The sequence below is a fragment of the Schistosoma haematobium genome, chromosome 1 (genome assembly GCF_000699445.3).
Source record: "Schistosoma haematobium chromosome 1, whole genome shotgun sequence".
In the NCBI taxonomy this organism is placed as follows: domain Eukaryota; kingdom Metazoa; phylum Platyhelminthes; class Trematoda; order Strigeidida; family Schistosomatidae; genus Schistosoma; species Schistosoma haematobium.
This window is the reverse complement of record NC_067196.1, coordinates 23,735,053-23,789,751: the sequence shown is the minus strand read 5'-3', so window position 1 is coordinate 23,789,751 and position 54,699 is coordinate 23,735,053. Positions and strand designations below refer to the sequence as shown.

Here is a 54,699-nt window from a genome sequence, read left to right as displayed (position 1 = left end):
AATCACTTACGGTCTGTTATTCAAATTAATAGTTCTCAACCATAACACGTCTTGTAGTTTTAAGCACAAACTATCAAACTTTAGAAGAAAATTCAACTCAGTGTATACAATAGAAATGGTTTATTACAGCTTCTAATAAAAACAAAATGGTGGTGTTTTTTTGTTTCTTCTTCTTCTTTACATCATTAATCAAAATATCATAGAATCAGTTGGAGTAATCCAAGTAGGTTTTTTTTCTATGTAAATTCAATGAAATAACAATATTATCATTTACATTTAATGTTAAAACTATCCCTCGAACAAATCTTATATTTTTTTTATGACTTAAGTTAAAAATAAACCTGTTCCAGAAATGCATAGTATATTTATGTATGTTATACAGACCAATTGATTTAGATATTAAATCTAGTCAACATATAATATACTCATGTAATAGTAAATGTTATTTTATCTTTATCATTCATTTATCTATAATATTCCAATAAGAATAAAAGATTGTCTTGGTGAAAATCTATATTTATAAATTTCACTTATGACTTATGGATAACTTTTTTCTTTCTGCTCACTTTTTCACTATTTTATTTAAACCAATTGAAATTTCATATGTTGGAGGTGGTGTATCCGATCTCTGATTAAATGTTGTTAATGATAATGGTAATGAATTATTCAAGTTGTCATGGTTATGAGTATCATAATTATCAACATAATATTGATTATTATTATTATTATTATTATTATTATTATTATGATTGTTATCATTGGAATTGTGTTTATTTGGATCTTCTTTTAATACTAAATTTAATTGTTTCTTTAAACAATATTTATCAATATTATTAGATTTTAGTAATGAATTCAATTTAGTATTTTGATTAAAATGTAAATTTCTTTTTATATAACATTGAGGTGTTTTAATAAAAGAGAAATTTATTTGATTCTGATCAATTTCATGTGAATTCTTTTCAATATTCATATAAATTGGATCTGAAATTGATTTATTTACATAAAGAAGATAAGGCCAATCTGTAATTGGTTTTTTATATTGTATTGGATAAACAAATTGTTGATTAGATAATGTACTATGGTGATAATTAGATTTTATTGTTTTAATACTATTTGAATGATTAATTGTTTTTGATAGATTTGTATTTATCATTTGACATGTAGAAATATTTTTAGATTTTTTCATTTTTTTATGTTTATCACTTGTACAAAAAAATAGAATTACTCCACTTAATGAAAGTATCATTATAAGGAAAGCTATTGTTAATATAATAAATAATATTAAAAATTCATTATTATGATGATTTAGTCGATTTTCACTTATTGAATTATTTACATCTTTATCATATTGACAATCATCAGTAGAATAATGATATGGATAATGATAATTATTTTGTGTTTTATTTGATTTACGCATTTCACAATGTTTTCCTTCCCATCCAGATGAACATAAACATTTATATGATCCTAAAAGATCACGGCAACCAGCATTATTTTGACATAATGAACGACCAGTTTGTTTTGGTATTTCAGAGCATTCATTAATATTCTCTCGACATGTTCTACCTTTCCATCCTTTTAAACAATGACATTGAAAACTGACTGATTCATCTAAACATTCTCCACCATTAGAGCATGAATTATTTTGACATGCTTTTAATGTAAATTGACATTGTGCACCAGTGAAACGAGGTGGACATATACATTGATAACCAGTTATCAAATCAACACACTGACCACCTAAATGTTTTTTTAAAAATGTCAGTTGTTAAATTGTGACTCATATCATTGAAATTGGATAGTGGCTAGCAGTGGAATCCACAACTTATATCACGTCCTATTTAGAATGTACCTTCAACCTAGTGTTGATACTCACACTGAGGCTCAAACCCAATACCTTAAACTCCAAAATCTTTTGTGTTTTATATTGAACTACTGAATCCAGATAGACACTAGCTTACGAATTGAGTATGAATATTCTTTTTAATGGTTTATATTTTCCAATTGTCTTTGTTATGGATTAAAACTGAGTTTCAATATGAATATCAACATCGAGGTGCAGGCATATCCAACTGACTTGTCCTAAACAAGAGAAAATGTTTGTCCCGGATACCACTGTTAACCACTACTCAACTTTAATAAAGACTCATATCAGATAGTAAATTAAAGCTGTAGCGAGGTTACAATTTAAATTATTGGATAGAAAGTTAAAATTGACTGCAGTCTTAGTATTATTATCTGGAACTCATTATTAACCAACCGACCAGTCGAAAATATGATTATACTTAAATACGTAATGTGTCGAATCAACAAGTAAATTAAATTCATACAAACCTAATTTTATGCAATCAATTTTGAAATTGATCCGCAGTTGTGCCAATGCACATGCTTCATCTTCATTTAGATTATTCTAAATATCCCTGTAAATTCTCACAAGTCATACTCTTCAACTGTTTTTTTGTTTTATTTTTTATCGTCTTCATATTAGCTTCAGTGTAATTAGTAATTGAACAAAGGCAAGCTAATAAGTTCAATATTAATTAAGATGGTGCATACTTGATTGCAATCGAAAAAGTTGCTTGCTTAGTTATGCTTATATTTAACAAAAGTAGTAGCTTAGTTCTTTTATCTACCGAACAGATCATGTTAATTGTGTTGCTTTATCTTTCTTAAACTGGGATTTATGAGCTGATTTTTAATGTATGGAGTAACAATAATGTTATCTGGACCTGAAGCTGTTTATATTTATGATTCAATAGATAAGTATCAACTTTCCAATCCATAGATTCGTTCTTCCAAAAGCAAAATACTTTTTTTTTTACAAGACAATAAGATCAAATAATTTGATTCCTCATTTGTTACCATATTTTCTTAATCAACGCATAAAATATTGTTTGTTCAGTTTCATTGAACATATGTTAAGAGAAGTCCAGTAAGAATGATCAAATTCACTGTCATTAAATACTAGACTGTTTTTAGAACAACTTATCGATGAAATACTTTTTATATAGACTGTTAATAATTTGTGCCACAAGTTCATTTACAGAATACATATTTGGTAAATTAAGTTCATTGGTTACTTAATCAACCACAAAACACCAGACCAAACAACATACCAGTTGAAGCACTGAAGTCAGACATAAAAGTATCTGTAATGATGCTCCACACTCTACTTAGAAAGATTTGGGAGAAAGAACAAGTGCCAAAAGTCTGGAAAGAAGGTAACCTCGTCAAGATGCTAAAGACAAGAGATCTGAGTAAGTGTGAGAGCTGCACAGGTATCACACTACTACCGGTACCAGGAAGAGTTTATAACTGTGTTGTGGAACCTACTGGAAGATTCAATAGACGCCCAAGCCTGGATTCCAATAGGATCGGTCGTGCACAGGCCAAATCGCGACACTACAGATCATCGTTGAATTATCAGTTGAATGGAACTCGTCACTATACACCAACTTCCTTGACTATGACAATGCATTTGACAATTTGGATAGGAAAGCCTTATGGGACCTTCAACACTATGGAGTACCTGAGAAGATGGTCAACATCATACGGAATTCACATAACGAACTACACTGCAAGGTCGTGCATGGAATACAGCTGACAGATGCATTCCATGTGACTACCGAGGTCAGACAAGGATGCTCGTCCACTCTTTCTACTGGTGTTTGACTGGGTTATGATGACCTCTACATTTCAGGGAAGTACGAAATACAATCAAAGGCTTGTGTGTAGCCAGACGACTTGGATTTTGTAGATGACTTAGTTCTTCTAGCCCATACACACCAAAAAATGTAAGCCAAGATAGCCAATATAGTAGCAGCCTCTGTATCAGTAGGCCTCAACATGCACAAGAGAGAAAGAAAGATCCTCAAATACAGTACGGAGAACACCAATCTAATTGCACTTGATGGAGAAGCACTGGAAGTGGTGAAAACTTTCACGTACCTGGGGAGCATTATCGATGAACAAGGAGGATCTGATGCAGACGTAAAGGCAAGGATCAGCAAATCATGGACACCATTTCAACAGCTGAAGAACATATGAGATTTTAAAAATGTCTGCCAGCCAATATAAAGTCACAATCTTCAATATGAATGTCAAGATAGTTCTACTTTACGGAGCTGAAACTTGGAGAACTTACAACCGTCAAAAAAAATTACAAATATTTATAAACAATTGTCTACACAAGATACTCAGTGTCCATTGGCCGGATACAATCAGCAACAGCCTAATGTGGAAGAGAACAAACCAACTTCCGACTGAAGAGGAAATTAGGAGAAGACTCTGGAGATGGATGCGAAATATATTATAGAAATCATCAAACTACATCACGAGGCAAGCCCTAACTTGGAATTCTGAAGGGAAACGGGAAAGGGGAAGACCAAGGCAAACACTGTGTCGGAAATCGGAGACAGGCATCAAAGGGATGAATGGAAATCGGAAACAACTGGAAAGGATTGCCCAGGACAAAATTGATTGGAAAATCCTAGTGGGTGGCCTATACTCCTTCAAGAGGGGTAACAGGCATAAGTAAGTAAGTACTTAGTCAACTTTAATTGGACTTGATTCATGATTGGTTATGATGCACCTTTAAATGACCTAACGAGTGGATTTTGCTAACTCATTAACAATCAAGTTAAGATCTTTGTCTTCAGACCTAACACTGATTTTTTCTAGTGTTTAAAGATCAACTATGTTCTACGATAGATCCAAGTTATATTTTGGTAATAATCTAGATTTCAAACTATAGAATTCTGGTTTAACCGTGGTGTACTTTAAACTTGCGTCGACGGGTGGTGAAAGAATATCCAGACCGAGGGAGCGAAGAGAGGTTCTTCATTTTACAAAGAAGTGGTCAATGGAGTGCATCCATGTCGAGAGGGAGGCAGTAACCTACCGTTGGCATTGGAATATGTCTGCGCAATGTTACGGATTGATTTAAGTTAAAAATGTAAATCATCAAATGTCAACCCACTGATATGAAAGCTCAGTGCTCATTGTAAGACCTGAAGGTCTTGCGTTCGATTCCCGATGGAGTTATAGACGTATACTGTTGAAGAGTTCAATTATAGAACAAAACGGATAACCAGTGATTTCTATTTCTCAATGTTTGCTTAAGCAAAGCCAGTTCGTGATGTGAACTAAAAAATGTAAGTTGTTAAGATAAATTTGATACACTACCAAAAGATGACAAAACTTTGTCGAACATTCTAAAACAAACTTACCATTTAGGCATGGTTCCAATAAACACTCATCCAAATCATATTCACAATTTTCACCAAATTTCCCTTGTTCACACTGACATTTGAATTGTTTTACAATATGATTTGATCGCTCATTGTTAATTATTCTTGTTTCATTTGGTGTTATATAACATTTAGATAGATTTCCTAGACATGGATCTTGACTGCATGTTGTTTGATTGAATTGACAAAATGAACCATAATAACTTGGATCACATATACAATTGCCTTCTTTCTGTATCGTATAGCATAATGCATAATATTAGTGTAATTATTGCAAAGTAAGCAGTAATAAAAATATTGCTATCTATCCTCGCATGTGGGTGAATATACCTATATGTATGCTATGGGCTGCATGAGTGAAAATTTGTGCATTACCAGTATGCATGTAACGTATATTTGTTCACAGGATAAGTATACCGATGTGTACTACAAGGAGTGAGTGAGCCAAAGCTTATTTATTATCAGTATGCATATAGACTATACTTGCCGTTTGGTGCGACGCCCGCGCTCCAAGACCTGGGGGTAACGATTCCTCCATGCAATCACATTTATGTAGTGGGTTTGTAAGCCTTGAAAACACAGAATTCAATTCCAGAAAAGCAACACCGGCTTCACTAGATAAGGTTTGACCAACCTTAAATGGGTGGAACACCATGCTGAGCATTATATTAGTGGATAAAAAGGACTAATAAATTACTGAATAGCATAGATAGTTAACCATTATTGACATTAGTTTCCAAGTTTTGTTAAATGTATCACATCATTAGGTGAATTATTTCTAGAGTTGTAACTGAACTTACTGATTGTATGTTGAATCAGCTTCACTCAATGGAAGTGAAATGTTCACGCCACAAACAAGTTCCTTTCTTTTATCTCAACTGAAAATATTATGCAGCATTAAACTTTATAACATTACTGTGTTCCAGTCGAGGCGAAATGAACTTAAAACCTTTACCTTCATATCCTGTGACGCCAGGAAAGTCTATTGGAGATTGATAAAGTCTTACAAACCTACAATTGCAATATTAGCTATTTCACAGTACTAATGGTTTTAGTGAAGATATCTAACAGTGACTGAAACCAGAGGGTTAAGAAATATTAGATTTCGATAGCATGTACTGAACTGATAGATGCTTGGAAACACATCCTATTAGACTCAGAATAAAATGATGAACGAAGACAACTCAAATACAGTCTGAAAGTAAGAGAAATCTAAAAGGGCATAGGGGTAAGGCAATAACCTACAACTCTTTTGACTTATCGAATAAACAGGTATTAAAAATTCGGGAGTTAACGAGACCATTTCGGAAAAGGATGGAACAGTGATGCACTCACAACCCATAAAGTTATCGACTGTTGGACTAAACTGTCTAAATGGGTGCAAACTATCCGATTAGAGTCTGCATGATTACGGTAACCAGTGGTTTCATATTTTGCGTGACATGACTCAGAATCCATCACAGTAACCAAGGTTTATCACCTTTTGTCTTCCCTGAGATCCCAAGCTACTTAATTATTTAAAAAATTTATTTTCATCCACGAATCCATATTTCTTTCTCGAAACTTAACTGTTATGGATTATCTTTTCAACAACCATTAATACTGCTACTACTTATACTACCTTGCCATCTCTTTGTATTGATGTAGTGTGGCAACTTGAACAGATATATATATATGCAGGGTTCTACGTTGTGCTTGACTGACTAACTTTTATCACCGACTCTGTTTTTTTCTCTCCTCAGAGTACACTCTCTCCTAGTTGATACCAGTGTAAATTCTCCACTTTATTTTTAATATTTAACCATCATCATAACTGAATCGAGCTTTGAAATTTATAATCTCATGGAACTTAACTTCAAGAAATACGTTGTTAACTCACAACATTCTAACTTTTAGTCTTGTTATGTTAACAAATACGTTTGCTATGCTTACAGTCTTCCGGTTTACACATGTATGTTGTGTTTTTGAGTAACATATTTGATATCCATGTGTGATTATTTAAATGAACTTACTTAGACCTCATTTGTGTTTAAAGATTTTTCATGCTTAAGTAGGGAAATAATATTGAATTCAGAAATCTCGCACGTTGATTAGTTAGCCTTTTGATTAAATGTCCCTCTATGAACTTTGAATGATGATGAAGTAACGTGTTAATTTGTAGTTTTCATTTAAACACTCGCTAACAAAATAATTCTATGGATTTGGGAATGAGTCTTATAGGACATTATCGGAATTTATCCAAAATACAAGATCTTCAGTTGTAATTATAATAACAATAACGTTGATGCATAAAGTCGAGACACTCAGAAATGCACCTGCTTGCGACAATTTACTTTTCAAACTTAAAAAGTGATGATGAAAACTGCATCGAAAATCACTGATTTCGAAATAATATAAACTCCAAGCATAAAACGTTGAAATAAGGCCTATTTTTTTATACTGAATCGTAAAGGACCAGTACTGATTCATGTGAGTTGGCCAAAATTTATCGATTGTTTAAAATTCATTCAGTTTATTTATAATAATGTGACTAGTTTTCAATAGATCCAAATTTTCCATAAAAGTTTCCGAAATCCATTTTTGTAAAACAGTTTCGGAAAGATAGAAAGCAAGTGCTACAAACTACTCACTAACATGACTTGAAAATAGTTGTTAAATATTAACAAGTGTAATTCTAACCAGGTATTTGTCATTGACATGCTGACTAAGAATAACTTGAAGTTTGTGAATGTCAAGTAGATTAAACATAGAACTTATCAAGACTTCTCTGGCTACCTACTGTTCTTCGGATTTTCTAATTTTTTAAAATTAAAACTGTAGTTGATGGCAGGGTAAAAATGTTACTATTTTAAATATAAAATTTATAATCAGATTTTAACTTACTTTACATTTTCCTCTGTTATTGCATCCATGAAATCTACAATTGTTTATTTGTTTTTCACAATGTGTTCCATAAAATCCTGGCAAACATTCACATCTGTATAATACTTTTAATCCATTCGGGTCAGGTTGATTAATACAGATACCGTGGTTCTGACAGATGTTTACATGCTCATTACTATCACATACGCGCATATCTGTAATAAAATAAAGTATGATAAAAAAAAGTGAATAGTTTTATTATTATTATTATTATTATTATAAACTGATTGCATTTGATAGATCGAAGACATTGGCAAACGTTATCTAAAATTGTGGAGGTAGTTCAGTTTTCTATTTACATCATAGATTGAATTTAGAAAAATACTGAAGATCAGGAGGAAGTAGACAGCTATCTCGTCGTAGTATGACAATCTTCATCATTGTTCACTCATGACCCCACTGAACATCGAACTGATGACTTTCGAACTAAATAGCAAGTGTGTACTTTTCAGACAGATGAGTTAATCAATATACTAAAGCGAGTGACTAAAAGTAAACACAATTAGTGTAAGGATAAGTTAGTAAGAAAAAGTTATTCAAAAAGTCAAATACTAATCACTTTAATAAGCTTTGAGACACCAAATGAACATTAGTTAAATCTTTACCCCTATTTGAATACTTTACTCACATTTCTTCAACCTACGTTCCATTTATTCGGACTTATGATGTTATGCTAGAAGCTTAGTATGGTGATTAGTTCTAAATTCGATTCTCATTAGAGACATTAGCATATACAATTACATTGTGCATAAGTCTTGGATGACTGAGGTAATTGGACGTTGTCATAGACGTGTTAAGAACTTTGTATCTGAAACAGGATGGGTACTTATTTTATTCGTTTAAATAATAGACTTAGATATAGATTATTAATACAAAATAATTGGATATAAATATTTATTACCATAGCCAACAGTTAGTAACCTAGCCTACTATACGTCAATTCAAATTTCGTTCTTATTCTTTATCTGTTGACAATTTACCTGAGCAATATATTTTATTCTTCAGTCTTTTCTCACTTTACTCGTTTTTTGAAGTCTTAAAGCAAAATATTTCAGGTCGCTATATACAGGTATCTAAGAGTAATTTAGGCAGAAAATATATGTTCCTTCATGAAGAGATTTCAAGATAGTGGGAGGCCTGTGGCTGATACGAGTAGTACACATTTATTAACTAATAGTTGACCTCAAATACTTGTCAAATCTACGTCATATATGTAACTAGTGCCCAAGCAATCTAGTCCCATGACTTTCTAGAATAAATTATTCTAACTCGGTGATCTGTCTGCCCTATCTCCAAGTACAGGTTAGAAAAAAAGATTAAAATTACTCTTAACAAGAGACAAATACAGTGAAGAAAAACGTAACTAATCTTCTTCAGGTGATGGTTTCGAATTCACTTATAAATTCTGATAATTTGTCTTTATTGATTACTGAGTACCTTTCACTTCAAGAGCCAGTGCGTTATCTGCTAAGCTATTGAGTCCATATATCCATCAACTTGTTCAAAAGTTTTTTAGTCTTGAATATAAATAACTGGATAATTAAAAACTTTACCAACATTTATTTGAACTTACTGATATTGCACAGCATCCCTGTCCAACCAGGTTCACATTCACACGTAAATGGTAAGTAACTAGTGTGTTTCGAATTAAATTGACAATGTCCATTCAAGCAACCCGGTGTTGTAATACACTGATCACAATTCAAACCTGCCCATCCATCAATACAACTAAAGAGGCAAAAGAAAATTATTTAGGCAGCTTAAGGCCTTATATTGTAGTCATTTATTGTGATATCAGAAAGATTAATAATTTTAACGGTGAAAAGTATTAGACAAAATGATGCGTCATCTGATGACACATTAAGCCCTTGAAGGTATTAACACGTACTGCTTTGATCCTATCTTCTAAGCATTGCGCATATTGATAAACAGAATTACTTTCCAGATCAGTCTTAAATGAATGACCGAATTCTCTTATGTCTCTAATTATTACTACCCTATCACTGGTGAGATATATTGGTGGTTTAATCAACCTATGTTCATTCAGAAAAAGATTCCCAAATAATGGATAATGACATATTGAAAATTGGAACATAGACAATTAGGTTCTAACTATATAGTCCGAAGATGAATGCCCCACAGCGAGACCTGAAGTTCCTGAGTTCGCTGTAAATTTTAATGATTATTCACTAACCATTTAAACAAATAAACAGTTTCATGTATTTCGGTTACAGGTTTTAAAATGTCGTGTTTGTCTGGTCCTCCGTGTTGATCTAATTCTATCGATCAAATATAAATATGGCCATGAGTCTAAGTAACTTGATATTGAGTACACTACTTTTCGATACACGGTGGTTAAAAATAAGCCACAGATCTAGTTTTTGTGACAATTGACACGGATTGAATAACACAGTGGTAACTTCTCTGATAGTAGCACCAAATGATACGAGGTAAAATCCCATGATGAGCACTAGTTTATACAATACTGTTGATACACCTTGTTAACAAGTCCCGACTATCACAAAACCTAGATTTAAGTCTTTCTGCTGACCACCCTAAGTCATTTAATCTTAGTACGTGCAGTGATGCTCTTTGACGTAATTCAATATACTTGTGATATGATTTTAATATGTAAAACCTATGAGCACTGACGATGAAAATATGTAGCATGAGAAAATGTACAGCTATTAAATTGCGGCCATATTTGTCGGATGAGTTCCAGTAGAAATGAAATACAGATCTTGTATTTAATCAACTGATCATCAGTATAAAGAAGAACCACCATCAATCAATGTCCAATATTTCAAAACTAAAAAACCTGAGCAAGCAAGCCAACTATCGTAAATTACCAATCATTTTAACTCAGTAAGTTATTATTTCACAGAAACGATAGACTCAATTGATAGTTTTAGTCTTATTAAATAGATTATTTCTATAAAGTATAGTTAACAAGCAACGTCTATACAATAGATGGATCTGTGATTAGCAGTGGAATTCAGAAAGAGCACTTCGTCCTCTTTGGAACTAGTCAGCTGAATGCACCTGAGTTGGAGTCTCGATCTGAACAGCAGAACTGAGATACAGATACATCCAGCTAACTATTTCTAAGTAGGAGAAAACATGAGTTTTGGATCCCTTAGTTAGCCATAATTCCATATATTCTATAAAAACTTGTGAAAATTGGCTATATTGAGGCAATCCGCACAGGAGGCATGTATTTCAACAAACAATGGTCAGAATTCATTTAGGATCATCAAAACGGGATAATTCCAATTTTTTCAAAAAAAACTATTAAAATAACTGAATATTGTTTTCCACTCACCGACATAGTTCCGGTCCAATACAAGTTCCATGTTTACAACCTTTTCTACAAAGTGCTAAAATTCATGAAGAAAAAAGATACGTTATGTTCAAAAAGTATGCTAGAAATGAAATCATCAAAAACTAAAAAACTTATAGGATGTCAATTCGTAAAGAAAATCATCTGTAAGGTATTTACAAAATAGCCCCCAAATGCCCTGGTACGGCCGAGAGTGGGAAGAGTCCGCTCTCCCTCTCGAAATGCTCTCACACGGCCACGCGTATATAGCCTCTGCCAGGGAAGTCCTACTCACTGCCTTCTCGTGGCGGTGGTGTTGTTTACGAAAATGAGAGGACGAAAAGCGAATGTTCGGCGCTTTAACCGGATTCAAAACCAATGGTGCACATGGGCTCCAGTATCCTGCGGGAACAAATGACGTATGAACCAATTGTTGGTCACCGGCTTCCATGGGACTGCATCTCCTTACGATGCTCCACTGCCTTGTGGATCAGACCTTCAGGTCGAAGGCTCGGGGTGTGGCCCCCTAAGAAAACCACCTGCTTCGGTTTGGGCACCCGGGCAGTATCACAGCCCTCACACATATCGAATGAGATTTGTGTGGCGCATATGTATTTGGTGCCTCTTTGTACCATTATCTATGTGTTGAAATAAAAATAATAATAATAAAATAATAAATACAAAATATCTCCCCAAAATCCTCTGGACAAAAATAATTATAGTATGTTTATAGATGACTGGTGTTGAAATCGAATTCTTGATATTCTAAAAGCAAGTTATGGATTGTGTAACTAAAAAAACTGAAGACTAGCGTAACTGGATCATAATATATAATTAGGTAATTTAAAGAATAAACGGTGTCGTACAACTACCCAACAGGTAGCTGTAAATAGTCGAAAAGAAGCCACAGACCTGGGTTCTGGGTCAGTTGGCTTTCCTTAGCACAATATCTAGGTTCCGATTCCAATATGTGAGATGTGATGTAGTTTTTTACTTACTACATTTATCTTCCCTGTCACTTCGAGTTATATTCTTGTCCCTGTACGTCTTCTCGCGTAGAAGAAATGAGTTAAGTGTAACATAGGTAGATATCAGCGGAACTATGAAGTAGTTTGATTCACTTTTCAAAACTAATGCTATGGTCATAACAAATTAATGACAAGTTAAATTTGAAAAATATTCTTACTGATTGATGAAGTCAAACCATTACCATCTCAATAACAGAAACAGTTTAAAATTACACAGCTAACGTTGATTGAGGTATGAAATACCAAGTTTTACAAAACGTCAGTTGGGGATTATTTAGGTGAATTCGATAGTGTTGTGAAACCGATTTCTGATTTTATCTATAATCTTAAATCTGGAATTACATCTAACTCGTTATAAGACAGTTCAGATTCTTCAAAGAATTTTAGCTGGCAGTAGTTGATATTCCGCACTTTTACAGTAACCTGAAATTTTCCTAGAAGTTTAATGATGGCTTTCTCATACATAATGGTAAATTGAATTAGAGATGTGAACGATATGATCTTGGTTAGCTAAGCCACGATCAATCCAGGCATTTAATCTTTGAATGTTTACTGCGATTTATATCTGATACTGATGTCCATACATGCATTTTGATATATATGAAACAGGATACTTCGGTGACAGTCCAGCATATGACTACAGAATACCAACGCCAAAAAGCTAGTTCAAATCCACCAACTCCATGATCACGATATGTGTTTTAACAAATATAATTCATTATATCATATCAAAACTTATTTTTCCGAATAACTGTTTATCATAAGTATTACGCATGATAGATTTAACTACTTATTTCTAATTATCAGTAATATGAGAACCCTGTATGTTTCAAATATAGTCAATATACATCGTAAATAACATTGTAATATAAGTAAAACTAAAATCTGTAACGTCAAATCAAATCAAAAATGTAAATAACAAGAGTTCCTTTTGTCTCTGATACTTTTCTGAATGTGTAAGAAAGATATTTCATATTCGTCGGGCGTTTACTTCACAGCACCAGGATTCTCAACCTACTATCCTTCCTAAATTGAAACTAAAAGCTGATATTCAAGAGTTGTGGAATATATTTATTGTATTGCTGGACATCATTTTAATTTCAATTTACTGATCAAGTAGATATAAATAATTATACAGTTATGAATGAAATATTCAGAACACAAACAAATGAAGGACATTACGAAATATTATTCTCAATGTGAGTTTGAAAATTAACCATCCCAAGAATAGAAACATCCAAACAAACATATTTAAGGATGTCAAAGTAAGTAGACTAAAGTTAAATACAGATATACATATATCCTTGTTCTTTTCATTCAAAGGGTTAGAAGTAGTACTAACCTGATGGACGAATTTAATATTATTCTATTTTATTTAAAAACTTTAGGCTATAATCAAAATCATGTGTAAACAGCAATATTTGAATACTACGAAAAACTACATAAAAATGGAACGGAATCAAAATTAAAATTGATTAATAACTAACCTTGATTACACCTTGCTCCTGTCCATCCCGCATTACATATTAACTCACCAGTTTGTGGATGACATTGATAGTGACCTAATTTTGAGTCACGTGGTTTACAGTAATGATTACAATGTTCTCCATAGTAGTTTAAAGTACATGAATAACGATAACTGGCTGAAATATTAAAGTATGTTTGAGATAATATTAATGAGGAAGACGATGAGTTTATAGAATTTTCATTTCTAACTGCTTTACGGATTTCTGTACTTGAGTTATATCGAGTTTCAAGCAATTTGATTGGTCTCCATGGCTGATTTAGTTCAACCCTGGACAATATTGAAGATAGCTGATCAATAAGCCATAAATCTGAAATAATAAAAATGTGTGATTTGTTCAGGATTACTTTTAAAAAATAGTTCGTCTACAATAAAATGTGTAATTGATGAATCAAAGAGGGAATGAAAACAATTATTTTAACCAGCGTGCAATATTTCCTGTGATTTGATAATAAAAATAAAATTACGGAGAAAACTCTTTCCATAGCTCATCCTTACACTAACATAGTTCATCTTCACCTGGATATTGCTACTATAGTATGCTGATTCATTTAAAGTATATACAAAAGCAAACTGTATACGAGGCATAATTTTAATTTGATAAACAAGCTAACTTCTAAGTGGAATATTCCGGTGTTTTTTCATTTGAATATAGAAGAAAATTAATTTGTTTTGATTTTCACCTATTCAATGAGTTTTGTTTCAGCGAAATATGAATTTGGAAATTCCATCGTATCAACAAATACATACACATATTTACGCTGTGTCGAAATACCATCTCACTTAGCCTTGTAGCTATATATATATATATATATATATATATATATATATATATTGAGTTGCATGAAAAACCTTGGCAAAAATTATGATGAAATACTCAATAAGACGTTCGTTTACTAAATATTTTCAAGTATATTTGATACTTAGTTATCAGTATAGAGGTTGTGGAGATTATTAAGTTTTTAATTGAGATCATGAAGATGGTCGCGCAATTTCGTGGATTGGTTAAGATTAGAAATTAACACTACTAAGTGCCGGCTTTGTGGTCCGATAGGTTAAGCGTTCGCCCGCGAGACTGAAGGCCCAGGGTTCGAATCCCGCCAGGGGGGTCGTGGGTGTTACTTATTTACTCTGTAATATCTAAATACATTTGACTTGTTTTCCTATTGATTTATTCCTTGGGCTATCAAGTGAAAATACTGTTCTGGATAAAACTACTAGCCTATAGTTTTAGAACTTGTGGTATTCAGTTGTTTAGATTTTCGAGCAGTAAATATAGTACAGTTGTTATGTCAGAATTGTTAACATTCTCTTTGGGGTCAGGCAGATCAGTCAATATGATTTGAAAACTTTCTTGTTTAAGATAGAAAAGTTGTAGTGTAACCTCACAACTTAGTCTTTGATTTTTAACTTCGAAATGTTTTTACTTATATAAGATACTACTTTCAACTAGGCTAAGGTGATAAGTAAACATTTATGTAAACTAAGTGTTTACAGTAGTAATAAACTTTTCAAAAACTTTAATATATTTACTAGTGAATAATTTTGAGAGGCTTTTCCTGGAATTCTAATGAAAATCCGTGACCAGTGGAGTCTCATGTTGATATTTAGACAACTAGCTACCAATGACGCTTGAAAATGGTTGTGGAATATCGCAAATTGCGTGAGGTTAGAAAAGTAAACCTTAGGATGTTAAATCAGTGGTCTAAAAGGTAATTGCTCGCCGAGAGATCTAAAGTTCCTGGGTTTGATCCCTGTAGGAGTGGTGAATGTTCATTATTGAGCACTTCAAAACAAGAATGAAACAACTGTCAAATATTTCCCTGATTTTCAATGATTGTCTAAATAAGATCAGTTTGTGATATAAACTGTGAAAAATTCCTCGATCTCCATAAAATCCTGTTTACTGATAAAAAGAAATAGGTTGAAATTAAAAACAAAAGTAATAAAATGAACTAATCAGCAGTGACAAAAAGAGTACAGAGTAAACACATTCACATTTTTTCCATACCTCCATTAGATGTAAGATGATATACGTTGAATAACAATTTTACATTATGCTAAAAATAGAAAATAGAGAAAAATAATAAACTAGTAAGTCGAAAGAAAACTAGTTCGAAAAATCTAGTTACATATGGTTAACTGTTTTTAGTAAATTTGAATAGTGGTTAATATTGGAATCTCGGATATGTATTTCATCCTCTTTAAGACTCATCAACTAGATATACCAGCGTACCAGTGTTGATATATCTGCGCTGAGACTAAATCAGTAGTTTTTTTCTCTAAACACCAAACTCATTATCCACCAAACTACTGAGTTCGAATAGCCACTGGCCTATGTAATGTGTACGAATTATAGTTAGAATATTTTCTTTTTAAAATCCCACTTTTAATCACAAAACTGTTTTCAAGTAGCAGAGTAAATTCGTAGAATGTTGATGATTTTTGTACTGAAATACATCGAGGCGAAAGCAAACGCTAGTCTATGGTATGATCAGTTTTTGCCAAAATAAAGTTGAGTTCGATCAATTTGTCTTGTATTATATCTACCCATTTCTTAATAGTACACCAGAAGTCATTTATTACATTATCATAGTTTGGATCACGGACTGATTTTAGCTAGAACACCATTCGATACTAGGAAACATTAAAAATCTATTTCGTTTAAGTATAGAACTCTTCTCTGGTGTGTATCAAAAACACAATCAGGAATCGAACACAAAACCTTCAGTCTCATATTCGAACCCTTACTCTCCAGACTACTGGGCTGACACCTAATGATGTACCCATCCGACTTTAATCAATTCATGAAATTGTATGACCATCTTCCATTTACTGTGGTGTGTAATTGTCTCACAGCCGACACGACTTAACTCGCCTAGTCACAGTTTCTCACTAGAACTCCTGAAATCGCAATTCAGAACTAGCCACCAAAGAATGTATCACTATTTACAATGTGGAGATTTTGTGGAGATTATAGAATTTTTATGGTCAATATTGCATTGGTCATATATATATATATATATATATATATATATATATATATATTGAGTTGTGGGGAGGATCTGCAGGAGGCACTTGATGTAAAGTTTATCCACAGGAGACAACATATACGTGGTTGATCACCACGCAGTGATTGCAATTCACAGTCCGATATATCGCCGAATAACTTAGTTACAGAATTATTAGCCGTGACAAAATCAGACTTAGGCTGATGAATCTGAGGAAAAGATGCTTTGTACGGTGTATTAGATATTTGCTTACTGACGAGTGGTAACAAGTCAGAAATACAGATCAAAGACATCTAAAGCTACATTTAGTACTGTCGACCACAGCAATCTATGTCAATCAATCGTCTTTAAAGCCTCAAACGGCTAGCAAATAATCTGAGTTGACAATCCAAATGAAGTAAATAAACTTGGGATACAAATTATTTTCACACAAAATGTCACTTTAGAACAAGAATGATATAATGTAAGAATAAAAGTTTGGTTTATGAAACAATAATAATATCGAACATCATAATACTGAATTACAGATCATACGAAATAGCTAGTTGCAAATGATTGTAACATTCGGGTCTTGTTAAACAAGCACAATGCCATAAAATGGGTCGACAGTTTACGACTGTAACATGTTTTTGAAGATCTTGTGAGTAAGAAAAAATCATTGTCAATAATCAGCCAATTATAAACGGACATTCAACTAATACTAAACTACAGAAACCTCAATAATGAAAGGGTGTATAAATTGAAATGTTTTGCAAATCATACGATAGTTAAAACCATGTCGCACAGATGACTTACTAATTATGTATTCAGTATATTACTTGGTTGTTCTTTGACAAGAGTCATTTTAGTTTTGACTTGGATTTTTTTAAAGGGATAGAAATCACCAGTTTAAAAGTTATTCAAATATGATAAATGTTGGCATCGACAGTCAAGTTAATAATGAATAATAATATGTTTCGTCAAATTTATTAGTAGGTCAATAAATTATCTACATCCGTTAGTTAGATTAGCGTGTTCAATTCAATTACGTTACTTATGTTGAATATCTTCAACTATCACTGTTGATAAACTCAACTACAAATGAACGTAAGCAATGTTAAGTGTTTAAACTTTATTGATTGGCTATTATTATTACTCAATAATGTAAATCCTGGTAAATAACTTCTACTATAATCATTATTATAGAGAATAATTACAAGGATCAACTTTTAGGGATTAAAGTTAAGATTTCATCAACACATTCATTTCACATTTTACATACATGTGTTTTTGTGTCATAAACCTCAATATGTTCTTTCATTAACATATTTCTTCAAAGTATCACTCTCTAGTTATAGTAGTAATAGTTATTGTTCTTATTGATGTTATAATTAGTGAAATTACATGTTCTTCATTATTTTACAAAATCCAAAATTTGCATACCTCAAGTAAAAATAACCGTGTAAATTTTAGCGAATTTCGTATAATGCATTACAAATGAAAGAACATGTGTTTTCACTTATATCACAGTTTTATACTATTCATAAACAACAACTTTTTAAAATAAAACCATATAAGATAAACAAACAAGAAACAAATGAAGTAGATTTCAATAAAAAGGATAATATTTGAATTCAATGTGACAATTCCCATCTGTTCAAATTGGTATGAATTAGATATTTATTGTAATTTCATATAAAATAAATTAGTGTATTAGTGTAAAAGAAGTACGTGTACTTTTCAATCCCATCATTTTTGATAATCATGATGATAATACAATGATAATGAATGATTACTTCATGCTGTGATTAATTATTCTCTTTACTGCTTAATAGGATAACATCACTGATTGAAATCATGAGTCAATTGAACCTAGACCAACATGGAAAACCTGGAAGCGTTGGATGGCCGTTTCATTCTAGTATGGGACTCCTCAGCAGTGCGCATCCACGATCCCGCACCCCGTGAGGTTTGAACCCAGGACCTATCAGTCTCTCGCCAGGCGCTTAACCAACCAGACCACTGAGCCGGAACTAGAACTCCAGGAGTGAGAAGCCGTTACCAGTGGAGTTCAACCAGGTCTGTTGTGAGATATCAACTCAGTGAAGACAATCGTATACGGTGGCGCAACTTCGTGGATTGGTTGAAGTTAGACATTAACACCGTTGGATGCCGGCCAGCTCAGTGGTCTGTTTGGTTAATCGCCTGGCGCGAGACTGATAGGTCCTGGGCTCGATTCTCGCGGGGTGCGAGATCGTGGATGCGCACTGTTTAGGAGTCCCATACTAGGATGAAACGACCGTCCAGTGCTTCTATGTTTTCCATGTTGGTCTAGGTTCGATCGACTCATGATTTCAATCAGTGAACTTTCTAAAATCTCCACAAAACCCCCTCTGATAATAGAATAATAGTTGATTTTGGTGGTTATTGTGAAGATATTGACCAGTTTAATGACAAATTGTAATCCGTTAAACAACGAGTAGAAACTAAAGTGAACTAGCAGTAGATACATATGACCTTATATATAAATGAGCCATTATACCTTTAGGTCTTCAGATGAATAAATCTCTTTGTATCTGAGTTAAGTTACTAATTGGGAATTTTTTCAAAGATAAAATTACGTCAAATCACTATTGAGACAAATCATGTACATTTTCCAGATAATGAAACTGAGTTTTTTGAAATCTTTTCTGTAATATTTCAAAAAATTCTATAGGTTCATGATTTCAATCAAATTCAACAATCTCCACAACCCCTTACTGACTATTCAAAGTCAACCAGTCATTCCATTGACTACATTGCAATATTGAGGTCGAATGAATTTCAACAAAATTAATAATGAGACCAATTTCTTAATTAGTAACTGTAAATTAATAAATGTAGATATATACAAATACTATTAAGAAGTTATACTTACCTTTATCATTGTGCTTAATTTAACACTGTAAGTTAAATTAACATGGTTAATCGATGTATTCAAATTAAGTAAACCGGTTAAAATTTGTCCATGTCCAATTTCACAATCGACTGGTAATAAATCATTATAAAATTCCCATGAAAATGATGATGTTCGATTATAAGGATGCATTAATTTATCTTGATGTTTCATTAGAATTGGTCTATTCAATAAAATACGCTGGTTTACATTATTTATGTACTTTGTTTCAGCTATACATATGCCTAAAACGAAATGACACTGATTAATGTTGATATGTGTAGAGCATTTCTCTGTATATATTAATTCATTCGATTTATTTAAATGGTTTGCCAAATTTAAAATCAAATGTTCAATGCGTAAATCAAACACGCTTCTTGTGAAGAATTTCTGTATGAAAAAAAACGAGGGAGAAATGAAATTTATTTGGTTAATTGTATGAAGTGTTGAGTTTATGGTAGATAAAATAGATTGTATATTAAAATTTATATATATATATATGCTCACTAGTGACTGGCTTCAGGAAGTATCTCCTGGAGTTCTATTGAGAAGCCGTGACCAGTGGAGTTTAACTGGGTCTGCTGTAAGATAGTAACTCATTGAAGACAGTGGTGGATGTGTCGCTCAATTTCGTGGATTAGTTGAAGTTAGACATTAACACCGTTGGATTCTGACCGGCTGTGTCCTAGAGGTTAAGAGTTCGCGCACGAGACCGATGTGTCCTGCGTTCGAATCTCGTCGAGATGGGATCGTGGATGCGCACTGCTGAGGAGTCCCATACTAGGATGAAACGGCGATACAGTGCTTTTATGTTTTCCATGGTGATCTAGCTTCAATTGACTCATGATCTCAACTATTGAAATTACAAGTAACTGTTTGATACTCCAGCTTCTCAGAATATGATCTAAAACTAAGATTTCCATTTGATAGGCTGAAAGTTTTTGAAATGCTGTTGCAAAAATTATAAATCACCTGAATACATTTAGGACAAAATTTTAATTGAGCAAATATTTTGGACCTGTAAATTCCAAGTAATCATTTTGGATTGGCTGATACTTTAAAAATCTGACCTGTGAATGAAAGTTATTTAATAAATGAAAATAATACTTTCTTAGTCAATCAAATTATTCAAGTAAGATTGTCCAATAATGCAATTCCCAGGGATGCATTTTGTAATAAATGAATAACCAATTTGGAAAATTAGACGAGTCACCTATTTCCAAGTTCGAAGTGAACTTTTACGAAACTAGGTGGATAATCTTACTAAATCGAAGGTAGATTACTTTATGAAGTTTAAGATTTGAACTAAATAAAGGTGACCAATGGAGTTCAATCACAGTAGATGGAAGATGGTCATATAATATCGTGAATTGATTGAAGTCGGCTGAGTACATCATTGGATGTCAGCCCAGTGATCGGAAGTATAAGGGTTCGGATGTAAGACTGAACGTTTTGTGTTGAACTGTTGATTGTGTTTTGGATATAGATCAGTGAAGAGTTCCATACTAAAAGAAAATAGCTTACCAATATTTCCTAGTATCGAATGTCATTCTAGTTAAAATCAGTCTATTATATGAATCATGAAAACCAAAGAGTTATGCATGAGATATTGTGTTGCATGTGAGTGATTAAGAAGAACCATGATGAACTATGTATCCTGATCCATAAATAATAAAGGGATACATAGATTAGTATAATTACACAAAATTGATGATCATCAATTTAACTTTTGTTAAGGATGGAATATTCATTTCTTTTTAATCTTCTAGACAGTTTCATGCGTTATTCGTCTTGTTTTTGAATTTTGTTTCCGAACACTTCACCTTGAGACAGTTAGAAACAAGAACACAAACCAGGAGAGTAGATTATTTGTAAAATAGTAATCAAAACTCTTAATATTTTTCTTTATTATTACACTACCTTAGTTCGTCGAATGATGATCATATGAATCTTAGTGATATAATGCTTAAGAGAGCCGTAGAGTAAGCTATCATGAAGATAATTTTAATCATATCTGTTGTATAATTTTGTTTTATTCACACTATGGTAAATATGACTTAGTATACTCGAGTTTCAGCCAGATATTTGTTCTGTTTAATGGTAACAAAACATGGATGAGAGTGTTCAAAGAAAAGGTGACACTTAAAGGCTATCTAATAGTTTAAAACTAGCTTGAGTGCTGAATTAAAGATGGATCGAATCGTAAGTCTGATTACATAATAAAATGAAATCTCCTACTGTATGCTCACTTTCTCGATAAATCCATTAATAAAAGAAATAAAGACAAGGGACTTTTAATTAAGTGGCAATAGAATTGTCCTAGAAATCTCCTTACTATCATTTATTAATAACAGATATAATTATAATCATTTTGGACAAGAAATCACATGAACTATTCAACTCTTACAGTTATGTGGCTAAACTAATAATTAACTTTGTATGGAATATATCTAAAGCATATAAATTTATAATTCATGTCTAGCTATCTGTATGTCTTTATTATGTTGTATCTTCCATTCATTTGTTTATCGGTTCATAGCTTAGTAAAGATAGCATAATCAAGATAACCTTCACATAGATTACATTTCTATAAAATCACCTAACTGAAAGTACAAATAATCTGACCAATTTAATGAATTATTAACGGATGAATATAAATGTCTGATGAGAAACTATATTCATCATAATACTAAGGCGTCATTAGTTGAACAATTGGGAAAAATAATTTTGTTCTATATATATATATATATATATACCACTATAGGTAGGATATTACGATGTTATTTCAGACTACATCTATGGACCATAATAAAAACCTTATAAAATAAAATTCAGCGTGCACTTCACAGAAAAAAATAAAATCAGTAATTTTATTATCTAATTCAGGCGACAACATGTACGTTTAGATTTAAGGTCAATACATTTAATTAGGTGAATTGGATTTTTCGATTCATTTTCCAGGAATTGGTTTGAAATGAAACAAGTCAATAGTCTGTGAAAAAAAATGTAGTTTATGGTCAATAGTGGAATCATGGAACTGCTTTATGTCCTACCTGGGATGCCGATACATTTGACTAAAAAGTTTCAGATGCGATGAAGCGCACCTCATAGATACCACTGCTTAACACAATCTATCTAAACTAAAATATTAAGATACGATGATTATAGCAAGGGATTTCGATCAGAATGCACATATATAAACTGAGAATGATAATAATTCAGTTTCGAACATCAAAAACGGGATAATTATAACCCTTCATAATAAAAACAACATAAACAGCCTCTGTAAAACAAAGTTATTTCCGTATTCGGCTTACGTTAACGGAGTGCAGAAATCAGATGAAAAGTGCTAGTTTGCGATTAAAATAGGCTTGAAACATATCATTTCAATCAGCCAGTCATCTACAACATAGAACCAGTACCATATTTGCATCGGTCGAGGTTGGCATATCTCATTAGTACAACGAGATGAACATCAAATTCATAGAAACAGTTACTTCAATGGTAGTAAAAAAACATTTCATATAAGGATATGATACAGGAAGAAAGAATCAGTTAGTGAAAAGAAAGGTACAAAGTGATTTAAATATCATGTTTTAATGGAAAACAGAGAGTGTATACAAAGACGCCATTGTGATCGATTCTCAGCCATGTCACTCAGAGTCTCCAACCACTGATTACGATAGTTATGCGGACCCCAACCAAGTAGTGTGCATCTCCCAATATGGCTCAGACCAAAAGTTAGTGACTTCAAGCACTGATGCCACGTTTTGGCTTGGCCGCTCCTAACTTTTTTCCAACCATTCCCAACACTAGTTAACACTGTGCGTCGTGGTAATCGGTGTTCAGGCATACGCAACACGTGGTCCAACCATCTCAGTCGATTAAGATTCACAACCTCATCAACTGATTTACTGTCATTCCCTAATACCCCGCATCTAACATCACTATTACTTACCCGGTGATCCCAGCAGATGCTGGCAATATTTCTAAGGCATCTGTGGTCAAACGCTAGTAGCTTACGAGTATATTCTACTCTTAATGGACACGTTTCGTAGCTGTAAAGTATAACAGAACGAACTGCCGTGCACTATACTCGTCCGTTGATTAATAGACGGATATCTCACATTCGCCTTAGGTGACTAAAGTTGGCAAAAGCCAAACGAGCTTTTCGAATCCGTGCTGAGATTTCGTCCGATACCAACCCATTAGGGCTGGTCAGACTTCCAAGATAAGTGACGTTGTCAACGCGTTCGACTGCTTCACTCCCTGCGTCCTGGTACGGCCGAGAGTGAGGAGAGTCCGCTCTCCTCGAAATGCGTTTAAATGTGTCTAAACAAATAAATTTAGAAGCCTTATAGTAGGTGACGTCAATAAACTATCCACTACCTGAGTAGGTTTTGTGACGGAATAAATAAATAAATAACTTCACTCCCTATCCTTAGTTCAGGTGTTGATGCAGGCCAGTCCTGAAGCAACAACTTGCATTTAGAGGGGGAGAAGCGCATTCCAAACATTCTGGCATTGTTGCTCAGTGCTACCAAAAGAATCTGCATTTTATCAGCATCTTCACCAAACAGGACTATGTCATCTGCGTATGCTAAGTCGACAAGTGGACCTCCTGGTAGGAGATCAATACCCGAAAATTCAGTCGATGAAAGCGTTATTTCCATCAGTAGGTCTACGATGAAGTTAAACAAAATTGAAGAAAGTAGACAGCCTTGACGGACACCATTTGAGGTTGCAAAAGCAGATGACAGTTCGCCATAAGCTCTGACTCGAATAGTAGTGTTCGAGTAAAGAGCCTTCACAAGGCTTATGTACTTCTGAGGTACGCCTTTCAATGACAGACACTGCCACAGAATCTCGCGGTCTACCGAGTCAAATGCTGCCTTTTAAGTCGAGAAAGACAACCGTTGTCGGACATCGATAAGCATGTCTGTGTTCTAGAGCCTGACAAATGGTGAATATGTGGTCGATACAACCACGATCAGGTCTGAAGCCAGCCTGGTTTTCTCATGTTTGCAGTTCATGAGCCTTAGTTAGGCGTCCAATAATTATTGAGACTGGTATTTTAGATGCTGTATTAGTCAAACTAATCCCTCCATGGTTGTAACAGGATAATTTTGACCCTCTCTTATATATTGGGACAATCAGTGATTGTGACCAGTCAGATGGAATAACGTCCAACTCCCAGCTTTTAACTAAAATATTAGTCATCCTAATCGTTAAAATTGGACCACCATACTTAAAGACCTCTGGAGCCAATCCATCTGGACCAGCTGCCCTTCCTCGTTTCAGATTAACTATAGCCTTTTGAACTTCAGCAAGAGTTGGGGGACCTACTTCAATGTTCCATTCACACTGTCTGGGAATGGAGGGTAGTTGTAGAGTAGCTGAAGGCCAGATGAACTACTCCTTAAAGTGTTCGTCCCATCGTTCTAAATGTCTGGGCTGAGAGCAGATAAGTGTCGTCTTTTTCCGAGGTCATCGAACTTACATTTGACTTCTTAATTCTGGTTTATTTTATTAGTCTGAAAAGCTGTTTTGTGTTCCCTATAGCAGCCGTCTTTTCCATCTATTTTGCTTTCGTTGCCCACTACTGCTCACGATCGTTCCGTAGACTCTTGGTTAACCTAGATCTGACTCTTTTTCACTCTCTATCGTGTCCGGAGGCTGATAAGTTTACGAGAGTCTATCAGTGCAATGGATGTTGCAGAAATCCATTGATTTTTTCGTAACCTTTTTGCTTCAATCACTAGTAAATGTCGCTGTTTTATCCACAGCTGTTTGTATATCTTTACAAGCAAAATCTGCGTCAGCCTCATCTTTAGAATTGTCTAAATATGACTTCAGTTGTCCCTAAAATTCAATTTTGGCTTTCTCATTGTTGAGTTCATCCCTAATGGGTCTTCTTAATGTGGCTTTTCTGCGTTCAGTGAGGTGCAGGCAAATGCGTGCTCGTATTAGAGCATGATCAGAGTTTTAACACGTACTCCAGAATGAGAGGCAGGCTTTTATCGAGCCTCTCCATAGATTATTGATGGTAGTATGATTTATTGAGTCCATCATTGGTTAGGTGCATTTATATATTACGATCTTGTAAAATACTTTTAAAGTACAAGGTTGATCAATTCAGATTTAAATCTTGAGAAATGTTTTTAGGATAGTCTCTACAATAGAGAAAATCGGTAATTTCAGTGAGATCATTTTGAAATCGAAATAATAGCGGTGGAGACCCTACTTAAAATACAAAATCCTCTTTAAACTTAATACACAGCAATAAAGTAATATATTTTCCCACCTTTTTTGACAGAACACTCAACCCAAAATTCGGGAAAACATAACCAAAGCATCCGGTAGTCTGCGTACCTCACTCAGACAGTATATGAAAACTGAAACCCAAAATATAGACAGTAAGATAAGCGCATATACAGTTCATCGATAAGTTAGGTGCATTCGAGGCTCTAAATCTGTGAAAACCGCACCGAACTGAATCATATAAAAAATGTGGAATGCCAGGAATTGGGAGATTAGAGATTAATCTTATAATATCATGAGAATAAAGAAATCCAATAGAAAACGAAATAAAATTTGACATAACTCCACAATATTTCTCCCGTCCCTTTTCCACTTGCATGTTTCTTTATTCTTATAAACCGATATCTAAAACAAAGATGTGGAATATTTTATTTTGTAGTATAAAATGTTTTGACTAAGATTTAATTTTCGTTGAAATCATGAACCGATCTAAGTTGGACCACAAATGAAATTCTGGATCTACTGGATGACCAGTTCGTCCTAGTGCGGGACTCCTCAGTAGTATGCACGCATGACCTTGCATGTTGCACTCAAACCCAGGACTATCAGTCTCGCGTGCAAACCTTAGACTCCACACTCCTAATTCAGCATCCAAAAGTTCTAATGTTTTACCTCAACCAACAAAATATATTGCACGATCATCTTCCACCATCTTCTGTGAGTAACACAAATTATAGATTCGATTCCCGCACATGGTGTCATGGATTCCTACCGCTGAGGAGTCCCATACAAGGACGAGACAGTCACTGAGTGCTCCCAGGTCTTCAATAGTGATCTAAATTGAATCGGTTCGTAGTTCCAATGTAATTCAACAACTTCCACAACCCTATACCGATAAGTAAGATTTAAGTAATGAGTTTTTAACAACATATTGAAGCCTAGATCATGGTGGATAGAATGTGAAAAATGTGTTATCCAGGCAAATGGTTATATTGCTTTTGTTCTCCAAACTCAATTATTGTCTCTGTTCTTTTCATTTAATAATATATTTGGACTGATTAACAAGTGATAGATCCCTTCAAAACTACGTGTTTATAGAAAGTAAAAGAGAATAGATTTTGTGAAAAATGAAAATGCAATATTTGTCGGTAATTATCATCTCAAACTAACATCAGATGTAGAACCAATGATAACCAAAATGTAATTCTGCAAAATATCAATCATTTTAAAATGCATAAAGTTATTTGTAGGCATGTTAACTTTCTTGTTATATAAATAACTTTCCTACTAATCAGTGCCTTTTTACACCAAGTTCAGTTAACGTTTTCCCGCCAAAATTCAGTTTTAATGACGGTAGTTGTGGCCCACATAATATAATTTTACAATTTGTATACTGTAGAAACGTACAACATATATACTTTCATAAAAGGCTTACAGATATTTATAATACATAGAGATTTTGAACAGAAACTATTTTATATACAAACTAATAAGGTAATTGATTTAACTTAAAAATACTTATGACTAGACAATATGATATTAACAGTGACCACTGGTATCGTATATTATCCGTCGATTGTTTTAAATACAAGTTTTAAACTAACAGATCACGAAGAACGACTTCATATCATGTGCACTGAAATGTTGAATGTTCGTCACATTATTATCTGATCTATAGAATTCAATTAACACCAAAGATTAAATATTATGACGTTGATTAATGCCAATAGATCATAACGCAAACAGCTCATTGCTATAAAGAGATAGTTTTAGACTAATTAACTCAGTCGTAACGTCTTTAACTAAGACAAACGTGGTGTATATTTGAATCGTACTGCGAGCTCTAATACTTTTCACTGGTAAATGTTGAATGAGAAGAAACCTAGGTATTGGGTTTAATGTTAGTCCCCCTCATTCACCTAGAATTCCTTTTAATTTGTTTCAGGTATTATAATTAATTTGAATACAATAAAAAATCAGGTTACCAGTGGAATGGAATCAGTTTTACAAAGTGATTATTACACAGGAATAATGTCCTGATGAGGTATGGCAACTTGAACTGATGTATATATGTTTCGGATTCTATGTTGTGACTGACTGACTGACAGGAAGAATGTTCAGGTATCTTATCCCAACAGCACATTTGTGATTAATAAAAACTGTTAATTTCATAACAGCAAAGTATTCTCAGCACCAACTACATAACATTTCAACAAAGTTCTCTTTAACATGAATTCAAATTGTAATTATTCAAAGATTATATTCCATAAGTGTTTTTTCCAGTGGTCAATATCTGCCAATCACCCTCAGTGGCAAAAGTTTATTATCAGTTTAGATGATTTAACTATCTTTACATTTATCAGATATTGAATCTATTAATTCCAATTTATACTTCCTTCGCTTTCTTCAAAGAGAAAACTAGATGAAGGATATTCCAGTAAAACCAATGTCTCTCTTTGAGATTTCCAGTATTTAACAATTTGACTAGGTTTATGCCTTATATAACAGTGAGCGAGCACACACAGTGTGGATTTATAATTATTCGGTTTAAACAAATCTGAAACAATGAGGTTTATTGCAATATTGCACAAATAGAAACTAGTTGACCCGAAATGTTTGAGCAGGCCGTCGTTGGTTGGTGTAAATAATGACGATGAAGTTATTGTAAAATAATTGTTCCTACGACATTAGATAATGGTAATTATCCTCCTTTTCACGATTTGCAGTTATAATGATAAACCGTGACCTTAACTAGATCGCTGAAATTTTCTTTTTCCTGTCTACCCATTTATTCCTATGTTTATTTCATAACTATCATCTTTTCTTGTAAATATTTACTCTGCAGAACAAAAAATCGTCTTCATTATTCACCATCATACTTATTCTCCTACTGTCACATCATCATTATCTTATTTCTACAATGATTCATTAACATTTGTCGTCATCGTTTAAATTACGAACCGATCTTAGACAATCATTGAAAATCTGGAAATACTGAACGACTGTTTAATCCTAGTATGAAATTGCTTAGCAGTGTGCATCCGAGATTTTGCCATAGGTAATTGAACCCTTGACCTCTCCATATATCCCTTTATATTAATAAAATTATGTGCTTACTGGTAACTAGCAAATCCTGGAGTTCTAATATGGAGCCATGACTAGTGGAGTTCAACCAAGTTAGGCATTAAACAGTTATCCAACCAAAGCAATGGACGAGGGCTGCACATTATCATGAATTGATTGAAGTTAGACATTACGACCGTTGGGTACTTGCTCGATGGTCCAGAAGCTAGACATTCATGCATGAGATTAAATGTCTTGAGTTTGGCTTCCGAATGTAGGGTTGTAGATGCACACTGTTGAGTAGTCCCATACTAAGATGAAATGACCGTCCGGTACTTCCAGAAATTCTGTCTAGCTAAGATCATTTCATGATTTAAACTATGAAAAGTTTACAACTTTTACAAATCCTTTTAAACTGGTAGTATTTATCTGGTTGTTGTTATTATTGTTGAGAGTTTCTTTTTCTCCTTCTCTTAATCTTATTTTCATTAGTTATTTCTTTATTGATAATTAAGCTGACGGACTGAATAATTATTTATCTTTTAATTGGGTTAAACAAGCAAAAAAATACTCTTCTTTCCCACACAATCCTTTTATTTTTCCTTGTCATGTTTTTGTCTTCATTGTCATCTACTTTTTTTTTAATTTGAAATACAATAAAAATAAACTTTGTAGTTTTATTCATTATATTATGTATGTATAAATATTACTGACAGTCATTCACAATGACAATTACAGTACCGATTACGAAATTTCAATTAAACATGAATGATTTAAACAAAAATGAATATTCAATGAAATTGATATGATGGAGCAAGGATTAAACCTGATAGCTAGACATTCATTCTATTGAAGAGTAAATGATTTAAGATTGGGATATTCTTCAATCGTTTATTTGTTAAATGACTTCTAATAATGTTTATTGCTTTGTTCAATATTCTGTATATAAGAGAGTTAGAATAAATCTATTCTTCTGATTAAAGATCTTGTCTCTGATGTCAAATTATTCAAAGGTTTATGTTAATAACTCGATGTCAAAAACAGTTATCAATTGACCATATTGTACCATTACATACCACATATCGATCAACATCCTCAATTTTCATTTTAGTAAATGAATACTGTGTCTTGATTCAATAATCTAGAGAAATAAAACACTTCTTATTGGGTATGATAACACTGAGTACTTATCTTAAAGTTAATAATCTGCATAAAATATATGGGAAGAAGTGATGTAGCTCAGTAACAATGTAATAATTCGCTCGTTGCATACTCTATCCAAGGGATTTTGAGAAAATTGAAAAAGGAAGAAATGGATTCATAAGAAAAACTCGTGAACATATGTCATTTTATCAAAACAGACTCAGTATACAAAGTTATTCATAAGATAAACAAAAGCCTGACAAAGACCGTTGGCTTCCGTCTTTTAGCATTGCTGAAGCATTTGTCTTACTTCTGGACAAAGCAGAACTATACATAAATATGAAACTGTTTGATCTCATTTTCTAAAGTTAAACCCACCTCTTCCTCTCTATTGACCTTTTACTTGTATCCGACTTGTTTTGTTTCCAAAACTCCTTTTTGGTTACATTTCATTTTTAGTTTAACATTTTGTTTTACTATATTATGTAGCCCTCTTTCTCAACTGCTATCTTCTATCTAATGTCTATGAAGTTCTTAATAAATGTCCAAGCTCTCAACAATCATATTCTCAATTTCTTAATGCGAATAACATTTTCGTTGCTACACTCAACAAACTATTGCTTTTAATATATATTTATTATTGATTATAATTGTGGAAAACTAAGTATATATTTTGTGATTGTACAGTTCTGAAAATGAATTTATTGAAGAAATAAATCACTGGACCTATTCGCCTTGTATTTATGTAACAATCTAGTCCACGAGCATTCACTAAATTAAAGGCTTGAAATACTGTTTGTTAGGTGTCAAACTATTTATATTCGTAAGCGCTGATTATGTAATATGTACTTAGATCTATGAGCGTACGTTATCAGTCAGTAGAATTTTATAGATTATCATAAATTAGTAACTGATATTTTGTTATGATTGGCATTAAATTATTCGCATCGAGGGGAATTGCACTTTGATGTAGAATACTTGATACAACTGAGTGAGACATTGAAAGTATATCGATTGATTGATGTAAGTCATTAACAAATAGTCTACCAATATTCATCACTCATATTTCCTATGATTAAAAATATATTCTAGTAAAAACAAATTGCCTAGAATTTAATAAGGTCAGGGGTTTTGACCTTTTTGTTAAAAAACAAATCAGTCTCACTCTATTCAAGTGTGAAATTCCATTTATATTGATTAAAACAAAACTCATTCATTCAATGAATTATTCACCATTGCTAAATTGTATTGGTACAAATATTCTAAATGGTGTAGTTTATTTTTCCAAAGAATTATGCAACGCCAATTTGTTTTATGTCTATTTTCTTTATTAAGAAAAAACACAATGTTAGCCTCAGTTCTGTAAATTGGATTTCAGGAGAATGTCAGGTTGAATGTAAAATAGGGTTAACAATGTATTACAAAACTTCCCATCTGGTGAACGGCTTAATTAATTACGATTTATATTTTTCCATAAATTAATCAAAGATTATTAATAGATTACTGCTGTATTCATACAATAAATCAGCATTTCTCATTTGTATGTATTGAACATATCCATTTGTATATTAATCAAATACAGTAACCATAAAACAGATCCAAGATCATTTTTATTTAACAAAATATTGGAACAGTTATCGATTATGATAGTTACTAACAGTCAAGTTTGATACATTTAATGACAGGGTTTTTTTCATCAACTAATAATCTGTAGTTCTCTCAGATATGATTTACTTAAATAGTATAACAAGTCAAGAATTTCACTACTGAATAATGCCCATATACAAATCACCATAATCCAGATAAGGTATATAAAAATGAATTCAGAAGACAAACATTTCTGCCTACATATAAGTGAGTAACACGAACTAACACATTATCTCATTAAAATACTCCATAAGATGAATAATGTATAGTTACGTTGGCTTTATATCACTTACGAAAATGTATATATCCCTCATGAGTATTCAATATTATAGTTTTTCCACCAGTCGTTGGAATATTTTTATCTATTTATACAGTTGTGTGAACTAAGTTTAAATATTGATTTATCTTATTCCTACTAAATAAGTGATTGAATTCCATTTATATAATAATCTCTATGACTTGATATCAGCTAGAGGACTCTTGAAAATGATCGCTAGATATCTATTTTCTAGTATTTTAGCCTGGAATTTCTTAGTAAAATGTAAGAACAACTTTTTGTGGATTCGAACGCATTACCTACAGGCTTCTTGATAAGTACAACATTATATATTCATTGATTAAAATTGATTAGTTGAACTTATCTGTCTCATTTAACTCGCTATATAAAATTGGATCGTAATTAGTTTGTTAAATACTTACGCCTGCTTTAAATCTAATTATTCAGAGGACGAAACCAACAATTGGAAATCCTATTCTGTTTATAGATTCAGATAGAGTTCATTAAAATATAAATGATCAATTACTATTGTGTCGATGTACTAAGAAATGAATCATCGATTCCCCCTGACCACATAACTAAACATCACTGCATGTTCGTGTACGTTTTGTTTAAAGATCTGATCATTAAAACACTGGTAATGTAAAATGTGAAATGGCTTAAAGAAATTCTTTTAAGCTATAAATTGGTGGTAAGAAAGATGTAAGCGTAGATTTGTAATTTCTAGGCGATTACCATACCAAAGAGTATATACACTCACAGTTAGACATGATTGGTTAAAAATCAAAGATAAAACATTACTAATAATTGATTAATTATCTGACATGGTTTTCATCAAAAGTTTGGATAAAAAAGAAATATTTCATTCTTCTTCTCAAAATATTTCGGTAATACATATTCACAAATACTCTGGAAACAAAACTAACAATAGAAAATCTTTTAAAATCCACTTCACAGTATTCCATTTCGAATATACTGACTAAACTCTATGTAAGATTTACTCAACAGATTGTGTCATTTATAAAATTCAAACCTGAAATAATACTAAATTTCTAATTATCAGAAGGGGTTTTGGAAGATTTTAGAAATTTCACAGATTGGAATCATGAGTCAATTGAAGCTAGATCACCATGAAAAATCTGGAAGCACTGGGCGGCCGTTTCATCCTATTATGAGACTCCTCAGCAGTGCGCATCCACGATCCCACACCCCGCGAGGTTCGAACCCAAGACCTATCAGTCTCTCGCCAGGTTCTTTTTTCTAAAATCTCTACAAACCCCTTCTGATAATAATCATCTGCTCACTAGTGACTGACTTCAAGAGATACTTCTGGCGTTCTAGTGAGAAGCCGTTACCAGTGGAGTACAACCAGGTCTGTTGTGAGATAACAGCTCACTGAAGACAATGGTATACAGTGGCGCAACTTCGTGGATTGGTTGAAGTTAGACATTAACACCATTGGATGCCGGCTCAGTGGTGTAGAGGTTAGGCGTTTGACGCGAGACTGATAGGTCCTGGGTTCGAATCTCGCGGGGTGCGAGATCGTGGATGCGCACTGCTGAGGAGTCTCATAATAGGATGAAACGGCCATCCAGTGCTTCTATGTTTTCCATGGTGATCTAGCTTCAATTGACTCATGATTTCAATCTGTATATTTCTAATTGTTATATTAATCTCAGAATGACTTTTCAGTAAAAGAATTCGCTAGATGGTGTCAATCATTTTTTTCACTTTTTTCATTAGTTTAGAGATGCCTCAACATAAAACTACTTGTTTTTCTGGTATTAAGCTGAAATTCACCAGATGCTCTTGTTTATTTGAGAGTGGGGAGAGTCTGCTCTCCTCTTGTAAAACCTAATTCCAGACCAATGGTGAACATGGACTCCATGATCCTAAGGGAACAAATGGCATATGAACGTATTTTTGTTCACTGGCTAGTATAGGACCGTATTATCTAACGTTCCATTGCCTTCGTAGATTAGACCCCTAGGTCAAAGGAATGATCCCTAGAAAAACCACTTTCTTCGGCTTGGGTACTTAAGCAGTATTCGAGCACACACACAAATTTAATGATAACTACTTTGTGTGGTGCATATATATTTTGATGCCCCTTAGTATTGTGGTGCGTGCTACTTATACTGATATAAGTAATATATTATGCGAGTCAGGAATGTAATGTCTGGCAGCAGAAGATGAGGGAAGATCAAGAAAGCAAGAGCGGTAATAGAATGCAATTTGTATGAAAATGTAAGAACAATGAAGTCTGAGGCATTTTGAGACAATTGATAGACATTTTGCAAATTAACGATTTAATATATAGTTCTCAGATTATATTGAGATGCACTGTAATTTTGTGTCAAATACATTCAGTTGCCCCTACCCGTGTTCTGTTCACTACAGTATGAATGTTTACTTATTTAAATAAATAAATAAATAAGTTGCGTTAAAATATTAATTAAAACTAAGAAAATTAGTCTATCATAACAACAATACAATATACTGATTATATTATAGTATAATTACGTAAGTGTATAACATTCTAATAGAGACTTAATAGCATCATAATGTATTCATTTAGCTTACTTTATTTATTTACTTTTTTGTTTTGTTTTAAATGAAAAACTAATGTCTGAACCGAGTTTATTTTCTTCTAAAACACAAAAAAAAACTCACTAAACAAGTACATTAATGTTTAAAACTTAATTCCCTAATAAAAAAACAAACAAACCTGTATGCCGCTGGTAACAAATCTGAATTTGAAGAACATTAATACACAAATCTTATTGTTTGACAAATATTGCGTGTATTTCCTTAATTACAAAGAATTAAATACTAAGTAATAATAATCATACATTTTTTATTTAGTACTTTAATCAATAAATTTTGTATATTATTTAAACAAAACCAAAAAAAAAGGAATACATTTAAATTCTTTAACTTTATATTTACATTACTGACAAGGAACAAAATATATTTTATTACCTCATAAATCATATCCATGTCATATTCATTAAGGAATATTATGTACACATAAGTACATAACTTAAATAACTAACGATTCATGTTGTTTAGTTAATTGAAATAAAATAAATTTTCAAATTGATATGGTAAAAAAATTTGATTATTAGCTCATTTGAAATTTAATGCTCTAAACTTTAGATTAATATTGATTTAACTTCTTTAAAGATTTATTATTTCATCTTTCATTTAGGGTATGATGTGTTATTGAATATATTCAATGCTTATTAAAATAAACTAAGCTAATTGTCAAATATCTATTGTCAATATAGGCTTTATTGAAAACTCTAGTTAACAATGAAACCTATATGTTTATGTATCAATGCATCTATAACGATTACATACTATGAGTAAACTTCAAAGGTAGTCAAAGGAAAATTTGAAATTTATATAAAAGCATTCACCAATTTTATTATGTTCTAATTTTGGGAGTTTAGTAGAGAAAACTTAAATTGTTGTCCTGTACTGTCCAATACAATAGTTGATAGGAATAAAAATATGTAGTGATTACAGGATCACTAGTATATACTGATTTAACACTTGATAGATAAATCTAAAATGTTCCATAATAATAACAACAGATTCCTACTTAAACAATTGATCCTACAGAAATTCACACCATTAAATTCAACCAATTTGAATGACATTTAATCTGTTATCTGACAAAAGTATGAATACTTACTGAATTGTTCCTTGAAATATGAACAAACACTATTTGAACAGATTAATTTGACCAAAAATAAGTTTTCATATGCACATAAATGTTGATAGAAACAATTAACCCAACTATGAACTACAAATATACTTCGTTGATGTTGAATAATACGTTTATCTATTTAATAATAAGGTTAACGAAACTTGTATAAAGAAAATTGTTAGTTGTTTCCCATCGACTAAAGATGAACTAATTTTTATCATGTTAAATTGTCGAAAAAGCTTGATTGCTTTTATGGTGAATTATCTATAAATAATTTAAATACAAAGAGCAAAAATGGATGGGACTATAATTCAATTTGAGTTAATTTGGATTATCCTTTTGTTAATATTTTGGTTGAAATTTGATCAGACTTGTGTTCGAGTCCCAGAGTGAACATCAATTCTGGGTACATCTAGTTGGTGAGTTTTAGATAAGATGAAACACGAATCTTGAATTACACTGATAACCACATTATTTTGCATTGACAGGACTATAGATCTTGAATCAAGCATCAATAATGAGTTTACTAATTTATTAGGCAAGACTATAATTTGTGGACGAACCAATCAGACTTAAGATAACAGATCTTGGATTCCTGCGCGAAATTCATTCATCTATTTGCCTAAATAGCATTTTGCCATTTCAGGTGATGTCATTTCATGATGAAAACCCTCAATTTGATTCCAAACCCTAACCATCAATTGTATATCATAATCTTGGTTCTTCACATATGTTTATAACCGTCATTTAGCTCTAGTAAATTTATGGACATTCTCAGAGTCACTTTAGCGTCATTCTGAGGTCGTCCATAAGTTATAGTCTCACCAATAGTTATAACTTGAAACGTTTCACTGTTGTATGTGGATGTGAAGTTGTTGTTTCTTGAGCTTTAGTTCGATTTGGACTAAAGTAATTGCTATTTACAAACTATGAAGATTCTTTTAAGACGAATGAAACAAATAAGACGGCTGATACCGATGACTGTCCAACAATCTGCTGAAGAAAGGAAGACAGCAATGTAAAAGAAAGCTTTATGTCTAACGAAGATATATTAAGATGGAAAAACTCTCTACATCTGTTTATATATATATATATATATATATATATATATATATATAAGTAACGACAGACAATGAGATGACAATTAGCATGAAGAAATGCCTATTGGAAAAATTATACTCGTCGTTGTTATTACAAGAAAGAACTGATATTGATTCATCAAATTTAGGTAACCTAAGATCTTCTCATCGGTGTCGAGAACTGTAATTGGTTAGTATCTTTTGGAATATGGATAACCCTTACGAATGGCCTACATTTTACCACTAAGTCACAAGCATTTTTGAACATAGATGAATGACCGCTAACAGAGAGATCCAGAACATGCATTTTGCCGTACTTTGGACTCTTCATCTCAGTGCACTATAATCCCAGAGTTGAGCAACCACATCCATCTGACAACTCCCAAATGGGACGAAGAACCTATTCTGGATTCCACTTCTAGCCACCATCCATCTCTACTTATCATGACAAAAGCCACTGTTGATGAGTTAGTTCTTAATAGGTTAGTACATCGAATTCAACAACCTCCAAATACCCTTGCCATTCCATAGGTGGGTTCATGTATGAGAACTGTTGAGAAGTTTCATTTCTTGATTTTCAAAAGCTCTTAAATTAAGATCAGTCAATGGTTTAACCTATGAAATTCAACAATCTTTACAAAATCCTTTAGAAATATATTTATGCTAGTCTGTGCCGCTATCAACCTTCTTTATTAAATCAAATTATTGAATTTAATCACTAAGCAATTTATCAATATATCTATTGAATTTCATTTATATTAATTAAAATCAAATTACTATGTGTTAATAAACATGACAGAAACTTTCAAAACTATCCCTTAGTTACCGGAGTTAGACATGTACACTTTATCAATATCAATTATTATTATTGTTATTATTATTGTAAACGGTTGTTTGTTTGTTTTTTAAATCTATAAAAATATTAAAATATGGTATTCATTATTTCTAAAAATAAAAAAACTGTTTGTTACTTTGATGAATTACAAACAAATTTTTTAAAAAAAAGAAAAAGAGGAATTCGGGAGACAGATGTTGCGAAAATTGTCCCCTATATCAATAACAATGATAATAATAATAATAATAATAAATTATCGGTTGATTACATATGTATATTAATCATCAATAAAAAAATGGTTAGTTCCCAAAATATTAGGATAGAATAAACAGTAATGTAAATATTATAGAAGAAATAACATTATTGACCTGAAAGTTTTGTGTTCAAACCCCAGGTGAAATCATGGACAGCACAGCTAGTAAATTCAATGCCAAGGTGATACATCTGTGCAGTGCTACCAGATTTTCAGAGATCGTCCAACTATGATGTTTCCGTGATGTTAACCATAAAATTCAATAGTTTTTGTAAGGTATACGTGCTAATAATAATAATCATTTGCTCGTTAGCGACTAATTTTTTTTTAAAAAGTCCTCACAGCTCTAGTAACAAGCTATTACCAATGAAGCTCTAATATTTCGAGTGTCAGACAGCTACACATGAGTGGCGGTGGAAGGTGGCTATGTAAAATATCGATTGACTGAAATATATTAGCCATTTGATATGGACTCATTCGTCGAAAGATTTAATCCGCTCAACGGTATCCTAGGATCATGGATTCAACCCCTGGTAGGATCGTGAGTGTCCACTGTTGAGGAGTACCACACTAGGATAAAAAAGCTCTTCAGTAACACTTGATCTTCAACAGTTATTTAGCTAAGATCAGTCATTGGTAAGATACCAATGTTAAGAGTATACAATTTATGGTGCAGTGTAATTTAGGGAATTCTCTCTTCCCAGTAAAAAAAACAAATATTATTATGCAATATATTCATCAAATATCAAGATTATTTGTACTTCTAGCTAGTCATGAGTGTTTTTGGGTACAGATTATTGTTTGTTTATTCTCAAAACAAATTTAGAGTAAATCATTTTCATATTTGAAGTGATAATAAGAGAAATCATGTTCCTCAGCTAAATTGTTTCATTATAAAGGTTTTACTGATCTTTTTGAATAATTAGTCGAAAAAATGCAGTATTATTTGACTTATAAAATTGAACCCTAAATAAATTAAAGTATATATGTGACAATATCGCGTATACCAATGTAACATGAAGAATAAGATTATTATGTTGTGTATTTTGTTGTTTTAGTCCACCTACATAAAGATTAAATTGGTGAGACTATGATTTATGGACGACCTCAGAGTGAGTCTATAATGACCCTGAGAATGTCCACCTACTCAGTAAGACTAAACGAGGGTTTTAAAACGGTGCAAGGAATTAGAATTATGATTTATGATTGATGGTTAGGGTTTGGAATCAGATTGAGGGTTTTCATCATGAAATGACATCATCTGAAATGGCAAAATGCTATTTCGGCAAAATGGATGAATGAATTTCGCGCCGGAATCCAAGATCTGTTATCTTAAGTCTGATTGGTTCGTCCACAAATTATAGTCTCTCTGGCTAAATTTATTCAGCACTTACATAAAATCTTAATATATGCAACTTATTAATTTTAATAGTTTTGTGTTCCATCAATTACAAAAAAATGTTGTGAAAATACTATTTCACGGTTGGTACACAAAGTATACGAACAATTTCATTTATCTGAACATTTCTGAAATGATTTGTTATCAGAGTAAAACAATGAAAGCGGATAATATTATTAATTTTGGAAAATACCCAATATCTCACACCAGCACTTTCGATAGGCTTAAGGTGACCAACAAAATCAACTAAAGTTTAGAAAACAACATGAACTAGCACTATAACAAGTAATTTGGTGCTTCCATCCACTGTGCAATATATGTAACTACAGTGTAAATCTAAAAAATATTTAGTCTATGTCACATTTGATTTCATCTACTGTTATACGTAGAGCTTTGAAATCACTTATATTCAGTTTTTTAATATAATAAATAACAAATGGGTAAGTTCATACTTCCAGAGACCAAATCCACCAGTACTATTCATAATATGATAATTATTAACTTTTAACTTCTGTCACGAGCGAGTAACCGTAAAAATGAGATTAAGTCATTGTATTTATTTCGAAAACGCCAATCAGTTCAATGAAAATTTGCTGGCCAAACAATCTGTTCTCTATTTATTACTATGATATCAACTAATGAACTTCCATACACTTGATTTCAGCATTAAACTTTAATAAAATAGCATTCATTGACAACACTATTTACTATTATTATTACTAAAAGCTTCATGGTGAATATTCACTTATATGAAAAGTGAGTTTCTTATAGATATTAATGTCAAGGTTGAACATGATAGTTTCACATAAATTAAGCAATGGATAGAAAGTTAATAATATTGTATTTCTGACGTTCCGTGACTTAATGTATGCCATTTCTTCAGAGTAAAGTAATAACCGGATAGTATAATAGTACTATTTAAACTTGCGTTAATTTAATTTGTTTATTTACTCTGAAGAAGCAGATTACATTAAGTCACGAAACACCAGAAGTACAATTTTTCTACTCATTGGGACATAACAAAAATATATTTATTATTAATGAGATCCTTATATGTAAACTAATTATTTCTTACTTCAATAAATAATCAATTTGTCAATGAACCATAACTATATTCAAGACATCTACTTAAAGCAAACTTAACGCTGTCAAAAGAATATAACTAGGCACTATGAAATTCCAATACATATTTCTGTTTGTATTAAATTTCATTGAAAAATTCCATTTGACAATGGCATCAATTCACAATAGCAATTTTACATTATTCCGGGTTACTCAAAAAGCAAATCAAAGGTTGTACATTGAACGAAACTGTAGGGGAATTAAAATAATTCATTCTAGATTTCTTTTCGTTGTACGTAGACAAAGATGATTGAAACTATTCATTTACCTATTTTTAAATTCTGTATATAGTAATTGTAGTGTTTAATATAGTGATGAATTACATGGTAAACACAGCAAAACCGTCATAAATTGCTTAGAATATATTACTTTGTAAGAATTATTGTCAGTTTAATGAATTTTCAATGTTCTTTAACTCCAAGTCGTACGTGAATTGCTAACAATGTTATCAATATTAAAATTATAAACACCATAATGTTCACTACTTATTTACAATAATAGTTTAAACAATTAATTAATGTCAATCTTGGATTGTGGAGATTAATGAATTTCATTGAGTTTACAAACCGATCTAAACTAGACCACCATTGAAAACCTGGAAGCATTGAACGACTGTTTCTTTTTAGTATGGGACTCCTTAACAGAGCTCACAAATGTCCCAGACTGTCCAGTGCTTTCAGATTTTCAATGGTGGTCTAGCTTAGATCGGTTCACAAATTCAATGGAATTGATTATTGTTCAAAATTGGTACTAATGACACTTTTTGAACAGATCATGAGGGTTGGCTAACGAATTGGAGATGATATATATATTTGTTCAGTAGTGAAATTTACAGTAAACATCTTTTTTAAACAAATATAATGAGGATGGATTCATAGACAGAACCGAAACAACTAGAAGATATCTAAACAGAAACCGAACTAATATAATTTAGTTTGAGGAATTCCAAATAATAATTCTGATAGTGCGCAAGATTTATTGTTAAGTTCATGAGAGCAAAAGTCACAAACAAGTTTCATAAAATTAACTTCACTAATTTATGGAATGTCGTAATTTATCAGGTAGACTAACACATGGTCTTCTTTCAGTATTAACTTTAATTAAATTAAAAAGTGAATGGATGGTAAGCTTCTGAAGCACACCCGTTCCTCCACAATAACATTCCTTATTCTAATTTAAACCTCTTCAGATCTTCCTATCCATTACCCCCAGGCTGGATCAAATCTAAAGGATTCTGATTCTACTAGGACTACATTATCCTAGTGTAGTTAACTCTTGACATATACGATAATAATACCGGCTGATTAATGCATCACATCTGATGAGCCTTAACATTGTTATTCATGACTTTTTTCTAGGACTTCAGGAATAGGTTATACAATCAGTCTACTAATAAGTACTTCATTATTAACGGGATAGAAGGTTTTTTAAAGATTATCGCAATGTTTGAAGATTATCGTCCTATATCGTAAACTAATTGAAGTTGGGAATGTAAATCTCTGTAGGATGTTGGAGTTGTATTATCCGAGTACAAATGTCTAATCGGGGGAGCATTTACTGTCCTTTTGGTCAACATCATCAGCAAAAACTTCAGACAGTAAATTGCTATCCGAGGTTTATCCTAATGATGCTACCTAAAAAAGACAATGAAAGCCTCGTTGGATAAACCACCTAACTTACAAAGTAAAGCACCAATAAGAATAGGTCACTGAATTTCAGCCTGGTGGCCAAAATATCATTTGATCAAATGGTCACTCAACCGATCGATAGGTACATTTATCTTTTTTTACTGAATGGTTATTTCTTTCCATTTAGCTTGAACAAATATATAAATTTAAAAATTATTATTACAATTTCATATGAAATGTAATTTATAACTCACTCTGCTTTCTCTAAATTCATTATCATGTGTCATTACACAAAAGAAACAGTAGAAAAGTGAACTGATGATCAAAATAATGTGTCCATTTTGTTTTCTTTGTTGTCTATGCTGAAACAGATTACTTTCCATTATTGTTATTATCATTATCATTATTATTATTAATATCAATTGTTTTCAGTGTTCTCTGTTAAATGTTCTTTGTAATGATGTATAGATAATGAATACCACCTAAGTGAATTGTTCTTCAAACATCAGTAGTATTTATAATGATTTTAGGAAGCAGAAGGAAATAAAAACAACTATTTGAATATAGTAAATTACTTAATTATATGATTAATTTCACCAATTAAATGAGTAATTCATTTATAATAATCTGTTGTTCAATTTTCCTTGGAAAATAAATACGACAACGGCACACAAATAAATAAGGGATAAACATTGTCTAAGTGTAATATCTATCTATATATGATGAAAGGGAAGTCTTTTTTTAAAAAATTCCTTGTGGCACTTTTAAAACATCAGTTTTATTTGCTTATAGATGTATGTTAATCAGTATGTAGTGTAAGTATGCAAGTAATTGTACATTGTCTGTTTGTGTGCATGTGCCTGGGTGCATAATACAACGTCGAAAATGTTTCAATCTCGAAAAAAAAAATTATTCTCCATTTCATTTGTTTCTATGTTTTATTCATTTCAGTTCGTGTTCTATACGGACTACTCTGGCTACTGTCATAATGAGATTTTGCATAATGTGAACATCAACATCATCATAACAAAATATTGTGACGTATATTATTATAATATTCATAATAATACGACTAGTACACATTTTTCGAGACATATGTGCAGTTGTACAAGACGTAAAAAATGATCAATCATGCCCTCATTTCGCTCTTTCGCTTGTTGTCGCTTAATTTTCTTTATATGTATAAAAAGAGGAAATCTAGTTGAATAAAAAAAGACAAAACAAATGTGAATGGTGTCTCTTTCTGATAAATTTTACAGCCACCTTTAATGCTGCACAATTGTTTATTCGAATATACCGATCGGTAGACGTTCATTTGTACATGTGCCCCGTATATATGTGCATGTAAACGAAATATGTGCACAATAATTATGTTGAATAAGAAAATGTAGATTCAGTTGACCAATCCTGAATTTCACTCGACACTTGTTTGTTTCTTTTTTGTTCTAAATAATGAACCAATTAGTCAAGAGTAATTGAAGTCTAAGAAAACAAGACGATGGAGAAGATGTAGTATATAACAAGAATACCACCTATCAAAACATACATTTTACATCTGTTCATGCATTTAATTTTGTGTAATAATAATGGGGATAGCATAAATCATATGTATATATATATATAATGGTAGCTCGTGTGCATATACAAGCATGCATATATATAATAGAGAGATACAAATATATATTGTCGACAGTTATTCATTAATATATCACGTGTAATATGTTTTGAATTACGTGATATATTATTCATACAATTCATGTTCTTTATGAATCAAATAGGTTTTTGAATAGTGCGCTGTTCACCAATGGACAAACATAAGATTCTAGAATAATGTTGAAATAATTGAGTGTAATTAATGGTCAGTTATTTGTCCTACAGTTCAGTAATAGCCATATAAAGTTGTCCACCTGTGATTAACTTCATGAGAAATTTACGAAGTTCTGTTGAAAACCCTTGACTAATGTAGTTCAACTATATTGAATATGAGACAAGTATCACCGTTAACAGTGAATGGTGATTACTCAATATTTTGGAATTGACTGAAATTAGAAATGTATTGATTGTTAACACAGTGGTCTGAAACTAAAGCATTTGTCATAAAGTATGAATATTTTGAGTTCAATTCCTAGTGGGATCGTAGATACACATTACAGAGAAATCCAATGGTGCAACGAAACACCTTTCCAGTATCTCTTAGTTTTTGTTGGTTGTCAATTCAAAGTTGATACTTGACGTCAACGACAAACTATTTAGACAGATCATCAATCAGGTAACTCGGGAGTCAAGTGTTTGGATCCAACAGAGACTCATGTCTTACAGTTTTCATACGTCAACTGTGTATTAATTAATAGACTGTTGTTAGCTTAATTTCATTACAACTGAGCTGTACGTTTATTTAAGTTGTGACTGTTTGCAACTTGTTATGAAGAGAAGATTGTAAATCTTTTTAAGATGACTCCCTTATTGTAATTGGTAACTTTTCAGCTGATTACGAATATTCTACTGGAAGATATTCATATTGGCCGGTTAACGAGTAATTACAGCCATGGAATATTTTTTATGATAGATTTTGAAGACTAGGCTCGTTTCCATGAAATGAACATCACCTAACTAAACAATATAGTGGTTCATCTTTTCCCGATGCTCAATCACCATTTAAACCGTCCTTCAATATTGACCTGTAAAATAGTAAATTGGGAAATACTGGAGACGGTTGGATCAATATATTGCAATTATCCGCTAAATCATTAACTGTTTGCAAAGAGCATGTTGTAAGGATATCTGTACTAATGATTAAAGACTTTTGTCTAGAGTTTGTCTATTCTCTGTCTTATTTTAAATATTTTACTATAATACCATCTCATACACTCTATTTAACAATTTCACATTTTAACGAAACAAATTCCTTATACTTACCCTTCATATCACAATTCACAATAATTTTATTTCAACTCTTTTGCTGTGTTTCGTGTTGATTTCCTCTAGTTGATATGGCTTGGCCACTTGAACCGATGCACGATTTTCTCAAGTTCTAACTTGTTTTGACCAATTAACTAAATGAATATTATCGTTATCAAAACGTTGACCCATTATTTGCAATGACTGGTCACCCAGTAGTGGTCAATGTAATATTTTATATTCCTTAATGCTGATTGAATTCTACTGAGCAAATTGTAGTGAGGTTACTAGTCTAAGTCACTCGACATGTTGCGTACTAAGTTTTGATTTTAAATGGTCGTAAATAGTTGAAAGGAAACTCTGAAACTAAGTTTCATGTTGCTTGACACTCATCAACAAAGTGAACCTATAGTCTTGAGGGAAGTGATTCTCCCCTTCGTATTTTAGTCTAACCTTAAAATTTTTGGTAGTATTTACATACTATTAGTATGTTAACTTCTATGAGATCAGATTGGTAAACCTATAGGCATGAAACAACCAGTCTCCAGAACTGTATTTAAAATTACAATATATAAATTAATAAAGGATACTGAGTATCGATTTAATTATGGTTAACGTCCATGAAAAGATTGTATTAAAGTATATCATTTTGTAAACTCCGTATCAGGAGTTTAAATTAATACAAAGCGTTTCCACCCATATAGAGATTCACATGAAAGAATAATTTTGAGTAAAAAATAAGTGAGTTCTTACACCAAGCACACTTCTATATGGATAGAAAGAAATAAGCTAAGTCTGTGAACTTTAAGTAAACTATGAAGTCATCTTATTATTAACCCTTTTGTTTTAGTATCCCCTTGAACAACTACACAAATGAAATGCTCTCTACTTTGTCTTAAAGACCTCAATTATTTATTATTATTATTCACATATTAAGAACTGTTTGCCATCTTGAAATGATGGAGAAAACTCGCAACATAGGTGTATGTTTGCAGTGTTATCGAATCTTGTAGAGTAGATGTTTAATGAAGAACTTTTATTGTCATTCTGGACAATATCATAAGCGCTTACTTCATAATAAAGTGAGTCTCTTAGTCGTTTCATAAGCCTTTTGCTATCTGACAACATAATTATTTTCTATCTGTTAATATAAAGAATTTGAGTGATTAACAATCGGTTTCATGAAAAACATACACGCTTCAAAAATACAGACAAAAGTCTAATACCTTATAATAGTACTTTTTGACAATTATACAATTTTAATAGTTGAGATCATGAGTCAGTTGAAGCTAGACCAACATGGAAAACATAAAAGCACCGGACTGCCGTTTCATCCTAGTATGGGACTCCTCAGCAATGCGAATCCACGATCCCACCTCACGAGATTCGAATCCAAGACCTATCGTTTTTGCGCGCGGACGCTTGACCTCTAGAACACTGAGCCGGCCAGCATCCAATGGTATTAATATCCAACTTTAACTAATCCACGAAATTGGGCTACCCATACACCATTTTCTTCAGTGAATTACTATCTCACAACGGATCCGAGTGAACTCCACTGGTCATAGCTTCTCACTAGAACTCCAGGAAATACCTCTTGAAGCCAGTCAATAGTAAACATATGTTGATTAGTATCGGAAGGAAATTTTGTGGATATTATAGTAATTATACTATATTCAGCATTGACATAGGCATACATATATTTAAAAAATAAATAAATTATTGTATTTACACTATATGATAATTAGTATAAATGTGTTTAAAAATTATTAAAAACAGTTAAGATATTTTTTAAAACTTCATATGTTGTAGTAACATGTAGATTTTGCATATTCCTTATCTCCCTAATTTATTTCGTCTCTTGCACGCATACACAGACCCACATTCTATCTTTACCGTTAGAACTATCTTATATGTATGAGATAATTAAATTGTAGTTGTTTAACATAACTTGATACATTTGATCCAATGTAACCATACAAAGTATACATTGAAATGAAAATAAATAGATACTATTTTATATTTCAGTAGATAAATAACTAACTCAATAAATTATGTAAATAATGAATATATTAATTATGATTGGATGTAAATTGATTTGTTCTTTTTTTCTAAAAACAAACCAACAGATGTGGATGTGTCGTTCAACTTCGTGGATTAGTTGAAGTCAGATATTAATACCATTGGATGCTGGTCGGCTCAATAGTCTGGAGGTTAAGCGTTTGGCGCGAGACCGATGTGTCCTGGATTAGAACCTCGTGAGGTGGAATCGTGGATTCGCATTGCTGAGGAGTCCCATACCAGGACGAAACGGCTGTCCAGTGCTTTCATGTTTTCCATGTTGGTCTAGCTTCAATTGACTCATGATCTCAACTATTGAAATAAATAGATTAATATTGTAAAGATTTCCAGGATAGAGAGTGAAAATAGAATCCAGTTGAAAATATTAAAAAACTCATGAAAGGATAGAATAAATTTAATTTGTCAATAGGGTGATACGTTAATAGATTGAATATAAGATTTATAAGTCACATCAAGAACTGGTCTTAGTTAAATAACTATTAAAAATTCGAGAAATACGAGGTAGCTGTTTCGTTCAAGGATATGGCTGCTCAGAGTGTACACGAATTCTGAAACTGAGGACTTAACTGTAAATCTTCAGAACTTGCTGAGGGTGCTTAACCCTTAAACACTTGAATAATTAACCAATGGTTTAGTACGTTTAATTTCAATGAACTCGCGGTATATAAGGTTGTGTACATTGAGTGACTGAGATGATGAATGATGAATCTCAGTAAACAATTCAGTGTACTGAACGATTTCATTTATAGGTCGAATGCATTGAATTTTATACCTTATGACTAAATTTAATTATTAAAGAAATTTTAATTTCATACACCAAAAGACTCGTCTACTTACTATCAGAATATAGATCAATTTATTTGAACCGATCACAACTTAAACATATATCTTCATATTGACATCCACAATGTTACTAAACAAAATGACAGATGGGTTTAATATATTAAGCAAGTATGAAAAAACACGCTTTCAGATAGCTACATTGAAACTAAGAGATGCCAAGGTGGGCGGATTATTTTAAGTAAGTATATTATTCACCTAGCAAAAGTCACCACTCACACATATCTATTTGAGGTAGATCGGTATTATCTTTAAATATACGCATGACTTATGAAAACATTCTTTCTTCCTTTAGAAATTAAAGCTCTCTATAAGCTCTTAGTTTTCTTACTGAAAGTAGCTAATTCAGCAAGCGTTAGGAAGCATAAATTAGTGATTGAATTATATCAAAGAAAACAACAGGTTTACATCATATTTTGATACCGGCTAACAAATCACGGAAGACTTATCAGCTTAGGATATTTGTTTCAATCCCGTTTGTTACCCTAGGTGGGATTTTATCCAGAACTTATGGGTCAACATGTTTATGAGTTATACTTTCAGCCGCTGAAACAACACTCAATTTATAACTATAATCAATTTGCAATATAACGGGATTATTATACAACATTATCGACGATATTTTTCTCACTCTTGAAAACTGATAACGGTAATACTACATTGTGCATTGATTGAATTAAGATGCGTAGCTACTGGATACATGTTCATTAATGTAAGTGATGGGCACACCTCAATACTTGAAAGTTCTGAGTACAGTCTCAAGTGAGGTCATAGGTATGTATGACTGAAGAATCTTGCATTCAACTGAAATAGCTATTAACCAATCACTGATTTTCATTCGTTCATCAGATGACAGCAACTTATGATGAAAACCATCTCTATGTTGAAACAATCTCCACAATCTCCAAAATTAAACGGACATATAGGAGGATATTAGAATGAATAAAGTTGTGTTTCCCTTCTACAACTTCTATAACCTACTTATACTATCTGATGATCATAAATCCGCTTGGATTTTAATATAAGTAAAATTTTTAACATCTGTGATTACTGGTTACAGTTGTGTCACTTGCATTTCAGTTACTATTGTCAATTTAACATTATAAGATTTAATAATATTAAGTTTATTATAACTATTTAAAGTTCCATCTATTTATTTATTTAAAACGTAAACATTGATGCAAGGAGGCACCAAACTTCGTCATTTGATTTGTGTGAGAGTTGGGATACTGTTCGGGTGTCCCAACAGAAGCGGACGGTTTTCTTAGGGTATCACACCCGGAACCTTCAACCTAAAGGTCTGATCCACAAGGCAATGGAGCAACGTCAAGAAATGCAGTCCCATGGTATCCGGTGACCAACAATAGGTCCATACACTTTTGTTCCTTCAGGATACTAGAGCCCATGTGCACTATTGGTTTGGAATTAGGTTTTTCCAACCTCCCTAGGTGGATCCTCCAAATCCTCCCACCCAATTAGGGCACCAAACATTCGCTTCCCGTCGCTCTCAATTTCGTAAACAACACTCCCGCCGCCGGAAGGCAGTGATTAGGACTTCCCTGACAGTGGTTGTATACATATGGCCATGTGATAGCATTTCGAAAGGAAGAGCTGACTCCCCCCACTCTCAGTCATATCAGGGCACTTGGATTCTCTTTAGGATTACTACCGGTTTCGGTCAACTAAAGAGAACCAAATCTAAATTTGTACACTATTTACCTGAAACTAAAGTTCAATCTATAATTTTAATTCGTTTATATAAGATAAGCATTTATAAGATTATTCATTCATAAAGATAGTTTATTTACTTTGTATTCATAATATCATTTACAGAGAAATAATTTCTAAATTTCGTGTGATTCTATAATCTACAAAATGGCCTATTTTTTTTTAATTAAAAAAAAATTAATTCACATTACCACAATCAACCATTTTGTATTATTAATGGTCAATAAACAATCACATTGTATGTTGTAACTATGTAAAAAAAACCAATATATATTGATTACATAATTTATTTTAGCCTATACTTGAAGGTATTTATTAGATATCTATACATTAACTGTATGAAAAACGCAGTGTTCTCATGGTGATTAACAGTGTCATTTAAGACTTTTTTTTCCTATTTACAAAATATCACATAAATAAAGTCTACTTGAATTTTATTGGCCCCAATGAGATCAAACATTTTCGTCTGCAACTAAGCATACTAGCTACTAACTTATAATGTTTAAAAATAAAACAAAATATTTGAGAGAACAATTGTTTCCACACAGCTTTATTATTATTATTATTATTACCTCCATTAACGAGACAAAGTTCCCCTGCTAGGCATTTTCTTCACACGATTTATTTTAATACTATTATTATGCTAATTATAACTTGACACTTTACAACGAATCATCCTAACTTTTAGTAAATGACGTATCTAATTTACAAAAAAAATGACATTATCTTGAAGTATTTATGTCGTACCATGCCGATGTTAACCATTTTGTAACATATTACATTGTCAAATTCATTAATGTATACCTTATTTTGATTGTTATAAAAGTAATACAATAATTATGGACTATATAACTATAGGACCTGATGATGTAGTTGTTTAAAACGATTGTTCACTCAAACATTCTTTATTTTTGAATATTCTATAAAGATTTTTAAACTGTTAATCTATAATGACTAATTGTTAATAGATCATGCTATTTTAAATGAAGTTTAACAATGAGAAAAACTTTCAAATGAATAATTTAGAGTAAACAGCTACTCAGTCGTAAGCAATAAATTAATCAAGGGATTAAAATTTTTTAGTCCTAAAAATAACTTATTGAATACATTTATTAACTTGAAATTTTATTTCTATAAACCGTCTATGATAAGATACGCAGCGTTGTATTTACATTATCACTGGATCTGATGGATAATTTTATGTGTACATTAATTACTTACTTAAGCCTGTTACTCCTCGTGGAGGAGCATAGGTCATTCACCACCACTCTCCATCCAACCCTGTCCTGAGCAATCCTTTCCAGCTCCTTCCAGTTGTTATTCATCTTTTTCATGTCTTCTTCAATTTCCCGATGTAATTTGTACTTTGGCCTTCCTCTTTTCCGTTTCCCTTCAGGATTCCAAGTTAGGGCTTGCCTCATGATGTAGTTTGATGATTTCTATAATATATTTCGCATCCAGCCCCAGAGTCTTTTCCTAATTTCTTCTTCAGCTGGAAGCTGGTTTGTTCTCTCCCACAGAAGGCTTTTGCTGTTGGTATACGGCCAATGGATGTTGAGTATCTCGTGTAGACAGCTATTTATAAATACTTGTACCTTCTTGATGATGGTTGTAATAGTTCTCTAAGTTTCAGCTCCATACAGTAGAACTGCCTTGACGTTGGTATTGAATATTGTGACTTTGATATTGGTTGAAAGTTGTTTTGAGTTCCATATGTCCTTCAATTGCAGGAATGCGACCCTTGCTTTGCCAATCCTCGCCTTTACGTCTGCATCTGAACCTCCTTGTTCATTGATGATGCTTCCCAGGTATGTGAAGGATTCTACATCTTCCAGAGTTTCGCCATCAAGTGTGGTTGGGTTGGGGTTCTCCGTGTTGTATTTGAGGACCTTGGTTTTCCCCTTGTGTATGTTGAGGCCTACTGATGCATAGGCTTCTGCTACACGAGTTGTCTTCATCTGCACTTGCTGGTGTGTATGGGACAGGAGGGCTAGGTCATCTGTGAAGTCCACGTGTACATTAGACGAGATAATAAACAATTATTTAATTTAAGCCCTAAAAGTCGGTGTTAGCAACCATTCAATTATTTTCAAAATGTTTATCAAGACATTTATTAGAAAATCAATCAGATGTACAGAGAAGAAAATGTAAAGAAATGAAATTCTAAGTTGATAATGAGCTTTTTAATATCTTTGACTGTTATTCAACTTGATCCATTCATTCAACCTCGATTCATAATCTCACTCAAAAACTTCAGTCACAGTGATGAAATGCTTAATTATAGCGGACGTGATCATAAATTTACTAAATAAATTTAAAATTACTGATATGTGAATTGTGAAATTAAATGTGATCGGTCACTGAGCGTGAGCTGGCAAACATAATTTACCGGCTCTCTGATTTGTGATTTCTTTCCTATTATTGATTCCTACTCTAAACTCAATGAGTGTACATTTCACAGAACTATCTTGTCTAGCCTATACACTATTTCTCCACCTTTTGTCTTGAATCATGAATTCGGTTGAGTTTAAAACTACCCGTATAAAATAAAAGGATCTAATCAGTATGTAGGATATGGACTGATTATCCAATCTAGTCTAGGAGTAGCATAATCTCGATCATCGGTTGTATTTATCATATAATAGTAGTAAATAGCAGAGACAGAAAATATTTTTATTTTGCTGTCACATAAGTTATTCAAATACATTTTATAGGGAAGAATGTTGAAGTAAACTTATAATTTTAATGAAATATAAAACTTTTGACATTTTCATAGAATTCACATTGATTAGACTGCTGAAATGAAAAATTTTGAAGGGCTAGAAAATAATTTACGATTAGTGTGATAGGAAAGTTGATCAAATATTTATAAACGAACATCCATGTTGAATAATATGATATCTTATTTGCACACAGACATTACATTTGACTACTTATGGAGGATATTCTTAAAATTATGTCTGGATGAAGTAAAAAAGCAAAATTATATCTTAATTCAATGTGATATTTATTCAGTAAATCATTGAAGACCTGTACACCATGCGATCACGGCTCAATGGTCTAGAAATTAAGTGTTCTTGTACTAGACTGAATGTACTAGTTTTGACTCCCGAATACTGGGTCATGAATGCTCACTAATGAAAAATCTCATACCAGGACGAAGTGACTGTATACTATCGCATGGTATTTAATCGTTGTTATTTCAATGAAATAACATGCCACATTCTTTTGTACTAATTCAGTTTGAAATTCATTTTTGTACTATCGCTGTTTATTTTCATTTGTGTTATGCACTGACTAATCATCATATGCCAAATAAGGGTATGTAATAATGAATGCAACTGATGAATAATGAGTCGTTGTTGTGGTGGTTTTTGAAAGAATAAATAGAACCTTCATCCACCATCCGCTTATTTTTCTCTTCCTTTTTATGTGAGAGTCCCAGTTTTCGCCTGTCTCAAGTACCAAATTTTGCAGTTATAACAAATTAGGCCATATATTTTTATTGTAATTACTTCAGTTGTCTCGTTCTTCACATCTGTTTATTGAATTTTATTTATCAATGAAGTGTTTAACTAAAATATCCCTATTCGATTTAACATAATGTCTACAACCAGTAATATGTAGGTAGAAATGGAAAGGATTTTTCCAGTATAAAATGTTATGTTTTTAACACCTATTACCAAAAGCATTATTTGGCTCATGATTTACGCATGCGTTAGTTAAATCATTAGACCACTGAGAAGTTTTAAACATCTTTTTCAAATCATTTCACTTATCACTTTGGTTCGATACATTTATTACTGTTAAGGGTTTGGGAAGCTTTTTGAATTTCATGGTTAACTACTGAAAACCGATAATCAGTGAACAACCATTTCTTTTTAATATGAGAGTTCTCTGTGTTGAGTCTTTTTAATCCCAATAGAGATCAAACCTAAGGTCGTCAGTCTCGTGGTGTGTGCTTAATTTCGAGAACACTGAGTAAACATCCAATGATTCCCATATTTAACTTCATTCACTTTGCAATATTATGCAACTATCAGTATTATTGGTGAATAGCTAAACTTATATACTCAGTGTTAAATTGGATTTTAAAAAATAGAAGGCTATAACTGTTAAACAACAATCAGACAGTCCTCAGTATATGAACTGAAGCACTAACACTAGACATGAACACAACCCTAGATGAAAGTAAAAATGTCAGCTGAGTAGACAAATATTTCTTTTCTCGATTAGTTTCTCATTATTATAACTCGACATTAATATACAATATAATGTACTTAAACATCAAAGTCAAGATTAATGAAATAACAAACAAAGAATAATAATTATTAATGAAATAAAACAAGGTGAATCGGTTGATTATTAAAGATTCATTACATAAGATAGATCTGACAAAACATCTTAAGTATAATCATAGGTTTATGAATCATATAATTATTCGGAAAGATTATATCCAAATAAAAATTAAAGTGTAGGTTTTATGAATACATCAAATACTTGAAATAACTACATAAGAATAAAGATAAGGAAAAAATAATTGTAGGCGGAAGATTAGATTAATAATCTGTTAATTATAATAAATAATAATAGTGACATAGTAACTCACTGAAGACAATGATGGATGTGTCGCTCAATTTCATGGATTAGTTGAAGTTAGACATTAATACCATTGGATGCTGACCGGCTCACTGGTCTAAAGGTTAAGTGTTTGCGCGCTAGACTGATAGGTCCTGGATTCGACTCTCGTGAGATGGGATC

General features: G+C 32.3%; 1 protein-coding gene across 1 annotated transcript; it reads right to left on the bottom strand.

Annotated features, from left to right (window-relative positions):
- Positions 1 to 562: 562 nt before the first annotated feature.
- On the bottom strand, positions 563 to 42,677 carry MS3_00010080 (uncharacterized protein; the record flags this gene model as incomplete). The annotated part of the gene is made up of 9 exons (XM_051218413.1): positions 563 to 1,740; positions 5,229 to 5,481; positions 8,133 to 8,326; positions 9,745 to 9,899; positions 11,494 to 11,548; positions 14,006 to 14,353; positions 16,055 to 16,103; positions 19,951 to 20,358; positions 42,645 to 42,677. 9 exons carry the CDS (start codon positions 42,675 to 42,677, stop codon positions 563 to 565), a joined length of 2,673 nt encoding a protein of 890 aa, XP_051073465.1.
- Positions 42,678 to 54,699: the final 12,022 nt, after the last annotated feature.